This window comes from Cupressus sempervirens, chromosome 3 (assembly GCF_028749045.1).
Source record: "Cupressus sempervirens isolate cs-2001-9-10 chromosome 3, ASM2874904v1, whole genome shotgun sequence".
NCBI lineage: Eukaryota > Viridiplantae > Streptophyta > Pinopsida > Cupressales > Cupressaceae > Cupressus > Cupressus sempervirens.
In genome coordinates, this window is record NC_143120.1 from 630888487 (window position 1) to 630960575 (window position 72089).

Consider the following 72089-nt stretch of genomic DNA (forward strand, 5'->3'; position numbering starts at 1 on the left):
CTCAAATGTGGTCATAGGGTGCCCTATGACCCCTTTTGACCCATTAAATAAGAACATATGCTCTAGGAAGATATTTCATGTGTTCAAATGAGTGAAAAGTGGTTATAGAGTACCCTATAACCCATTTCAAGCTATTATATGATGACATATGTTCCTAGGGCTCGTAGGACCCCTAGGGACATACATTATGTTTATGATTGGGTAAAAAAGAGTTCATGTGGTACCCTATGACCCCTTTTAACCAATTAAATGATAACATATGTTCCTAGGGGTCCTAGGACACCAAGGAACATATATCATGTGATTGAATAAGTTGAAAGGGGTTAGAGAGTACACTATGACCTTGTTCAACCCATTATATGAAAAAATATGTTCATAGGTGTACTAGGACCCCTAAGACATACATCATGAGTTTGAGTGGATTTAAAGGGGTCATAAGATACCCTATGATCCCTTTTGATATGGCTACTAGGACCTCTAGGGATATACATCATGTCTTTGAATGAGTTATAGAGTACATTGTGACCCCTCTCGACCCATTATATGATAATGTATTCTCCTAGGGATCCTAAGACCCCTAGGGAGATACATCATGTGTTTAAATGGGTCAAATGCGGTACTCATAGGGTGTCTTATGACCCTTCTTGACCCATTAAATGATATCATATGTTCCATTGGTCCTAAGACACCTATGAACATTTATCATGTGTTTAAATGAGGCAAAAGGAGTTGTATAATACCCTATGACCCCTTTCAATTCATTATGTATCAACATATATTCCTAGAGGTACTAGGGCCCCAAGTGACATATATCATGTGTTTGAATTGGTCTAATAGGGTCATAGGGTTCCCTAAGACCCTTTTTGACCCATTCAATGAGAAAATATGTTCCTAGGGGTCTTAAGACCCTCTAAATATATATCTTGTGTTTGAATGATTCAAAAAGGGCCACAAAGTACCCTAAGGCACCTTTCCATGTATTATATGACAACATATGTCTCTAGAGGTCCTAAGACTCCTAGGGACATAAATTATGTGTTTGAATTGGTTGAATGGGGTGATAAAGTTCCCTATGACCCCTTTTGACCCATTAAATAAGAAAATGTATTCTTTGTGGTCCTAGGAACATATATCATGTGTTCAAGTGAGTCAAAAGGACTAATAGAGTACCCTATGACCCCTAAGCACACATAATGTCATTGAATGGGTCAAAAGGGGTCATCCTATGACCCCTTTTGACCCATTAGATCACATCATTTATGTGGTTAGGGGTCCTAGAACCCATAAGCATACATATTGTGATTGAATGGGTCAAAGAGTGTCAAAGGGTACCCTATGACCCCTTTTGATCCTTTGGAACCATTATATGTATGGTGAAGGGTCATAAAGGCTTTAAAATAACATACCAAGGATCCTAAAAAGGGGCCATACTATTATAAAAAAAAATTGAAAAAGTTAATATTTAATTTTAAGAAAAAAAAAAATTTATTTTTTACTTTTTTGGGAAAATCAGGTATTCGATTTGAGAATGTGTATCTGATTTAGGAATGGGTATCCAATTTGGGAATGGGTACTCAATATTATTGGGTACCCGATTATGCTTAATTTTTCTTTAGATGCTAACCCTCCATGGTCAACACAAAAAATGTCCGAAAAACATGTTTTTGGCCTATTATTATCAATTTCTAACTTTGATGATGTAGTTGACAACTTTTTTTCATCCAAATTTTATAAAATGAAAAGGGTTTCTTGAGAACATCCTCAATTTTCCATCAATATAATTTCTATTAAATTATGAGCTTAGTAAGTAATTATTACTTATTTACTAATAAAGTTAGCTGCAATGTTTTGATTGACACACTGATTGAAAAATAGAAATAACTTTCAAACCATATAATATTTTTGAAATCCAAAAGATGCATCAAATTCTACGATTTCACTACTATAAGGAAAAAATTGATTTGTTTTGAATTAGTTAAGATGGTTAGACATGAGAGTTGTTTTAATTCTGAAAACAGTGTAGTAGAAAATTCATAATTAATTATTTGTTTGGAATAAAAATACCCAAAAATGTGCCACATCTGAGCATGAGTTTACTTCTTATACCTAGAATCTTATTAAAAATATTATCATTTGATTTTGATTAAGGTGGTCATACATACACTTACTTCTTATTTTTGTCTTGAAACTTTTGTGTTACTACATTAAAATCTAAAATTTTGACCAAACATTTTTTTCCTTCAGATAAGGCCTAGTAGTTTAGAAACTAAATTCAATTTCCTACATATTCTTTTCTTACAACTTTTTGATATAATGTCCATAACTACTTTAAAATTATGCATAAAGTTGACATAACTCTGAATTGCTAGTTTTTTGCCAACACATAAGGGCATAATTTAGTTGACCATGATCTTGCACATGCCCTAATATTGCATTGGAAGTTTGTACAGTTGCAAGATTTTTTGCTAACCCTAAAGAAAATAACATGATGAAAGTCAAAATAATCTTGTGATATGTAAAAGGAACTAAATACTATCCAAGTTATGGTACAAGAAAGGAGGAAATATTGAATTGAGAGCCTTCATTGATGCAGATTGGGCATGAGAGTTGATGACATAAAAAGTACTAGTGAAGAAGCATTATTTCTTGGAAAGAGGCTAGTGTCTTGGACAAGTAAGAAGCAAAATTCTATTTCTCAATCCACAATAGAGGCAGAGTATGTTGTTGTAGTAGTAAATTATTCTAACATAATGTGGACAAGCAGTTGATGTTAGGAATGAAGGAAGAAATCAAGGAACTAGTGGTTATCTATTGCAATACAACAAGTACAAACAATATATCCAAAAATCTAGTGATGCACTCCAAGACAAAGAGGTGAGATTGGAATATGTGAACACCAAGGAGAAAATAGAAAAAATATTCACCAAAGATTTACCCATGGATGCATTCATGTATCTAAGAGGCAAACTAGGGGTTATTCCCCTATCTGATGCTCACTAAGGAAAAAGTTAGTGAGGCATCAACCAAGCTCTATTGAAAATCAATCAAGTTGATGCAGTTTAATACAAGGCATATTGCATATAAATTAGTACATAAGGTACATTATAACTTTAGATGTCTATATCCTTTAGTAATTATTTTCAAAGAGGGAGATTTTAGTGTCACCATGAAAAAGTGATGAGATTGAGGGAAATTCTTAATAATGCAGTCTATAGCAAAGAGGGAGAAAATGAAAAAAGAGTAATAGAGACAAATCCAAGTAGAATCTCAGAGGGAGCTAGTATGGATAATGAATTAGAATAAAACTAAGGATATTATAATTGCTCATCTCAGAGGGAGCTAGTATGGATAATGAATTAGAATAAAACTAAGGATATTATAATTACTCATACTTTCATTAGTTTATGTTGACATGTTGTGTTTCCATCAATGCTAAAGAGGGAGTTTTGTTGGAATCAGTTATTCAATTGTATATTGTCATTGATGTTACACAAATGTCAAGCTCTAACTGAGCATCATTAGTGTAAGTTGAGCTTAGTCAAGCATCAAAGGAGATTCTAGTATTAGGTAAGTAGAAGATAGTGTTAATAAAATTTGATCAGTTAGTAAAGAAGTCTATGTTAACTGATCTTGATCAACCATCAAAGAAGATAGTGTTAACTGAGTTTGGTTGGTCATTAGAGGTTTTATATTAACTGAGTGTCTAGTCTAGTGTTAGCTAATCAAAAATTGATTACTTTAGTTAATACAAGCTAACTAAATAGATGTTTATTGATGTTTTGAAAGAGTTTTTAAGCTGACTTTTCCTTGCTCATGATATATAAGAAAGGTCAAGTTGTGAGGACAAATGGGTATCAAGTTGAATATGAAAGAGATGAATATGTGAGTGAAGACAAGGAAAAGCAGGAAGTGTGAAAGTTAAGCTGTAAAGAAAATTTTGATTAGGAAGGATCTAGAGGTCAAGCTAGAACAAAGATTTGAATTGAAAAAGAAAGTTCCTTCATAAATCAAGTCAAGTTATTGTTACTTTCTAACCATTTTAGCAGTAAAGAAGTCTCTTAATAGCGTTAACAGTCATTTTGTAAATCCTCTAACAAGGTAACAATTTTAGATTGAAGTGTTTAAAGACCTCTAACAAGGCCTCTCGTAGTAGGGAATTTGAAATCCTCTAATAGGATTACATTTAATCATATGTTTTTAACCTTTAACAAGGTTGGCTCCTAACAAGGCTCACTTCAGAAGAGTGAAAAATTGTAACTAACTGCATTGGTGGTTTCCCTAAATTGGGTTTCCATGATAAATCTTAGTGTCTCATGTGTTCATATTATTTTATTTATGGTTTATAGATTTACAACTAGGTTACTAAAGGTTAATACACCTTAATATATTATAACTACTTTCTCTACCAAGATACAATAAATATCTAGTTCCAACCGAGTAGAGCAAGAATTTGGTTTGGTAACAAAAAGTTTGTGTTGACATCTAAGGGACTTGGATTTATTTTTGTAGTAAGTGATCAGCCCTCCCGTCTTAGTTAATCCTTTTACATTTCTGATAGTTACTTTACTTCAAAATTGAGATCAACATGGGGCTCAAGTAGACTTGAACCCAAGATATCCGAGATTAGAGGCTCATGTATTCCCACTTTTAGTTAGTACTTAGTCTTCACATATAAGAATTCTATTTTGCCACAAAAAAAACTTATGTTAAAATTTGTTGACAATTAATTTACCATAGATTTGAAGTTATTCAACTTATTTAAGAATATTAAGAAATTTTCAATAGTATTTTATCTATTTGTTTAACTTTGTTAAAATATTCTCCATTTACATATAAAATCATTTTATTTACCCCAAAAACCTAAAAGCCCAATACTAATTTTTGAATGTAATTATATTTAATAGTTTGAATATTAAAATTAGAAATTAAGTACTATATATAGTAACTAAATAAATTTTATTTATATTAAATAATAAATATTATTAAATATACAACTATCTGTAAAGTAAATACTTTTATATGTATTTTAAAATATAAACTAAAATAAATTTCTCGTATAAGTGCCTCTACATTTTTGTAAAAGTCTAGGAAAAAAATCATTAGAACATGTATACTCTCATTCTCCTACCTATTTTGTCTCTTTTTCTTATTTCAATTAAAGTCATATATTAATTTTACTAACAGATCACAAGTTATTTTTTCTTGTATACTAAAAGGTCCTTCAAAATTCAAATAGGAATATAAATGACTACAATCTATTTAATGGTCATCTATGTCTTCTCCACAATTTTGAACCATTGATTGCATTAATCAACTTGACCACTTCATATAGAAAATGCCTACAACATGATAATGAGGATGCTACAAAGCTATTGTCTTTGACCAAGGACTAAGAGGTTAAGTTGAGAATGCACATTGTTCACTCTACCATGTTTTATGGATTTCATATGCATTTGTTGGGATATAGATACAATATTATCTCAACACAATTTCTTTTCATCACTCATCTAATGAATTATGTTTTTCTTAGAAATGGATTGGAGGTTCTCTCGTGAATAATGATAAGAGAATAATGTGTTTCATTTATAATTGTTATAAAACACTCAATTCCAAGGGTTTTTGTGAAGGGTTTCAAGAATGAATATATATTTTGTCTCTTGTTGAGCCCTTCTCATCTATGCCATTTTTTCTCTTCAAATCTTTTTCAATGGAGATGGAAGAATATGCAAATTAAAAACTATGGCTGCATTGTTCACTCTAAACCCAAATCAAATGAAATGAAAATGCAATGCAAATCCAAATAAATTTCCTTAACCACATGTTTTTCACTCTGAGAACCCTATTCTTATGTTAGAAATGTTTAGAATAGCTCAAGGAGGGGGGTGAATTAGTTACTCAAGGTCTATATGTACCACTTGAAAAATTAAACATTAAACACTTCATTGTTCTTCTTATCCTATTGTCACTCGATCTCTACTATAAAATTGTCATAAACATAACTTGCATTGCATAATGGAAACATTATCAAATGTAACATTCATTAGAGATTGACACTAGGATATTATGTGGAAACCCAATTTGGGAAAAACCACCAACAACATGTCACTCTTTCAAAGTGATCTCTGTTAGAAGCCAAACATGTTAAAGGTTACAAAAAATAGTATTAGATATGACCTAGTTAGAGGATTTAATCACCCTATTAGGAGTGGTCTTGTAAGACGATTCTAATCATTCCGTTTAGAATGTCACCAAGTTAAAGGATTTATACAAACTATTAAGTCTTCAAATTATTTTTAGGCCAACCTCTATTAAAAGGATTTCAATACAAATTATTTACAATGATAAGAAATAAAACATTAGATTTGTTATGTATGATTACAACTCCCTTTTTCTACTTCAAATATCTGTTTGTTTCTTATGCTAGTTCACTTATAAGCCTTTCACTATCATCTTTGATCTTTAACTACTTGGACACCTTTCAAGAAATCAATCCACTATTCTCATCAACACTTAAGCCTTCTTCTCTAATTCACTTATCAATAACAACATCATATCTACAAGCTTTCTCCTTTAGCTTCACATTCACACACTTGAGTGTTTCTGATCAACCTTGGTCTGTATGTCTTTCTTCACATAAAAACTCATATACACATTTGCCATGCTTGGTTGGGATAGAATAGACATGACACCAAATGTTTAGTTATATATCTCTTTAAATAGGCAAATCATGCTTTACAATTTTCTACATCCACCGTAGATCTTAGGGTTTATGATCAGATTCAATTCGATTCAATGTATGTATTCATCTTCTATAAACTTCTCTAGAATTCATTTGTTAGGTATTTACCTAGTTACCTCCTTGAATTAAATATTCCAACTCATCAATATTATCTTCAAAACATTTTATATCTCCCAAGAAATCAATTGAGTTGGCTTGATCTTACAATTTCTTTGAATTTTGTTCTCATATTATCACTCAAAAATTTCTAAATCATGATACTCGGTCAACACTAAAATACTTGGTCACTATAAATCTTTTTGTCTTGGCATCAACTAGCTTGCTTGATCAATGCTAATGCTCATTCAACACTAGATTTGCTTGACACTAACTGTAGCTTGATTGACACTAGCATTACTTGATACTCTTTAGTATTTTACTCTTTTGCTTGGCTTAACTTAGCTTTCTTGACATAAAAAATTACTCTTCTCTATCAAAGTCTATCTAATATAATGTCTATTGTATCTTTGTTTTCATAACTTCAACCTTTCCTCTAGGTGCTATAGTTATTGTTGTGGTTTCACAATGCACACCCCATTCCCTACTAGGAATGGGGACCCCCTACTTTTTTTTCAGAACCCTAGACTCACAATTCAAGATTTGTAAAATTTAAAGAGTCAAAAAAGTAAAAACTTGAAAATTTTAAAAATCTAAAAAAATTGAAAAATTGAAAAAGTCATAAAAAATATAAAATTTGAAGGAAAAAAATGCACCGCATGCGTGCACCTCCATCACTGTGCATGCCATAAGCACTACATGCACCATAAACATCATGCGTGCCACAAAGTGCACTTCATAAGCATTGTGCGCACTATGTTGCACATCGTGCCAGATGCCCACCTACATAAACTGTGCATCCCATGTGCTCTTTCACACTGTACGTACTTCTAAAAACCCCTGATCCTCTATGCACTTGTCCACTCCATGTCGCTCGTACACCTGCTTTGCACTGTGCACAATCACTCTACTTACACACTAAGCCTCCCATTCACTTCCCACATGTCACACAACCCCATGTCGTGTGTACCTCCCAAACACATGAAATTTTGATAAAAGAAATAGTACATCAGGTGCACCTATCAGGTGTGCTATTTTTTATTTTTTATTTTTTGTGCTTTCTAAGGTTAAAATTTAGGTTTTGTTTGGTGTTTTTGAGTAACTAGTTTTTAGGGTTTTTGTTCTAGTGTTATTAGGGTGTGTCTTAATTAAGTATTTTTCAACTTTACTTACAAATATTTGCTTCTTTGTGTAGGTAAAAAAGGCATCCTCAACTTGTCGTGGTCATAACTTTTGACCTAGAGCTCGGAATGCAAAACTGTTTACATTGCGGAAAGAAGAACTAAAGATCTAATTTTAGTCTGTAAAATAGGGAGCCTTTGGTTACCTAGTTTTGGAGACCAATGAAGGTTTCAACTTGAAATTTTGAGAAGAAGACCTCTAAAAAAGCTAGTTAAGAGGACCTAGAAAAACTTGTAAAAAAAGTATGAAAAGTTTCAAACATCTGATCTTTTTGGATACTGTGGGTCACTTGGTCCTTGACTAGGAAGGATAGGGTAGTTGGAGAGAAGACAAAGGTTAAAGATATAGAGGTTGGACACATGAAGTGGAACAGGTTCCTCATCTTATGCAACTATTAATGATAAGATTCAATGCAGGTGCTTCAGGATTTTAGCTTGAAGAAGCATAAGGAGTTCAAGTTTATGAAAGTGATTGGCTATTAGGAGGGTATAAATCATCAAAAATGGAAAAGTATGTCCACAAAAGGGGATCTAAAACCCCATTTGAGAAAAACCCATAAACCATTTTCAAAATTGAGAACTTTGATTTTTTGGCAAATTGAGCTCCTGAGGTGCAAAAGTTCACAACTCCACAAGTGTGCAAGTCCGTAGGTATATAGCTCTATAGCTCCACAATTCAAAGGTGTACTAACAGTTAACTTGCTTGTTCCAAATACAGTGCTTTGCATTCATTGGAAATGCATTCTGACTGTAGTTTAACTTCGACACACACCTAGTAAAGGACCAACTTCTATTTTTGGCACTTCCTAACACTTCTGCTTTGATTTAGATATTTCTCTCTCATATTTCTTTATTTCTAAACATGTAAAAGGCTCGTGCATCCAATTAATGAATGAAATATGGATGGAGTCCTTCTAAGCACCAGATTAATTGTTAGATTGTATATATGTAGTTTCTTTTATTATTTAAAAGTATTTTTATTAAATGAAGATATCTCTCACTCTCAACACAAATTGAGGAGACAAATTTTTATAAATACCCCATTTTAATATGTAACAAGGGCCACCATTATTATGCAATAAAATTATGCTTTTGGTGCTCGCATTTGGAGTGTAGTGATTCTTGCCTGAATGTGTCATTTTTTTATGAATTTTGTTCATGAGATTGTGATTGAGCCAAAGGTTTATTGTGTTGTTTCTAGTTTTGTGATCTTTTAGTTCTAATGTTTGCTATAGATTTACAAATTCCACTAACGTATTGAGCTTGAGAAGAAATCACCAAATTGTGCCTACATAACTTTTTGTCTTGCATGAGCACACTTTTTGTGGCCTTGCGATTTGATGAAGAGTGAAACATCATTTGGTTATTGAAATTTCCCATCGACAACTGCATTAGTGGAATCTAGGAAGCATTTCTCCTACTTTCATTGGTTACCTACCAATCTCTTCGAAAGCTTAACTTGTAGTGTATTGTTTTCTATAGCTTATGTCTGTTATGATTTCAATTTCATGATTTTTGCTTTGAATTTCATGTTATTTTCTTTCAAGTTTGTTATTTTCTTTGCTAACCCATTCTAATAATAGGAACTCATTTTAGTTGCATTTTTAGAATTGTATTCATTAAAAAATAGAAGATACAAAAAATATTGTTCTTTTGTGTGTTATTTTGAGATAGCAAACAAGTTTTGCTTCATTCCAAGACCTAAATAGAACAAACAAAGGCTTCCTCATGAACAATCACATTTATCTTCAACTAAGAAAAGTTTGGTATGTCACAAGACAAATACAGAACCTTGGATTTGATCCCAAAATATTAGCTTTTCAAGAGAGGAATTGCATGAAGGAGTCCTACCATTGGCCTCGTGCAGAACAACCACCCAATAGAAGTGGTGCTAGAAGGAGGGCTGAACTTTTGATTCTCAAAAAAAGTGGAAATTTTTATCAAAGTTTCAAAATTCTGCACTTTTGCAAAAAATTGTAGTTTCCACAAGTTCAAATTTTTTTTGAGTTTTTGATAAATTCAGGTGCACAACTTTGTAGGTAAGTAGGTCTACAACTATGTAGGTGCATAGGTGCACAAAACTCTATGGTGCAGAAAATATAGAGGTGCACAGTTGAACAGGTGTGCAACTGTGCTATTTTGAAAAAAAATTCTTCTTCAAAGGTGCATTTTTTTCAAAATAAACACAAGTTCCTACAACTTAGTCACTTTCACAAGCATTATAGTGATAAAGACATACCAAGAACTCCACCCATTCACATTACACATTCTATCATAATCATTCATTCTACATTCTACTTCACACATTCCCATCATTATGCACCATGTCTTTCTTCAATGCCCAAAGTTCACCTTTGAACCTAACTAGACCATTACATGACTTTCCCAAAAATTCTGAAAAGTTTTGGCCATAGCTAATCTATGGAGAATGATGAACAGTAGAGGATCCGCTTAAAATTTTGAGGGAGATTTGTAATCGAAACTAGATTTAGCATATGGATGTGGTATGCCACCTTTTTCCTTACACTTCAGGAGAAATGGCATTCAATTGGTACCTCAATCTACCATCCGCATCAATAAGGGATTGGAACTCTTTTGAGAGAAAGTTTATAGAAAAATTCAAGATCTATATTGATCTAGCTATCCTTTATCATTAGTACATCTCAATTAAGAGGGATCCCAACGAGACTATTTCACAGTTTAATCATCTCTTCTATAGGATGTATCAAAGGATGGAGTTTCCTTACATTATACCACAAGAGGCTGTCATCCATATGTATTTTGGAACAATGGATTCATTAACTTCCATTTTTCTAAAAAGGCTCCACCCAGAGAGATTGATACCATTGAAAAGGTCTTCAAAGAGGTTGTTACAATCACAAAGTAGATTATGGCTACTCCAATGCTAACAATTACATACTCAGGGTATGAGTCCCAAAAGACTGCTTTCTTTAAGTAGAAGTCAGTTACATCCACTGAAGACAAAAACAATATGGCTAGAGAGTTTAAGGCCATGAAGGAGATGATGTCTCTTTTATCCAATGAACGTGTGAGAATAGAGTTGAATTCCTCAAGAAACCAAGGTAATCATCCAAGACAACATGCTGCCCATGATAGTTATTCTCAAAATCAAATCAAAAAACAATATGGCCCATATGATAGCATCAATAATGAGAATAATGGTATGAGTCCAAGTGAAAATGGATATGTGCACAATGATGTTTTGGATCAGCCTCCCCAAAACATGGAGGAACAAACTTTGCAGTTTAGTGCAATGGTGTTTGAATCATATGATAAATCTATAGGAGGAAAAAATGATGAAGATGATCAACAGGAGTTTGTATTCCCATTTAATGAAGAAATTCTTCCACGTGTTGATGTTTCAATAAGTGTGGACATACCAAGAAATTTTGAGGACGCAGAAGATTTTGAAGTTCCAAAACTCCACAAAGTTGCAAAAAGTGATGAAAATGTAGAGGATCTTGAGGTTGGTGAGATTTTTGAATCAGAAAGTCATCAAGGAGAAGATATCAATTCTTCCTATTTTGATATCGATTCCCGATTGAACAATGATAAGATACCTCTGCCAAAACAAGATTTTTCATTAGAAGAGATGGATAGAGTGCTCAATTGGTCTCAAGCTTGACTAAGGAAATGTCTATTTATGGGTATTCTACACATATATTAAACCATGCAATAATTGAATCATGTAGAATCCATCTATTTGGGTTCCATTCAGAAGAAATTTGTCCTAATTTCTTATTAGCTTGGGAGATCATAATGGAGGGAAAGCATGATTTTGAATAGGCTTCTTTGGGACATGAGGGAGAAAACATTTTGATCGATGATAGTAATGAATCCTGTAATTTGAAAGGAAAGCTGCTGATTGATTTTTCTAGTCCAAAGGAACCTAAAGTGTTTCCATGTGTGAGTGGAATTGTGAACCATGAGATAAGACCACCAGAAGGAGAAGTTATAATGTGTGATTGTACCCATATGGTGGGGGACTCCCTAGATCAGGTGATATCTTTCCATTATCCCTCTCAGTTAGACGATTTTCAATTTGAATATGATGCTAAAGGTAAGAGAACTTTTTTGTGGATTAATCATGGTCATAAAGAGTTACCACAACTTCTAATTTTTTGTGATTTGTGCTCAGAATTTGAACCAAGATTGTCCTTATTTTTCTAAGTACAAAGACAAGTCAGCATTTTTGAGAACTATATGGGGTGGTTCATCACTATTTCACATAATGAGAAATCTATTGAAAACTACCCCACATTCTTATTATTCAAGGTTTTCTGTAGATAAGTTTTTGTTTTTGTTTTTGTTTTTCTATTTCTTAGTCTTTTTAGTCTTTCTAGTTAGGTGTTAGTTTTCTTTGAGTCAAGTCTTTTTGTTTGGGTTTTGTTTCTATCTACTTCTTTTCTTTTTTAGTCGTGTCAGTCTAGGGGTTAGGTACAATCAAGATTTTATCTTGACGTATCTCATTAATTTGACTTTTGGGAAGAGGTATTTCTTTGTCAAAATACTTTAACTAGTTTTGTTTCTTATACCAATTGAGGAACAAATTTTACTTACAATAATAGGGGACTTCCAATCTTGAATTCAGAGTTGCAAATCAACAAGTTCTCAACACTTTGAAAATTTAAAGATCAATTATCTTAGGTGATTTCAAACCAAGGATGAAGGCAGAAAGGGATATGCCAAACCCCGTTGGTTCAAATAGAAGGATCTTCTTGGAGTAATTGCTAAGATCATTGTTTGGCGTGAGAGTTTCTAAAAGTTCTTAAAAGAGGAATGCAAGGTATGTTCGCTAAAGATTGAATCTAAGAAATGGCACCAATGTCTTGGCCATATAGTCTAAGTGTGGTCAGGGTATAGAAAGAAAATTAAAAAGAAAAAAGGTTGTTAAGAATGAAGGATTCTACAAGGTCTAAGAAAGGTAATTGGATTATAAGGATAAGCACTCTAAATAAGTTGCTTCATTGAAGAATCAAATGGCGACATTGCAAGCTATGAGAAGCAAGTATTCAAAAGATTACCATGACTTCAAATAAAAATTGACAACCTATTAAGAGCCCTCAAAATTGATTCTCTCATCTGGTTAGATAAAGGATTGATAAACAACATTCGTGAAGATTCCTAATGAATGGAATGGATGGGGTGGAGGATTGTCTCCAAGTTGTCAAAGATTTTTGATAGAGTGCACTCTGAGATGTCAAAGGAAATGGATACACTAGACACGCATTAAACTTAGAGATTCAAGATTATGAAGTTTTCACTATAAAAGGACTCAAAATAAGCTTGGAACATTCATGATTTAGTTGGTGTTGGACACATATCAAAAAAATGTTTTTTGATGAAGAAGTGCCTTTGTCATTTCTTCCTTTCTTTGTTGGGGCTATTTGTTGTGGTTACACAACACACTCCCCATTCCCTACTAGGAATGGGGACCCCCTACTTGTTTTTTGGATGCCTAGACTCACAATTCGGGATCTAGAAAATTAAAAGAGCCAAAAGAGTAAAAACTTAAAAATTTGAAAAAACTTAAATAATTGAAAAAACCAAAAAATTGAAAAATTTGAAAAAATCATAAAAAATATAAAATTTGAAGGAAAAAATAAAAATGCACCTTGTGCATGCCATAAGCACCACACATTCCACAAAGCATTGTGCACATGCTTCATAAGCACCATGCATTCCATAAGTGTCATACGCATCACACCATGCATCGTGCCCTGTGTCAAACGCCCACCTGTGCCCACTGCACATCATGCATGCTTTCTTGCCATGCACACTTTGAAAAACCCCCACTCCTTTATACACTTATCCACTTTGTGATATGCATGCACCTCCATTTCATGTGCACCTGCTTTGCACGACATGCCATCACTCTGCATCCACACTGCACCTCCCATTCACCTCCCATATGTCACACAACCTTGTGTTGTGCGCACCTACCAAACACATGAACTTTTGCTAAAAGAAATAGCACATTAGGTGCACCTATCAAGTGTGCCAGGTGTGCTATTTTTTATTTTTTATTTTTTGTGCTTCCTAAGGTTAAAATTAAGGTTTAGTTTGGTGTTTTTGAGTAACTAGTTTTTAGGGTTTTTGTTTTGGTGTCATTAGGGTGTGTCTTAATTAAGTATTTTTCAACTCTATAGACTAATATTTGCTTCTTTGTGTAGGTAAAAAAGGCATCCTCAACTTGTCAAGGTTGTAACTTTTGACCTAGAGCTCGAAATGTAGAACCGTTTACATTACTGGAAAGAAGAACTAAAGATCTAATTTTAGTCCCTAAAATAGGGAGCCTTCAGCTGCCCAATTTTAGATACTGACAAAGGTTTTGACTAAAATTTTGAGTAGAAGACCTTTGAAAAAGCCAGTTAAGAGGGCCTAGAGAAACCTTTTTAAAAAGTATGAAAAATTTTCAAACATCTGATCATTTTGGATACTATGGGTCACTTGGTCTTTGACTAGGAAGGATAGGGCAGTTGGAGAGAAGAAAAAGGTCAAAGATACAAAAGTTGGACACATGAAGTGAAATAGGTTCCTCATCTTATGTAGCTATTAATGACAAGATTCAATGTAGGTGCCTTGGGATTTTAGATTGAAGAAGTAGGAGTTCAAGTTTATGAAAGTGATTGGCTATAAAGAGGCTATAAATCATCAAAAAGGGGCAAAGTATGTACACAAAAAGTGATCTAAATCTCCATTTGAACAAAATCCATAAACCATTTTCAAAATTGAGAACTTTGATTTTTTGGCAAATTGAGCTTTCGAGGTGCACAAGTACATAGCTCCATAGGTGCACAAGTGCATAGGTAAGAAAATTTTTAGGTTTGCAATTTAGAAGTGCACTGATAGTTAACTCCTTGTTCCAAAAATAACACTTTCCATGCATTGGGAATGCATTTTGATGATAGTTTAACTCCAACACATGCATAGTAAAGGACTAACTTCTATTTTTGGAACTTCTTAACACTTCCACTTTGACTCAGAGCTTTCTCTCTCATTTTTTTTTAAAAAAAATATGTAAAAGGTTCATGCATCCAATTAATGAATGAAATATGGATGGAGTCCTTCTAAGCACCAAATTAATTGTTAGATTGTATATATTTAGTTTTTTTTATTGTTTAAAAGCATTTTTATTGCATGAAGATATTGCTCACTCTCAACACAAATTGAGGAGACAATTTCTTATAAATACCCCATTGTAATATGTAGCAAGGGCTACTATTATTATGCAATAAAATTATGCTTTTGGTGCTCGCATTTGGAGTGTAGTGATTCTTGCCTGAATGTGTCATTGTTTTATGAATTTTGTTCATGAGATTGTGATTGAGCCAAAGATTTATTGCATTGTTTCTAGTTGTGTGATCTTTTAGTTTTGGTGTTTGCTATAGATTTATGAATTCCACTGACGTATCAAGCTCGAGAAGAAATCACCAAATTGTGCCTGTGTAACCTTTTGTCTTGCATGAGCACACTTTCCATGGCCTTGCAATTTGATGAAGAGTGAAACATCATTTAGTTATTGAAATTTCCCATCGATGATTGCATCAGTGGAATCTAGGAAGCACTGCTCCTACTTTCATTGGTTACCTACCGATCTCTTCAAAAGCTTAACTCACAGTGTGTTGTTTTCTATAGCTTATGTCCATTAAGATTTCAATTTCACATTATTTTCTTTGAATTTCATGTTATTTGCTTTCAAGTTCATTATTTTCTTTGCTAAGCCCTTGTTAGAATAGGAACTCATTTTAGTTGCATTGTTAGAATTGAATTTATTAAAAAATAGAAGATTCAAAAAATATTGTTCTTTTGTGTGTTACTTTGAGACAACAAAAAGGTTTTGCTTCATTATGAGATCAAAACAGAACCAGCAAAGGCCTCCTCATGAACAATTACATTTATCTTCAACTGAATGGATTTTGGTATATCGCAAGACAAATACAAAACCTTGGAGTTGATCCCAAAAGATTAGCTTTTCAAGAGAGGAATTGTGTGAAGGATTCCTATCGCTGGCCTCATGTAGAATAACCACCCAATAGTTATGAGTAACTTCTTAAATCCTCTTCATCAATTAAATATATATGACATTTAGATTAGGTAGCAATATGTCTCATCCATAGATTTGACATAAATGAAAAAATAACAATTGTTCCAATTTTAAGTTTCCAAAAATCTTCCTCTTTGGCATTGATGGAAACATCTCAAACATTTGAATACTAATAGTAGCTAGGTTAGCATACAATACAAAATATTTCAAGGCCATGAGTAACCAATATCCTTATTTCCATTTTCATTCTCATCCATGCAAACTCCCTTTATTAGTTTGTTTCTCTTTTATCATTAATCTCTCCCTTTTTGATCTCTTCTTAGTAATCTCCCTCTTTCAAAAAAATGCCAAAGACTTGTAGCTCTCTCATCTTCAAAGTCTTCATACATATGAATTATGTAGATTTTTCATGTTTGGCTAATAGTAGTCTTCTATCTATGACTAATTTTTTTATGTTGTACAGAAGTATTCTACCTTAGGCATGCCCCAAAGTAGAGTTGTATTGCACCACGTCTGTGTAAAATGTTCTAATTAGCACATGTGATATAATTCACCTTGTCTTCTTAAGTAGCCTTAGTTAAGGGAATCATCCCTAGTTTACTCTAAGATATTCATGAGCATCTTTGGGTAATAGTTTTGTGAATATGTCAGTAATTTGTTCCTATGTATTCACATATTCTAGCTTTACATTTTTATCTTGAACTAATTCTCTCAAGTAGTGATACTTGATAGCAATGTGCTTTGTCTTAGTGTGCATCATTGGATTCTTTGAAATGTTGATAGCACTTGTGCTTTCACAATAGATAACTATTGGATCTATTATCTCTTCTTTCATACCTTTCAACAATTGCTTAATCCACATTAAGTTTGATCAATTCACTACAACTACCACATACTCGGCTTCAACTATTGATTTATAAATAGAATTCTTCTTGCATGTCCATGACATCAATCTTCTTGCTATAAAGAATGTACCTCCATTAGTTCTTTTTTTGTCATCAATATTTCCAACCCAATTTGAGTCAATGAAAACCTCTAGTTCAAATCTTTCACCCCACTTGCAATATAATCCATAGTCTTCTATACCTTTCAAATATCTCAATATCCTTTACACAGCTATCATGTGATTCTCTTTAGGATTTTCTTAAAATCTAGAAACTATCCCAACTGCCAAAGTGATATTTGGCCTACTGTGAACACCATATTGCAATTTTCCTATCATATATGTATAGGGTGTGGTTCACATTAGTAGAATCATCAGTCTTATATAGCTTATGTCTTGTAGACATAGGTATACTCATGTTCCTTGAATCTTCCATACTAATAGTCTTTAATATTTCCTTGATGTATTTGGATTGTGAAATGAAAATATTGATCTTCATTTGACATACTTGTAATCCAGAATTCAATTTCACCAAACATAGAAATTTCAAATTCCTTTTACATTTCATCAAAAAATTATTTACATTATGCTTCCCTTCCTCCAAATATAATATCATCAACAAATATCTAATATAATAATACTTCATTGTTCTTACCATTTTTGAAATATAAGTTGTTGTTATCATTTGTCCTTTCAAAACCAATTTTCACTAAGTAGTTATGTACTATTTCATACCATGCTCTTGGGACTCTTTTTAATGCATAAAGAGATTTTTTTAGTTTATATACCATATTCATCTTGTTTGGATCTATAAATCCTTCAGGCTATTCAATGTATACTTCTTCCTCTAGTATACCATTTAAAAATGTAGATTTGACATCCATTTAATATATCTTGAAATCCTTGTCAGCTTAGTATGTAAGTAGAGTTTTGACTCCTTCAAGTCTGACCCCAAAAGAAAATTTTTCTCAATAATCAACTCCTTTCTCTTGTGCATAAACCTTATATAACAATCTTTCCTTGTTTCTTGTTACTTCACCATTTTTATTAAGATTTTTCTTAAAATCCCACTCTGTCCCAATGGCATTTTTGTCCTTAGGTCTTAGTACTAAATATCAAGTATTTTTCTTCTTAATCTGGTCAATTTCTTTGTTCATTACTTATATCCAATCTTCCCTGTCTAAAGCATCCTTTATTGACTTGCACTCAAACTCACAAAGTAAACATGTATTGTCTTTGAGTCTTCTTCTTGTCATTATACTTGATTCAACATCTCCAATGATTTTTTTAGGTTTATGATGTCTTATCACATATTTTTCTAACACAGATAGTTTCCTTCTTAGTTCTTCTTTAGGTTAATCTAGAAAAATAAGCTCAAGATCATTTTCTCTTCCTTGTTCAAGTTTTGAATAATCAACATCCACTATCTTATGGTTGGAAATGATTATCTATGACTCAACATCTTCAGTCTATTGCTTGAAACTCACTTTCCATTGTTTGATAATTTTCATTTGCACTTCATCATTATCTATTTAATGGAAACTTGTAGCTTGACTTATTTTTTCACTTTGAGTGCTAGGAGCATCATCATCCACATAGATGAATGGACTTTAGTCTTCAGGTTCTTCATTACATGAAGTTTCATCTCTTTCTTTTAGTGGAATAACCTAGGAATATGCCTTCATCAATTTTTACATCAAGCTTTCCATTCCTATTATCTTTTAGTATATAGTGTCTACTACCCAATTTTTTGAATATTTAACATTGGGAGCATAGCCATACCATAGTTCAAAAGGTGTATCATTTGTACCTTTCTTGACTTGTACTCTATTTAGTGTATAGACAACAATACTAACTACTTCTCTCCAATATTTCTATGACACATTCTTATTTATCATCAGTGTTCTTGCATAGTCCATTATTGATCTATTTCTCCTTTTAGTTATCCCATTCTGAGGAGGGGTACTTGGTGCTAAAATTTATCTTTTGGTTCCTTTGTCATTGCAGAATGTATTAAACTCATGTGAGATAGTCACCACCTCTGTTAGATCTCAAACACTTCAAACTCTTCCCTATTTATTTTTCAACTTTGGCTAAATACCACTTGACTAACTCAAAAGCATTAGATTTATCTTTAGGAAACATCATGGTCATCATTCTAGAATAGTCATCTACAAATAGAATGAAATATTAATCTCCACATTAACTTTTAGCACCAATGGGTCCACATAGGTTAGTATGAACCAATTCCAAAATATCACTAGTAGTATATGTTTTTATCTTGAAACTAGACACTTTCATCTTTCCTATTTGAAATTGTTTACACGTAGCATTTTTAGGCTTCTTTAGTTTAGGAAATCCTCTTACTTTCTTCATATTTATCATATTCACCAAAAATGTTAAAGTTCACATGACATAATCTTTTGTGCCATAACCAAACATCTTCTTATTGTAAAAACATACGTCTCACTTGATAGGTCTAGATAGAATAAGTTACCTCTAGTCTGTTCACCAATTCCAATTAACTTGCCATCACCATCATGTATCTTGGCCTTTCTATTGTGAAATTAAACTCTATAACCTATTTTGGTCAACTGTGAAACACTCAAAAAATTGTTGTTAAGCCCTTCAACCCAATAAACATTGTCACATGTTATCTTGTAAGTTAGTTGAATAGTGCCTTTACCTTTTATAACACAAGGGATATCATTACCAAATTTAACACATCCACCATTTTATGGACCAATATCTTCAAATTTGTGTTTGTCACTAGTCATATGATTGGAACATCCACTATCAATTATACATCTATCACTTTTGTTCACATAAGAAATAATGCAGTTTTCTCATCTTTATCATAATCTTCATCATAGCAACATAGACAACTTCATCATCATTACTCTTAGATTCATTATCAATTTTTTCTTTAGAAATATAACAATATTTCTTACCTTTATCATCCTTTCTTCTCTTATAGTATTTTCCATCTCTTCTTCCTTTGTACTTTCTTTCCTTCCTTTTATCCTTATCTTCTCTATCAAGGCATCTAGTAACAATATGACAAACTTTGTTGCATGAAAAAAATTATGGGCAATTTACCTCTTCCTCTTTTAAACCTTTTTATAATGAGGGCTTCAAGCTCATCAATATCATCATAAGAACTATCACTTTCACTCTTCACATGTTTTCCTTTCTTCTTGCTAAGAACAAGTTGTGACTTGTAAGTAGATTCAATGGTAGCAGGTGTGTAGTTATCAAAATTAGACATCTCAAAAGTACCAAGTCTGCCAATTACACCTTCTAAGGTTGAGTTGTTACATAGTGTGCATCTTAGTTCTTGGATTGTAGAGACTCTAATGGAATAGATAGGGAGTAGAGTCCTCAATACCTTATTTATCACTATTTCTTCTTTGATTTCTCTATTTGCAACTCGAAGAGCATTAACAACCTCTTTAACTCTTGTGAAATATTGTACTATGTTCTCACCTTCCATCATTCTCATACCATCAAATTTTCCTCTTAGGCTTTCTTATTGGTATTTTAAAATATTGTCATCACCTCCATATATGGTCTTCAATTTGTCCCACATCTTCTTTGCACTATTGCAATCTTTCAGACCATCAAACTCGACAAAGCTTAGGGCTGAGGTAATCTCCAACATTTCTAGGTTATGATCTAACTTCTATCTTAGTTCTTTAGTAGTTAGAAGAGAAATTGTTACTTCTACACATTTATTGTCCAAAAACATGACAACAACAAAATTGATACTAGATATGTGCAACTTCATCAGGGTTTTCTATGCAAGAAAGTTCTCCTTGTTCATCTTGGGTACATCTCTCTTGTTCATCATGATCTTTAGCTTCAACAACTGAGGGGAGGGGGTGAATCAATTACTAAAGGTCTATATGTACCACTTGAACAATTAAACATTAAACACTTTGTTGTTTTTCTTATCCTGATATTGCTAGGTCTCTATTATAAAACTATCATTAACATAACTTGCATTGCATAATGAAAATTTTATCAAATCTAAACATTTATAAAACATTCACCAAAGTTTGAGACTAGGATTTTACGTAGAAACCCAATTTGGGAAAAGCCACCAACAATCTGTCACTCTTTTTCACTCTTTTGAAGTGAGATCTATTAGGAGCCAACCTTGTTAAAGGTTACAAAACACACTATTAAATGTGACCTCATTAAAGGATTTAATCACCCTATTGGGAGTGACCTTGTAAGAGGACTTTGATCATTCCATTTATAATGTCACCCAGTTAAAGTATTTATGCGAATTGTTAAGTCTTTTAATGAATGTTAGGTCAACCTCTATTAAAATGAATTCACTACAAACTATTTATAATGATAACAAAGAAAATAATAGCTTTGATCTGTGTGATTACAACTCACTTTTTCTAGTTCAAATCTTCATTTAGTCCTTATGCTAGTTCACTAATAAGCCTTTCAATATCATCTCTGATCTTGATATGCTTGGACACCTTTAAAGAAAGAATTCCACTCTTCTCATCAACACTTAAGCCTTCATCTCTAATTCACTTATCAATAACAACATCATATCTACAATATTTCTACTTTAGCTTCATATTCACACACTTGTGTATTTCTAATTAACCTTGCTCTATATGCCTTTCTTCACATACAAACTTGCTCATACACACACTGGTTGGGCTTGACTAGATGTGATACCAAATGTTTGGTTATGTATCTCTTTAAATAGGAAATTCATGCTTTACCATTTTTTACATCCACCATACATCTTAGGGTTTAGGATCATATTCAATTTGATTCAATGCATCTATTTAGCTTCTTGATCATCCTCTAGAAACTTCTCTAGAATATGTATGCTAGGTCTTTGCCTAATTACCTCCTTGAATTTAATGATCCAACTCATCAATCTTATCTTCAACACATTTTAAATCTCTCAAATAAATAAACTAAGTTGACTTGATCTTATGATTTCTTTGAATTTTGTTCTCTTATTATCACTCAACAATCTCTAAATTTTGATACTTGGTCAACATTGAAATACTCAGTTGTTGTCAAGCGTTTCGGCTCTATATCAACTAACTTTCTCAATCAATTCTAATACTCAGTCAACACTATATTTACATGGCACTAACTATAGCTTATTTGACACTAGTATTACTCAACACTCCTTAGTGTTTTACTCTTTTGCTCACCTTAGCTTAGCATTCTTGACATAAATAATTACTTTGTTCTATCAAAGTCTATCTAATCAAATATCCATTTTAGCTTTCTTATCATAACTTCAACATTTCCTATGGGTGCCATAGTTATGAGTAACTTCTCAAACCCTCTTCATCAATCAAATAGATATGACATTTATATTAGGTAGCAACATGTCTCATCCATAGATTTGACATCAATGACAAAACAACAATTGTTCCAATTATAAGTTTCCAACATCTTATTCATTATTTACAAACATGAAGTCATGAAATGAAGTTATGGTTATGATTTAACAACATATAAAATGATTTACAACTCATGAAAGGGAAATACCACTACCAAAATGACATTGATGCCCAGCCTCCTACCTACAGTCTACCCAAAACGTAATAAAGTGAGTTTCATTTCTTCTTTTTTTTTTTTTTTATGTCTTGACTATGTCCAAGTAGGTATCATCAAAATTGCCTAACATAAATTATTTTTATCAAAAATTGTGACCAAGTACATGCTAATGTATGTATATGTATGTATACATACATACATACATACATACATACATATATACATACATACATATATATATATATATACATATATACATACATACATACATATACATATACATATACATATACATATACACATACACATACACACATACACTCATATATGTTAGTTAACATATTTGTACTTCAAAAAAATTAACATGTAATGACTCTTGATGCAAAGATTGAAGTGCAATCGTTGCTAACAGTTGGATAGATTATCATGATATTGCTAATCTTTCTCTAAATTTTATAGGGTACATCTCCCCTTACAAGACTTCCAATGAATCCAGTACAGTAGAAACATCCATACTTTTAACCCGAAAGCAAGAAATACACACAAACATCTATCCATAAGCATGGAATAGACATGAAGCAACAAAAAACTAGGAACAATAGATAAATGGCACAAAGTCCATTTATTTAGACCTTTAAATTACAAAGAAAATGAGAGAGGATAAAGGCATATCCATTCTTTCTAAAAATATGAATGATCAAGGCTTCAAAGTCCAAGTAATAAACATATTCATAGATAAATGGGACAAAGTTGTATTAAAAGAAAATTGAATGTAATTCAAAGATTAATATTAGTTAGAAGATAAGTATCAAAACTAAAAGTTTTGGTATAGTAATAACCCCTTTCTCCAAATATACAAAAAGATGACAAAGATCTCCTTGCCCTTGCAGTCAAATTACAGTTGAAAAACAAAATATTCCTCCTCCTTTTACATTTCAATTGGAAGATAAAAGAGAGCCTCTCTATTTGTATCAGAAAGTCTCTAGCCAAAAAAGCAATTCTAGAACCCTTTTTCCCTCAAAATTTTGTAATAAATAATCTTCACGGTGATATCATTCAGTTCTATAATTGAATCTTGAAAACTATTAATTAAACTCATCTCTATCTTTTTGTGGTCACTATCATTGGTAGCTTTCCTTTACCTATTTCCTTTTTATAACATCAAGAATTTATAAATATTATAATTAATATTTTATAAAGTAATTTTATAATGTTTATAAGAAAATTTGGATAGGTGGCATTTGCTGGTGATGAAGTGTTGTCATTATTTTGCGACTGTCATTGATAGTTTTGATAGTGCTACACTCAATCATTCATAGCTTTTGATCTGTAAAGTATTTTGTAAGATAATTTGGAGAGAGTCTAGAGAATTAGGTTTGATATAGCAAATTATTTAGATTCATTCATAGTTCTCTATATTCTCTCCAAAATTGAGACCCATTTTGCAATTTTTAGAAAATCTGTTGCTATTAAAACTAAACAATTTGAACTCATGAACCTAGACCTACACATTCTAAATCTTAAAACTTGATCTATTCTGTCAGATCATTGAATCTTTAAAATCGTTGGATTTGTGAACCTCTTTGAACTATTTTGAACTCAAATACACATGTATGAACTAGTTTGAACTTGTTTGAACCTCTCTGCACCAATTGTACTAGTGTGGGCCACTAAACTTAGCCTTCAAACTTCAACTCTGAACCTCTTAACCTTTTCAACCTATTTGTACTAGCCAAACTAGTTTGAACTGGTTTAATGTGGTCCAGGGTTTATTTTAGAACTTACTAATACTTGACATGAAAATAAGAGATATAATGATTTATCTTGAAACTATTGTGTGTGTGTGTGTGTGTGTGTGTGTGTGTGTGTGTGTGTGTGTGTGTGTGTGTGTGTGTGTGTGTTGCTTTTGTATCCTCTATTCCTCTCTTCCTCTTTCTTTAAGTTATTTTCCTCATTTTGATAGATCTATGTTACAATTGCTACAAGATCTTTTGGTATGGTGCCTTGTTCTCTCATTCTTAGAATTAATGCCATATTGATTTCAATTGATGGTCTTGTTAAGAAACTTCATTGAGAATGCATAAATTCTTTCAATTTAGATGTGTTATGAATTTCCTAACATTTATGCCTGAATATTAAGTTTAGTGTAAGCTTGAATGTTATCTTAAGATCATGCATATGATCTACAGGTGGTCATGATATTGTTACATTAAGGATTTATTTTCAAAATTTAAAAAGAAAGATAGATATTCAATTTTAATACTACCAATTTTTTATGAAAAAAATATGAATCTTGATTAGCTTTTTGTTGTTATGAAGCTTTAACTTTGTATGCAAGGGGCAATTTTTTTTATATAAGATCAACAATTTTACTTTTATTTACTATATTGAAGGAAATGGTATTATCCTTAGATTAAGGTTTTTCATGTATCATATTTAAAAATGTTACACATGATTAAACTAACAATAAAACAAGGTGAAAAAAATAATCATAGTAGAAGATTATTTGTTTGATATGACTACATAGTTTAAAGTAGGGAATGGATAATGGTCTAGCCAAGGAAACACACATCGAGTACTTTGAAAGGATTCTAAAATTTTAATGAGCATGACAATATTATTATTATATCTCTTATTAGTTCCTGCCAAAGGCATGATACTATTGCTTTAATTCAATTCAATTTTTCAATTCAATTGACTAATCAACTCATAGAATTTAAAAGATTAAAAGAATCTTCAAATGTTTATATCTTTTTCTAGTTTTTCATTATTTTATAAATTACATTTTTCATTCATTCTGTTGGACCATATTATTTTTGGTAGGGAGAAAATTCAATTTTCTTCAACAAAAATACAAATATTTTCTAACAACTCTATCATGCATTAATTACAACTTTATCTTTTCCACATTTGTGACAAGTTGATTAGATTTTTCAAAAAAAAATCATTTTTATCTCCCAGCTCACACCACTTTGGACAAAAATGAATGTTTAATCAATATTAATTATAACAATCTATTTTTCTTACCAAGTTCAAATATAGAGTTAAATGCTTTATATTTATTATTTTAAATATATTTATTAGTTTTACATTGATGTTTATTTTTGCCAATTGTAAAATATTATTTCTTTAAGTTTACACTATGTTTTACTAGCTACTATTTTACAATCTTGTTCTAATTTTTTTGATGCCATTTTACAAATTGTAAAACTAATACTATATCTCAAACTTACTAAATATTTTGGTAGTTTGAAATAAGTAATCAACAATTTATTTTAAAAATTAAATATTTCAACATGTAATTAAATTGCCAGAAATGGGTAGTTCATTCATCTAATATTATTTTTATTTTTATTTATATATTTCTTAAAATGATATAATTTTTAATATTTTTAAAATTCCCTTCAACTCTCTCCATTATTCTACCTTTACTTGTCCTTATAATAACACATCATTCTCTTTTTTAGCTCTCTTCATATCCTTCGTTTCTTGTTCTTAATATTTTTCATAATTGGCATTGTTTTAGAGTTGTAATTGTCTATAATAAGGATTTAATAATGTAATATATCTTGTCACCCCATCTGATGGGGTACAAACTTGTAAGATATGTATAAAAATTTGGATATATAAATTAATGGCTAGTCTAGGGTGGATTAAATCATGTAACTAATGTTCCATATCACAATAGTCTTGACCAAAGGTTTTCTTTAATATATATATATTTCTCTAAATTCTTATTAATAATCAATGAATAATATTTGATTTTGACCTTAAAAAATCACATTCCCAAAACATAATTTGTCAATAATTTTATACTTTTCTAAAATATTTGTCTCTATAAATAAAAGTAAAACATATAAATTATTTCATATTCTAACCTCTAATCATTAAAAAAAAATTAAAAAATAGTTTCCTTTTTAAACCGTTTAACATAATCAATCCAATGCCACTTAGATAAATGTACACAAAAAAATAATTTATTACAAGAAAAAACTACAATATCTAAACGCCTCCCAAAATTTTCTCTCCATATGTAAAATATATCTTTACGATAATTAATATAAATCAGTTAATTAAAAAACTAAAAAACATATTTTAATCAAATACTTTTTCACAATGAATATCCAAATCTACAACAATCATTAATAGATGTACATACAACCAAAGCATAATCAAGCCAATATGAATTAAAAGATACTTCAAATAGCTTATGATTCAACTACATGACGGACCAAATATGTCATGCTAGACTTATATAATAAACTTTTGAAAGTACAACCTCTATAAAAATTTGAGGTGCTAGTAATGTGCTAATGGTGGACAATCTTCACGGTGGACAGTAGGGTCAATTGGACATGTTGCAACATTACAATGATCATCAGCTAGTCCACCCCACTAGTTCACACTTTCTACATTTTGTGTTGATTGCAATGCAAAATAAAAAACTAAGGCCATAGATGTCTCTCCTACATCTAGTGTTGCTGATGTGATGTAGTTATATTTAGTCCACCATTGTTTATACCTTCTAAAAATTATGAAGTTAAATAGAAACCCCACCGTGATTTAAGAAACATTATTTATTGATCCTCCTTGGGGTATGGTGTATGTACCACTGAGAATAATAGGCATGTATATGTATTGAATCCATTTTTTCTTAGGATACATCTGTGAGAAAAACCAAATAGGTACAGGTGCAATTATACCCACTAAGAACCACCAATTTTGATTTTTGTACAAACCAAGATTGCCAAAGATCCTCTGTGGGCCAACTAGTCCCCATATAACTGATGCATTATAGAAAATTGTATCACCTGGACATGTCTGTGGACTCCCTGTGGCCAATAACTCTAGATGAAAAATGTCCTTTATTGAGTATAGTAGCCACCAACTCGTTCCAATGTAAACACTAGTTGAAACTAAAGTACTCGTCACCTATAAAATCAATTAAATTTATTATGATTTTAATGAAATATCCTTATAACTCTATGGGCATAAAACTCATACATTAATATGAAGAGAATTATATTGAATGAAGGGATATATATATATATATATATATATATATATATATATATATATATATATATATATATATATATATATATATATATATATATATATATATATATATATATATATATATATATATATATAGAAGATACTTGTAATCTTGAATAAAATGAAATTTTAATATTATATCACCATTGTAATAAAAATGGAAACTCTACACATCTAATAAAGATAAACTAAGAAGATTTTTTTAAAATTAAGTTAGTTATATATTATTTAAAAAATCATTACAAAATTAGAATATACAAATACTTTCATGTAAAGAACTTTTAAAACTTACTAGATATAATTTTTTTTAAGCTCATTTAGAAAACCTCATTAAATAAAAATATGCTTTCTTTCTTGAAGTTTTTTTTTTTACATGTTGTATTAGTCTTTTTATACATATATTTATGATTTTGAAAAGGTTATGCACATTAGGAGTGGGATACCAACCTGAATAGTAAACATAGAGTGTGGTGGTATTTTCATGTAATGTCCCACCTTAAAGTCTTGAAGAAATGAAAGAATCTGAAACATGTTGATGTACCCATATGTTTTGAATGCAACATTGACCAGTGGTCTTCTTGGATATAGATATCTAATGATGTGCTTCGTTATCACATTCAATCCAAGTTGCTATGAGCACAAATTAAATAAGGAAGAAAATGTTAAACTAGAAATCATTAGAAATTAAAATGTGAAATTTAAGATTCAAATTTTGTTTGAAAATAAGAATTAGTAGAAAAGAGAAAAAAAATTTAACTTCAAATATCGGAAAAAATAACTCTACAAATGAAATAATTTGTCATTTTTATTTTAATTGAATAATTTGATAGTTAAATGAGATTTTGAGTAAGATATTAACTAATTAATTAAACATTTTATCATGTATCAAAACAAAGTGAATTGCGTAGGCAAGATTTTTCAACACAATGGTAAATTGTGAGCTTCTCATTTGGGAAGTCTTGGCTTCAAGTCTATTTGATCTTAACACATAATATTAATTAATATCAACAAATAATAATAATAGAAAGATATAATGTTATCTTTTGCTTCCTTTTTCTTTAACCCTCAGGGATAGTTGTGATTTATTACTGTTGTAAACTTTAATCATAATTAATTTTTATATGTAAACTCAATTGAAACATAGATACTTCAAGTTTCACCTATTAGAAAAGCTAATATACTTTAAGATGAGCTATCTACAAACTCTCTTGTGTAATATCATATTAATAAATGTATTCTATTAGAAAAGGTAAAATGCATTAAGATAGAACCATGAGAATTCTAAATAAGCATATTATACAGAATTAAAATTGAATTTCATATTTAGCCGATCGGCTATTATATGTGGGCATTTCATATAAACCTGTCTGACACCTTGAAACAATTAGTTGTTTTTGAAGGCGGTTTACAGTTTTAATCATGCAAAATCAAATTAGATTTACAATTAAAATTTAGAATCAAATTAGATTCATACAATCAAATCAGATTTCACAATCAAATCAGATCTCACAATCAAATTAGACTGGAGTGAACATTTCTTATCCTATATTAGAGTCGACGGTAAGTTTGCCACTATAGGGGGTAGCCGTGATTACGGATATGAGAAGCTCTATATGCCATTTTTTCCCCTCATTCAAGCATGTGTTATTGCATAAATAGCCGATGGGAGAAATAAGCATATTAGTAGTGGGAGCAGAAATTGGCGAGCTAGATATCCATGCTTGGCCAGAATAACTTTGATCTCTTAAGGGCTCTCCATGAAATACATAATCTGTAGGTAGTCTCTTTTCTATCAGATTAGGAGTATTGTGACTCAATGGGCCAACTTTGTGGGTTGGAATACTTTCACTATACCTCATCTCTTGTCTTTTTGTTTTCTTCAAGATATATGGAAGGCATTTTGACATATTTTCTTTTCCTCTACAATTTTGGAACATTGCATTACCTCTGGGCTTTTGTAAATAAAATTTATCTTTATTGTATGTTGTGCAGTGATCATTATAATGTGTCACCAACTCCAAAACATATGAGAAGCACACAATGACTACTTGCATGCTTTTGGAGTGTGCATTATCACATTGCTAGGGATCATTCAGAACATTCTAGCCTCATTTTCTCTCCAAATGGTGAAGCTTTGTCCCATTAATCTCATCACAGGTTGGGGAGTAGGTTGTTTCCTTTCATGTCCACTTTAGGATAACCTTTTTCCAATGCAGAACGTTCTTTTCCCATTGTTACTTGTCATGCCCTAAATTTATGAGGCAAAACACAATTTTTTATTTTATTTTAAATAAATAAAGACACTATCTATTAACACTAAATTCAAATCTAAATCTTATAACCATGAATTTATGATTAGCATTACAGTCAAACTACTTACCTTAAGAACAACTTTAACTTCCTAACCCTTCAATCTAATTTTATAATTACTAAAGAATCTATACTTTCCATTGTACAACTCACTTAATTCTTATTTTTAATCATATCTCTATTTATAACCTACTAACTACTCAACTTCCACAACTTAATTAACTTGGTGTATTATCCTAAAATACAACTCAAATCTTAACTTTCTAGCACATACCTATCCGCATTCATCCATGATTTTAAAGCACTCCCTAAATACATAATTAATTTATTATTATTAGCATTATTTTTTCTTTATTTCTTTTCTTAGTGATTGCATATAGTTAATTATTAAAAGAAAATTCATAACTTCAAGGCTAACCTATGGCTCACTAACACATGGTTTCAGAATACTAGTTCTTTCATCTCCTAACCTTCATAGTACCTCCACAATATCTTTTCACTGGCTTAATTAATCATATGATCCAATGCTAGGTCAACATAAAACATTTAATCTAATCTTGTTCACTTAATAATTGAATTATATATATGTCTTAGTACTTTCAATTAATAAAGCATTTGCCAATATCTCCCTTTAACAATTTTCATTGCTAATTTACCAACTCCTAAGAAAATTCTTTTCATTTGTTTAGGTTGATTCAACAATACATTCAACTCATACTACTAAAGTCATAAACTTATTTTTTTCTTTCTATTTTATTCTGGTGACTATCTTTCAACATTAACAAAGGCTCATTAATTCCATAATATAATTACTCCAACTTATTTAGTCTCATTTAAAAATCTATTAAATTTGAAGCAAATCCACTATTTCATTTCCCCTAACACTTACCCTAAAAAATTTTTAACTACAAGTAACCTACTTTCCTATGCCATTTAATGGTTTAATTTTACTTACCCACTCCTCCTTTACCAAATTCGACTTCCCAAGGATGAGGTCACGTGCCTAGGTAATACATTTTATTTGAAAAAGATGTCTTAAGACTTGCTTTTGCTAGATGTTGACAGGTCTGACACATTTTTTTTTTTAAGGCTCAAGGTAACCTAAACTCTTTTCAAGAAGACCACAACTTCTTCATCTTTCCCAAGGGTATGTGTTTCTTCCAAGGTAAGATTTCATAGGTAAAAGTGTCCAAATCTGCAATAATTTCTTGGCTAGGCATGAGGGATGTTTGGAGGGAAAGTCTTAGTCTATAATTTTAATTTATTTAAAGGTCTCTCTTTCCAATGCATGGGTAAGTACACATGGCTATGGCCTAGGGAAAGAAGTACTATAACATTTTTCTTTTGAAGATTTGTGCTTTATGGTATGGGGTCAATTTAGACAAGGGAGGAAGATATAAACTTTTTTTAAAGTTTTCTACTTCCTTACTACTCGTGTGGACTGGTCCTTGCATGGGATCAATGTGCTAGTTTTTTTTTTTTTTTTAGCACTTTATAAATTTTAAATGTAACTAGTCCTCACAAGTCTGAGTCACGAGATTTTTATGTACTATTTTCAAGTAGATTATGCTAGCCTACTATATCTTATAACCATTATTATTTTATTGTCTCATCTAAGTGAAGAGATGCTAAAGAATATTCGATTGAATATTATATTAGTCTGTAATAGGTAGGGATTTAATTTTCTCATTCTCATACAAATTCCAGAGAAGTAAAATGCACCTACAATATACTTTCTCATGCACATTTTAGAATATGTGTTATATTGGGATTCATTTCCTCTTTGCTACTATAGAATTTAGAGAGTTTCTTAAATGAGAGGTTAGTGATGCTATAGTTTATTTATGCATTGGTATTATATGACTTAAATTTAACACTTAGATGCACAAACCTAGATTTAAATGTTCTCTAAGGAATGATTTAAAATCATAAATTAAATTCCTTCTCATTGAAACAAAATGAACCATTTTTCAAGCATATGTATGGAAAAATGCAATAATGGAATCCTCATTCTCAGAATATTAAACACAAAAATCTAAACATTACAATGATCTCACTCATCATATTTTAACAAGTATTTCATTGACTCTCTCTCACATAAAGGTTTTACAACTTTACTATGCATTAAATTTCATGGATCTACTTATGTACAAGAGTTATCTACAACATGAATTTCTAAAAGAATGATGTATATCTCATACATGAATCATTTCTTTCTTCTTATACAAAAATGAAGATACTATATTCTTTATTTCACAGTGTCAACTACATGCATAACATAGCCCATATTTTACAACTCCACATTCCCTTTTACATTTCAGAGAACATAAGAGTGAGGGTTTGACCCCCATAACTCATAACAAAATGACATAAAAAGGAGGAACTCATCAAAACACTTGATTCTACAACCATGTCAAGGGAAGACCCTAATATCTTCAAGGAGTCCATCTTCACAAACCTTCACATGACACACACACATAGGAACCATGGAGGCTCACCTCCCAACCTAGGCTTCTATGAAGGTACCCACCAAGCAAGGGAAACAAGAACCAAATAGGTTACACACATACTTCATCAAACCTTACATGAAAACACAACACAAACACAATCAACACCCTCTCATGGCTTGCATAATGATTCACCATTGGAATCATAAAACGTTGGGTGAAGGTGGGCTCTTCAAAGAGGAGAAATTCTAACAACATAAATAACATATTGCCAATGCAATTTTCCTCTCAAGGCCATCATAAACATAAACAACATATTACCATTGTATTGCCTCTCAAGGCCTTCAACAATCATCTCCTCCTCACTCATCAAAACCTCCTTGTACCTCCCAAACAACACCTCCTTGTACCTCCCAAACAAACAAGATTCATGGCCATAATGGAGCTCATACTCCATGATATTAACAATCCTCATCATGAGGTAAATTTCTTCTTGACTACAATGTCAAGCCCAACTTGTGCCCTTCACCCAAGGCTTCTCTTCCCTCCCAAGGGTGAGTGAAGCCTTCACACCCATAAACACATTCAATGCTCACATACAAAATAAGAAAATCAAGAAGGCAACAAAATCCAAACGAAATCTTCATGAACACACCACACAATCATATTTAGACAACAAATTGCCAAGCCCACAATGCAAGATTCAAGACACAATGCATACTCCATCAACAAAACCTTCACACTTGCAGATTTATTTTTCACACTAAGAGAAAGAAGAAAGGAAAATGAAGCATAGTTGAAAACCATCAACCTTTGTCCAAGCTAAGGTAATCATAGTTGTACTAGAGCTTCCTTCATCTCCCTCCAAACCTAATTGTCTTTAAAATTAGAGAGTGGGTGAATAACTCATTAGTTTGTCACCCCTCCCCTAAAAAGGACCCTCTACTACCCTTTTTAGTAAGGACATCAAGCCTCCCTCTCTTACATTGTTGCTCCTCCAAAATAAGAAGGTTGACCAAGTGGGGTTGTGAAGGTTCTATAATGGAAAAACTCAAATTTTCGAAGTGGTTCAAGTTGGCTTTATTTAAGGGGTTCCTTAAGCTAGGAAAAAATTAAAATAATTTAATTTAGGCCCGTATCATGCTATACTACCATTTGGGTGGCTTTTTAACAATAAAATAACACTCTAGGACCCCATTTAGACCCCCTAAACTCCCTATCAAGTTTGAATTCGAAATTGAACATGATGGTGACCCATCCTAACACTCTCTCCCAAATGGATGTACTTAAGCATTAATTGAAAGGAAGGGAGAGGACCAAGATTAAGTGACCTTATGACCAACACTCTAGGTGACATGTCATCAACACATAGACAATACAAGTTTCAAGTGACACATAAAAAATACATTACATTTTCCTTGACATGCCCTTCATGCATCTAGGTTATGATTAAACATATCCACAAGCAAGAAACCATACAATTACAAAGAAAAATACTTTCACAACGAGGATTTTGAATCTTCCAAAGATTCACCTTGGTTAAATTGTGTTCATAAGGTTTGGAACTTATTTCCCCCAAAAATTTTCCATGGTTTCATTTCTTGCACATTCAACTCAAGCATTAGTAGTCCAAGGAGGTTATATAAATAAATATCATAAGTGCTTATAATTTCAAAAGTTACATAATCTTATTCACATAATTCAAATAAACTTCCTTTCCTAATCATTTCAAGTAAATCATTCAAAATATTAAAATATCAAGATCTGCATGTCCAAATCAAATCAACATCTATCTGTGTATCATAAATCATCATAATCAAATTAACATTTCGTATTGTATCAAAAATCTAATAGTATCAGGTCATAGAACTGTATCCATATGTGTTCAATCATTTCATACACAATAACCGATTCTTATGTAACATGATCAAATTAACATTTTGAACAACCTCATAATCTATTCTCTATCATAGTGATGAAATATTAAATTCATGACTATTAAGTCACAAGTCATGCGAATTGGGTTTGTTAGCATATTTAAATCTATCCTTTGGCACTAATTTTCATTTGAACATTACAATTTGACATTCAAATATTTATGCAATTTAGTTTCCATTAAAGCAATTGAAATAATTTAAAACATGAAATGAAATCATTAAATATATCAATTAGGTTCTAATAAGTGTGAATCATCAAAATGACATAACCCTATTGTCTTGAAACTCTATATCAAAACATCAAATTAAAAGTACCACAATGCAATAATGTCATTTATACTATGACAGATTGGGTGAGGCCTCACATCGTCCACCTCTAGGCATGAACCTCCTCTTGGAGTTCATCAACAAGGTGCAAGTACTATGATATTATCTTTGTTGCATTTATGAATTTTGTCCCAACTTAAGTCTCCTACTTATTGGTGCTAATAGACCAATCTTTAGCTTACTAGGGTCTAACTACTAAATTGTCTATGTCCTTGCTTAAGGTTCTTAGCATAGCATGCATCTATGGTCTTATCGAGTTTAATATACATTATATACCTATGCTAAAAGTGGTTGGACCATATTTCATGTTTGTGACATACGAAGGGGTGGTGTTTTAGAAATCTCATCTAGTAGCTTTGTAATGGATAACAAGAAGGTTTTCTAGTACATTAATCCTCTAGATGGTTTGTCAAGGATCCTCCTTAGTATGGCCATTTCAATACAATATTATAGCCAACATAATTCCCAAAAAAAAAATTCCTCAAAAGAAACTCACAAATAGAAGGAATAATTTTACAAGAAAACAACACAGATGTGGCCACATTGGTAAATTCAAACAAGTCATGTCTCTGAGGCACAATGAGACCAAAACCATAAAATCTAGCAAAATCGAATAATATAAAAGTCACATTATTGGCAACACATATAAACAAAAAAATTGCAACATGGTACCAACAAGAATTCACATTGAATGACCATTTTAAAAGAATTGAGGTGGCCATACTAGAATTCCCCAATGGAGAAGAGGAGAAATTTTCATATTATAGAACTAGTAGTGTAATGCCCCGCCAAGGGATCCAAAGAATTAACCTAGAATTTCACTAAGTTTGGTAACATTTTTTTTTATTTTTACATGAACGTAAATACCATACATAACTTATTCACAATAATGGAAGCAATAGCAATGTCCATCTGAAAAGTAAACATAACATACATAATAGATTACATTCTTTAAGATCCCTTAATGTTGAATTACATACATGAATCTATCTAGTAAAACAACCACATGAAATAATAATGATAAGTCCAATGTTCATACATTACATTTCCAAATGCTCAATCATCCACTGTACATGTCACAAGGTATGAAGGCTTAAAAGAATATACATATGTGAAATAAGGTACATCATCCTATTCTAATCCATGATGTACATCAAAGACAATCACATGATACATCATCATAGAAGACATATACATTCATCATAAAGACCTAAACTATTTTCAATAAGACCACAACTTCTTCATCTTTCCCAAGCATATGTGCTTCTTCCAAGGTAAGATTTCATAGGTAAAAGTGTTCAAATCTGCAATAATTTCTTGGCTAGGCATGAGGGATGTTTGGAGGGAAAGTCTTATTCTATAATTTTATTTTATTTAAAGGTCTCTCTTTCCAATGCATGGGTAAGTACGCATGGCTATGGGCTAAGGAAAGAAGTACTATAACATTTTTTTTTTTTGAAGATTTGTGCTTTATGGTATGGGGTCAATTTAGACAAGGGAGGAAGATATAAACTTTTTTTAAAGCTTTCTACTTCCTTACAACTCGTGTGGACTAGTCCTTGCATGGGATCGATGTGCTAGTTTGCTTTTTTTTAAAGTATTTTATAAATTTTGAATGTGACTAGTCCTCACAAGTCTGAGTCATGAGATTTTTATGTACTATTTTCAAGTAGATGATGCTAGCCTACTATATCTTATAACCATTATTATTTTATTGTCCCATCTAAGTGAAGAGATGCTAATGAATTGATGGGGACACAACCCAAGAACAGAATGGACACAACAGAAAAGGGGAAAATATATTAACTGAGAAAATAAGCTAGTACAAATAGTACAGAGAAAATAAACTTCAAAACATGCCCTAAGGGCTTACAATAGTATAAATCTAGAGATAATTTCTCCTTTCAGTACCTCCTCTCAAACTCCACTCTGAACTGCCTTTTACAATGCCAAAAATCTCCTTAAATAGACCCCAGAGGTTTAAGGACTAGGAGTACACTCTAGAAAGTGCTAGTAGGCATCCACTGACCAAATAGAAGGTTCCAGAAGCTTCGTTAGAAGTCAATGCAAATCTAGAAGAATCCAGAAACGATAACCGAACTTCCGGGAGGCATAACTTTTGAACTGTAGCTTCGATTGACGAACCATTTACATTTTTAGAAAGCTCTCAAAGCGCTCTATAGCCCTATGGACCAGCTTTTCTTGTCCCCCATTTTTTGGCCCTTTTTGAGGTCATTTAATGCCCCTAACCTGACTTTGAAGCATTCTTAAGAGGTCTCCAAAACTCGAAAAACTGCAATAACTTTGAAACCGTGGGGCCTTTTGACTTGATTCTTTTTCTGGAATGCTCTAAATCACAATTACATTCATCTGGCCAATTCACACCTTCTAGGTCACCAAAATGATGGCCAAATTGCATGCTCCTATTTTTTTCAGGATTTTCTAGCACACTGATAGTTGAACTGTGAGAGTTGGAACCTTTATTTGACCCAAATGGGTATCCAAAAATGAAAAGACATGAAATAGAAACTAAGTCTAAGTACATTTTTTTGGGTGACACAGGATTGCCCTTATACCTCTAGATGCTTCTGCATCAGACACCTAGGGTAGATTGAAAAGTGACCCTGTCACTTTATGAATGGTAGAGGAAATCCCAAATGGAAAACCTCAGCTGCTGAAATCCAAGTTGAGTCCTCGATTGGTCATCCTTTCCATTTGACCAAATACTCTTCATACTGCCTGTTTCTAGTACTCCTACTGACACGATGATCTAGAATGTCTTCTATCTCCTCCTTAGAAGCAGGAATTGGACATGGCTCTAACACCTCATCTGCACCATCATCATGATACTCTGTTAAATCTGCAATGTTGAAAATGGGAGAAATGTGAATACCAGTTGGCAGCTCCACCTCATACGCATTTCCTGAGTCATGTTTCTTCAAAAATTTGTAGGGGCCAAATTTCTTCATTTTCAGCTTGTTGTAAGTACCGGTTGGAAATCTTTCTTTTCGTAAGTGCACCATGACTAAATCTCCTACTTGGAATTCCTTATGTCTTCTCCTTTGATCAGCCCTAACTTTATACTCTTGATTCATCTTGGTAATGTGTGCTTGAACCTCCTCATGTAGATGCTTGATATGTTCAGCAAATTCCTCAGCTTCAGCACTTGTCCTCTCCCCTTCTTCTATCTTCCTCAGCTCTGGTGCAGTCCTTGGGCTACTCCCATATACAATTTGGAATGGTGATTTTCTAGTACTCCTATTTACAGAGTTATTATAGGCAAACTCTGCCTGTGGTAGAATCAAATCCCATCCCTTGGGCTTATCCCCAACTAAACATCTTAGCAAATTGCCCAGACTTCTGTTTACCACTTTTGTTTGGCCATCAGTCTGTGGGTGATGCGTGGAACTAAATTTCAAGTCGGTTATTAACTTTTTCCACAATGTCCTCGAGATATACACCACAAATTTAGTATCTTTGTCAGAAACTATGCTCCTTGGAAGACCATTTAGTCTTACCACCTCTTTGAAAAATAAGTCTGCAATATGGATAGCATCATGAGTTTTGTGGCATGGAATGAAATGTGCCATTTTGGAGAACCTATCAACCAACATGAATACTGAGTCATTACCCCTTTGTGTCCTTGGCAATCCAAGAACAAAATCCATACTTATGTCCTCCCATGGCCTTGATGGAATAGGCAATGGCTGATATAGGCTAGTATTGTGACTAAACCCCTTGGCAACTTGACAAACCTGGCAACTCTGTACAAACTTCTTCACATCTTGTGAAATTTGAGGCCAAAAATAATGTTCTCTAAGAATGGAAATGGTCTTATCTCGACCAAAATGTCCTGCCATCCCTCCACTATGTTCCTCCTTAATCAGATTTTCCCTCATGGAACTCCTTGGAATGCACAATTGAATACCCTTGAACAACATGCCATCCTAAATCAAATAGTCTAACCACTTGGTTCTATCTATAGCAACAGGTTCTTTACAAGCTTTCCATGCTTCAAAAAAATCAGGATCCTCGGGGTACAAATTCTTGAGTTCATCAAACCCAACTACTTCAACCTGCATTACTGTAAGTAACAACTGTCTCCTACTTAGTGCATCTGCAACCCTATTAGATTTTCCACTTCTATTCTTCAACAAAAATGTATAACTCTACAAGAACTCTACTCACTTCATATGCCTCTGATTCAATTTACCTTAGCTATTTAGGTATTGTAATGCCTGATGATCAATATACAAAACAAATTCCTTTGGCAATAAATAATGCCTCCATTTCTTTAAGGCCTGAACTATTGCATAGAACTCTTGATCATAAACAGAATACTTCTTCTTTGCATCATTCAATTTTTCACTAAAATATGCAATAGGCTTACCTTCTTGGCTTAATACAGCCCCAATAGCACTGCCACTGGCATCACAATCCACCTGGAAAACCTTTCTAAAATCTGAAAGTGCCAACACAGGCTGTTTTGTCACCTTCTTCTTTAGCAATTCAAAACTTCTTGCAGCTGCTACAGTCCATTTGAACTCTTTTCTATCCCCTCTTATTGTATCAATTAGGGGTGCACATATGCCACTGAAATTCTTAATAAACTTCCTGTAAAAACTAACTAGACCATGAAATGATCTTACCTCAGTAGCAGACCTTAGAGTAGGCCATTCCAAGATGGCTTTTACCTTCTCCGGATCCATTTTGAGACCTTCAGGTGATATAACAAACCCCAAATAGACTAACTCCCTTTTTGCAAAGATACATTTCTTCACGCAGTAAATGTTCTTCCAAAATCTTGTTGAAAATTAAAATATCATCCAAATAGACAATAACAAATTTTCCCAAGAACTTCTTAAGTACCTCATTCATGAGCCGCATGAAGGTGCTTGGGGCGTTCGTCAATCCAAAGGGCTTGACTAACCTCTCATAAAGACCCTCCTTGGTCTTGAAGGTTGTTTTCCACTCATCTCCTTCTCGAATTCGTATTTGATGATAACCACTCTTCAGATCTATCTTTGTGAAGTACTGAGCTCCACTCAAGCAGTCCATAATATCATTCATCCTTGGCAAAGGAAACTGGTACTTGATGGTGATCCTATTTATAGCTCGAGAGTCTGTACACATCCTCCACTCTCCATCCTTCTTTGGTGCGAGTACTGCAGGTACTGCACATGGACTCAGGCTCTCTCGAATCAAGCCCTTCCTCAACAACTCCTGAACCTGTCTATTTAGCTCCTCTATTTCAGTAGGAGTCATCCTGTGAGCAGCCTTGTTAGGCAAACTAGCTCCTGGAATCAGATCTATCTGATGACTGATTTGCCTTACTAGTGGCAATCCATCTGGAACATTATCAAAGATAATATATCTAAACTCCCTTAGTAAATCTGAAACTTCAAGTGGTATTTCACTACTACCTCCTTTATCTTTCCTAGGAACCAAAGCATAGCACATATGATGATGTTTCATGCCATCTAAAAACTTTCTTCCATCAACAAGACAAATCCTAGCACTGCTACATACCTTTTCACCTTCCTTTTTCATGGGCTTCAATTTGTGGCGAACTTCATCCTTTGTCAGAGAGTATGTGTTTGCATGTCCATCATGCACTGCATGTCTATCAAACTGCCATGGTCTACCCAATAATAGATGACAAACATCCATCAAAATAACATCACAAAGAACTTCATCATGGTAAATTCCAATTTTAAATTTTACTAAACATTGTTCACTTACCAGGACCTTATGACCATCTTTTACCCAAGCAATCTGATAGGGCTGGGGATGTTTCTCCCTCTTGAGCTTCAGCTTAGAGACCATCTCTTTTGATACCAAGTTATCAGTGCTACCACCATCAATGATCACATCACAACATTTATCCTCACACTTGCATCTGGTACGAAACAAACTCCTCTGTTGTCCTGGTTCAATCTCACCACTTAGTAGGACTCTTTCATTTACCAAGGTCTCTCCTCTTTTTGCATCCTCTGAATGTGATGATTGTGCATCCTCATCCACATGAGCAACCCTAGCTTGGCCCTCAGCTCTCCTATCTTTCCTTCCTTGTCTTTGAGGGCATTCAAAGGCACGATGAACTTCTTCATTGCAATGGAAACAGGGACCACGGAAGCCTCCTCTTCCTTGTCCATGTCCTCTTCCTCTCTGATTTCCAAAGTCTTGATCACGAGAGCGATTGAAACCCTCATTCCTCTGGTTCCTGCTAGTACCCTCATCTTCATTTTTATTTTGGGTTTCATTGCGGCCTCAAGATGACCTACCACTTCCCCTTCCTCCTTGACTGCACCCTCTTTGTCTTCCTTCAAACCTTTTATTCAACTTCTCTTCAACTCGTAGGGAAAATTGGTATGCCTCTTCAACGCTGGTCATTCTTACCAGACTTAATTCCTCCTGGATGCTAGGTCGCAACCCACTGATATAACGAGCAACCTTCTCCTTATTTTCTTCTACATGCCCTGCTCTAATAAAGAGTCAATAAGATTCCTCTATATATTCTTGGACTGATCTTCTTGCTTGCTTTAACCCATGCATCTTCTTAAACAAATCAAGCTCATAGTCCACAGGAATGAACTGCTTCTTCAATTTGTCCACCATGCGATCCCATCTTGTGATCTTCTCCTTTCCTCTTTTGTTTCTTTCCAATTGAACCTCTTGCCACCAGATTTTGGCATGGCCTTTCAGTTTGGCCTTTGCAAACTTAACCCTATCTGGGTCCCTGATATCCTCATACTTAAAGTATTCTTCCAGTTCATTGATCCAATCGATCAATTCATCTGGTTTCAGATTTCCTGAAAATACACCCACTTCAATTGTGGGTCTTTTCCCAAACTTAGTAATGGCCCTAAAAAGCCTTTCCTTTGCATGATTCAGAACTGCCCCATCAAATTCCTCTTCCAGTCCCATTACTTCTTCTTCATTTTCATCCTCACTATTGTCACCTGCGGCAACATTTGCTCCTCTACGGAGCTCCTCTTGCAATGCCTGTACCTGCCTTTGGAGGGCTCTAATCTCCTCAGGATTAATAGCTCTGGCCCTTCCACCATGCTCTCTTCATGGAGGCATCTTCTAACTTGAACCCACAACCACATAGTCCTGGTGCAAACTACCTCACAGTCGGCGTTTTGTCTACACACTTAGGAAAACCCGCTCTGATACCACTTGATAGGGACACAACCCAAGAATAGAATGGACACAATAGAAAAGGGAAAAATATATTAACTAAGAAAATAAGCTAGTACAAATAGTATAGAGAAAATAAACTTCAAAACATGCCCTAAGGGCTTACAATAGTATAAATCTAGAGATAATTTCTCCTTTCAGTACCTCCTCTCAAACTCCACTCCGAACTGCCGTTTATAATGCCAAAAATCTCCTTAAATAGACCTCAGAGGGTTAAGGACTAGGAGTACATTCTAGAAAGTGCTAGTAGGCATCCACCAACCAAATAGAAGGTTCCAGAAGCTGCATTAGAAGTCTGTGCAAATCTAGAAGAATCTAGAAATGGTAACCGAACTTTCAGGAGGCATAACTTTTAAACCATAGCTCTGATTGACGAACCATTTACATTTTTGGAAAGCTCTCAAAGTTCTCTATAGCCCTATGGACCAGCTTTTCTCATCTCTCATTTTTTTTCCCTTTTCAAGGTCATTTAATGCCCCTAACCTGACTTTGAAGCATTCTTAGGAGGTCTCCAAAACTCGAAAAACTGCAATAACTTTCAAACCGTGGGGCCTTTTGACTTGATTCTTTTTCTGGAATGCTCTAAATCACAATTACATTCATTTGGAAAATTCACACCTTCTAGGTCACCAAAATGATGGCCAAATTGCATGCTCCTATTTTTTTTGGGATTTTCTAGCACACTGATAGTTGAACTGTGAGAGTTGGAACCTTTATTTGACCCAAATGGGTATCCAAAAATGAAAAGACATGAAACAGAAACTAAGTCTAAGTACATTTTTTTGGGTGACACAGGATTGCCCTTATACCTTTGGATGCTCCTGCATCAGGAATATTCTATTGAATATTATATTAGTCTGTAATAGGCAGGGATTTAATTTTCTCATTCTCATACAAATTCCAGAGAAGTAAAATGCACCTACAACATACTTTCTCATGCACATTTTAGAATATGTGTTATATTGGGATTCATTTCCTCTTTGCTACTATAGAATTTAGAGAGTTTCTTAAATGAGAGGTTAGTGATGCTATAGTTTATTTATGCATTGGTATTATATGACTTAAATTTAACACTTAGATGCACAAACCTAGATTTAAATGTTCTCTAAGGAATGAGTTAAAATCATACCTTAAATTCCTTCTCATTGAACAAAAATGAAACATTTTCAAGCATACGTATGGAAAAATGCAATAATGGAATCCTCATTCTCAGAATATTAAACACAAAAATCTAAACATTACAATGATCTCACTCATCATATTTTAACAAGTATTTCATTGACTCTCTCTCACATAAAGGTTTTACAACTTTACTATGCATTAAATTTCATGGATCTACTTATGTACAAGAGTTATCTACAACATGAATTTCTAAAAGAATGATGTATATCTCATACATGAATCATTTCGTTCTTCTTATACAAAAATGAAGATACCATATTATTTATTTCATAGTGTCAACTACATGCATAACATAGCCCATATTTTACAACTCCACATTCCCTTTTACATTTTAGAGAATATAAGAGTGAGGGTTTGACCCCCATAACTCATAACAAAATGACATAAAAAGGAGGAACTCATCACAACACTTGATTCTACAACTATGTCAAGGGAAGACCCTAATATCTTCAAGGAGTCCATCTTCACAAACCTACACATGACACACACACATAGGAACCATGGAGGCTTACCTCCCAACCTAGGCTTCTATGAAGCCACCCACCGAGCAGGGGAAACAAGAACCAAACAAGTTACACACATACTTCATCAAACCTTACATGAAAACACAAAACGAACACAATCAATACCCTCCCATGGCTTGCACAATGATTTGCCATTGGAATCATAAAATGTTGGGTGAAGGTGGGCTCTTCAAAGAAGAGAAATTCTAACAACATAAATAACATATTGCCAATGCAAATTGCCTCTCAAGGCCATCATAAACATAAACAACATATTACCATTGTATTTCCTCTCAAGGCCTTCAACAATCATCTCCTCCTCACTCATCAAAACCTCCTTGTACCTCCCAAACAACACCTCCTTGTACCTCCCAAACAAACAAGATTCATGGCCATAATGGAGCTCATACTCCATGATATTAACAATCCTCATCATGAAGTAAATTTCTTCTTGACTATAATGTCAAGCCTGACTTATTCCCTTCACCCAAGGCTTCTCTTCCCTCCCAAGGGTGAGTGAAACCTTCACACCCATAAACACATTCAACGCTCACATACAAAACAAGAAAATCAAGAAGGCAACAAAACCCAAAGGAAATCTTCATGAACACACCACACAATCACATTTACACAACAAACTGCCAAGCCCACAATGCAAGATTCAAGACACAATGCATACTCCATCAACAATACCTTCACACTTGTAGAGTTATTTGCCACACTAAGAGAAAGAAGAAAGGAAAATGAAGCATAGTTGAAAACCACCAACCTTGGTCCACGCTAAGGTAATGATAAATGTAGTAGAGCTCCCTTCATCTCCCTCCAAACCTAATTGTCTCTAAAATTAGAGAGTGGGTGAACAAATCATTAGTTTGTCACCCCTCCCCTAATAAAGACCCTCTACTACCCTTTTTAGTAAGGACACCAAGCCTCCCTCTCTTACATTGTTGCTCCTCCAAAATAAGAAGGTTGACCAAATGGGGTTGTGAAGGTTCTATCATGGAAAAACTCAAATTTTCGAAGTGGTTCAAGTAGGCTTTGTTTAAGGGGTTCCCTAAGCTAGGAAAACATTAAAATAATTGAATTTAGGCCCGTATCATGCTATACTACCATTTGGGTGGTTTTTTAACAATAAAATAACACTCTAGGACCCCATTTAGACCCCCTAAACTCCCTATCAAGTTTGAATTCGAAATTAAACATGGTGGTGACCCATCCTAACACTCTCTCCCAAATGGGTGTACTTAAGCATTAATTGAATGGAAGGGAGAGGACCAAGATTAAGTGACCTTATGACCAACACTCTAGGTGACATGTCATTAACACATAGACAATACAAGTTTCAAGTGACACATAAAAATACATTACATTTTCCTTGACATGCCCTTCATGCATCTAGGTTATGATTAAACATATGCACAAGCAAGCAACCATACAATTATGAAGAAAAAATACTTTCACAACAAGGATTTTGAATCTTCCAAAGATTCGCGTTGGTTAAATTATGTTCACAAGGTTTGGAACTTGTTTCCTCCAAAAATTTTCCTTGGTTTCACTTCCTGCACATTCAACTCGAGCATCAGTAGACCAAGGAGGCTATATAAATAAATATCGTAAGTGCCTATAACTTCAAAAGTTACATAATCTTATTAACATAATTCAAATAAATTTCCTTTCCTAATCATTTCAAGTAAATCATTCAAAATATTAAAATATCAAGAACTGCATGTCAAAATCAAATCAACATATATCTGTGTATCATAAATCATCATAATCAAATTAACATTTCGTATCGTATCAAAAATCTAATAGTATCAGATTATAGAACTGTATCCATATGTGTTCAATCATTTCATACACAATAAAAAGTTCTTATGTAACATGATCAAATTAACAGTTTGAACAACCTCATAATCTATTCTCTATCATAGTGATGAAATATTAAATTCATGACTATTAAGTCACAAGTCATGTGAATTGGGTTTGTTAGCATATTTAAATCTATCCTTTGGCGCTAATTTTCATTTGAACATTACAATTTGACATTCAAGTATTTATGCAATTTATTTTTTATTAAAGCAATTGAAATAATTTAAAACATGAAATGAAATCATTAAATATATCAATTAGGTTCTAATAAGTGTGAATCATCAAAATGTTGATATTGAAATGACATAACCCTATTGTCTTGAAAATCTATATCAAAACATCAAATTAAAAGTACCACAATGCAATAATGTCATCTATACTATGACAGATTGGGTGAGGCCTCACATTGCTAAGATTTGAGAATGGGATTGAGTCAAGTCAAGAGGTTTTTTTAATAAATATTGCACATGTGTCCACTGCCATAGTCACTAACTATGATCACGGGTCAAAGGTGGACAGAGAAGCCCAATCGTCGACAAAGAAGAAGATTGAATAGGCTGTGGACAAGATAATTAGCTGGCTGGATAGCATTCAACTTGCAGAGGCGGATAAATTTGAAGACAAATTGATGGACGCAGAACACCATTACAGTGGGGGAAATCTGAAAAGAGACTTCAACAATTTCGGGGAAGGGTATTTGATCTGGCAATTTTATAGCTCGATATTGAAATTAGATAATGGTAAATACACTACTTTTTGTTGGAGCAAAGCAGAGGCTAGTAATAGGAGATCATGTTGCTGATGGAGAAAAATTATGTTTTAAAATTTACAAAATTTAGTATTTTGAATTATGGGATGATGGGCAAGTTTGTATTTCAGTCTTTCATAAGCGAAGATATCTTTGATTCTGATATAATTTGGAGAAGACTCACCAGGAGTGTATTGGAACAGAGTTTGGCAATCTTGAGATCTCGAAAAAAGGAAACAGGAGATGCCATGATGCATGGCTATGTCAATTGGACTCTAGGATAGAAAGCCCAATAGTCAAATAACTATTTATTCTCTCTCAACTCTTCATATTCAAATAACTTTCTACATAACGGGTGTGTACAACCATGTAAGATTGTATCTTTTAATTCATAATAAAGTATTCCATGTGGAGTGTGGATGTAGGCAAGTTTTTCTAAACTATGATAAATCTTGTGTTCTTACACTTTGCCTTATGAGTCTCTATTTTCATTTTTTTTTGCCAATTTATATTTACACTATTAACGCACCTTCCATAGATTAAGGGTATTGATAGGTGCATTTAGTATACAAATTCATGAGTAGAAATTGGGAAGCAAAGATAAGGACAAGTTTGTAGGAAGAAAAGTATTGAATTGAAGAAGAGGAGTGTAAATGGAGGAGAGGCAGAAAAAGGGTTAAACAAGCTTGCTTAGAAGTTTGAAGGTCTCTTTGGGGATTGATTTCAGTTTAGGATGTTCAAAGACTAGCTGCTCAGGCATAAAAGTTTCAATAAGGGCACTACAGAGCACATCAAATTATTTGGATTATTAGTAATTATTTCTTTACCTATATAAAACATATAAGAAGCCATAACTGTTGTTGTAGATGTGGTTTTAGTTTTTCAAGTATACCTGATACTGTACAACCACTACTTTTGTAGTGGAGTCAAAGTTTGCAAACCTTCAAATGTATATAAAACCTTTGGCTCTGTAATGAACACAAATTTCTATAAATATTGAAATCTATTTCAAATCATTTTTATCAAATAATACTCAGCTAAAGAACACAAATCACCAATCTCTCTGGAAATCTACAATTCCTGCCTGTAATGGGGTAAAAATGCTTGAATCCCATAAAATACCCTCTAAAAATCTTTTGAGATATATTCTATATGTGCTTGAGGCATATGATATTCGATATAATTATCCCATTTTTTATATTTAGACTGAATTGATTTTTTGAATGAAAATTAACTCTTTAGGCTTTAATTATTATTATGTTAATATTACTTGTTATATATTAGGTTTATTTTTATGTATGTATTTGGTTATTAATTAAACTTTAATAAATTAATTTAAAATATTTTTATTAAACAATTTATCAACTTTAGAAGTTTGATATTTATTATTGATTTTTTTAAACTATTATTTCTAATAACATGTGTATTTTGATATATTTTGACTTTGCATTATATTTGTTCTATTAAGGAGCGATAACTATGTGATCAAATTTTAGTTCTTATCAAGAGGTTTTTAAGATTTATTCGATAGCTTGTTCTACAAAGACTAGAATAATGAATGTTGTGGAGGTTGTGGGTGAATGTTCAATAGTGTTTGTCACTTATGGGATGTTTAATTTCTATAATTCCATGAACATTGTTCTACACGACTTTCTTTCTTATAGTCATAGAACTTTGCTAAGATATTTTCTTATTCGATATCTTATGCACTATATATATTCATGGTTATAAGAACATATGCTATCACTAAGTCATTAATAATCTAGATCTTAATGGATAAAAATAGGAATGCTTGTCCAACCAAGTGAAAAGAAAATTTGGAACTTTTAATTTTGATTGAGTTTGTCAGAAAAGTAGAGTTTTCTAAAGATTTTGGGGAATGCTTGGGTGATTCGAGAAATGTTTCTATTTAAAATTGAATTGCAATTAGTAAATATTTGTTAGTAAATTAATCTTTTTAATTTCATAGTCAAAGATTAAAAAATATTTATATTACTTAAGTATGGGACATGATCTTTCTATTATGTCATATGTTTATAGGGTTTTGAATCTTTTGAGTGGTGTAATCAAAGAACATATAATTATCTTTAGTAATTATGTTCAATTAATTGAATTATTATTTTTGGTGTCTATTTCAATTTAATTTTTGTGGGTATTTATTTCAATTTAAAAGATCACAGTATTTGTATGTATATGTTGTATCACAAAATTCTTCTTACAAGAAGAGATAGGTTGAGTTGAAGACAAGATGAAATCCAAATAATAATAATATGAATAGTGTATTTGATTTTAATCTTGGCAAAATAAAAGTACATAATAACAATTATCAAATACCTTGAGAAATGTAGGTCAATATATAAGAAAATAGGGGAACCAAACATTACTATGAATAGATAATAACTCATTAGCCAAATAACATGAAAAACCTAAAAGTTACAAAGAAAATCATGATATGGTAGAAGGTTATAAGTGATTTTGTCTAGAGAAAATTAAAACTTGCTATATTATTGAAGAGCAAACTTTGGACCCATGAAAAAAAAACATTTGGCTCATTTGAACAGAATGATACGTTGCGCAATAATCACATTATATGTTGCACTAGACTTGTGATGTATTAATAGGGACAAGGACATTGTTTTGAAGATAGCACAAATGTGGGGGTGTATATGTACAAGGGCAAGAACAACATTTTGAATATGAATTAGGATAATAAAGAGAGTATGTGAAGAAAATCATTGTTCGCTATAAACAAAACTGACAATGTGAAACACATAAGTGGCTCCAAACAATGTTACTACTGGCATTACAATATGCTAACTACACCTAATATTTTACCATTTTGTATGGTTGGATATCATTGAGGTTATATGTCATCCCAGTGTTTGGCTTAGTTAGCATTTTGTAGAAAACAATGTTGTCATATGTGAATAAGTTTCATTTTTTTCGCAATGCATAAAACAACTGAAGTGAACCCATTTATGTGGTGGTAGGAGCCACTTCCTAGTCTAATAAATTTTTGGGACCTCTTAAATTTGGAAGTATCTTCAATATACATGTGTACATGTGTCGTTTAACTAATCAAATTTATTCCAATGGTATTTTTCTTTGCTAAAGATGCATGAGAGGTTAGGAGGTCAAATTAGAGGTGCAATAGAATCAACATGGACATGTATTCTCACAAATGGTGGCACAATGGCTGTAATAGTTGTCACACATGCGAGTGAATAGTTTGAAACCCTATTTGTGAACTCAATACTCTAAGGTCAATTTGAAAACAATATTCAGAGAAAAATAGGGAATAAGAAAGTTACAGAGCACAAGATAAGATGAAATGTGGAACAATCTACTAAGTTCAAATTATCTTTATTGATTCTCCACAACACAAAGTTATAGTAATAGACAAATAAATGTTCACATGCAACACAAATGGTTAAAGAAGCATACAATGGAGAAGATCTTTTATTACCACTACCATAACACACTTTCAACTAGAGAAGATATTTTCTGTATCTTTTTCAGTCATAATTGTGATTGTAGTCCTAGGAATATCAAATAGAGGAATTTAAGATAGATTATTAATGACTTAGTGATAGTATCTATTCTTATAACCATTAATATATATAGTGCATAAGATATTGAATAAAAAATATCTTAGCAAAGTTCTATGACTATAAGAAAGAAAGTCATGTAGAACAATGTTCATGGAATTATAGAAATTAAACATCCCACAATTGAAAACACTATTGAATGTTCACCCACAACCTCTACAATATTCATCCTTCTAGTCTCTAGTGCATCTCACTTTTTTTTAGTTCTCATATACTCAGTCTTCGATTTAAAATTAAAACTTTACCCCTTTATTAGAGATATTGGATTGATATAATTAACATATTAGTTGGAACTTTCATAAATGATATGTACAACATATGTTGGAATATAGATTTTTGTCTTTAAATACTCACAAAGATACCAACAAAAAATATTGTCTCATTGAATGTTGTAATTGCAGGATGTATCTAAAATGGTAGTTGTGACCAGATTTTCTTTTTCTAAAGAGAAATGCAAGTAAAAATTAAGTTGTATGAATACTTAGATACTAAGTATTCATTTGAACCATCTTGTACCCCAATGCAATACAAACTTTACAATAGATTCTAAGCAATTCGACATTAGGACATACACATTGTCAACTATGTGAACATGTAAAGTACATGCAATAAACTATGCTACCTTGGGATGCATACCACTTTAATCTAATGTGGTACAATTTATACTATATGTTCTCACAAGAAAGAAATCATTTGATTATTTATGTGTAATATTATAGACCTAGGAAAATAGCTAGAAAAATTTAAAAATCTAACCCAAATGCAAGAGATGTTCATAACATGAGTAAATCCAAAATTCAAGTGACCAACACTCATGATGAACAGTACACATATTGTGGGTAGACAATTAGCTTCCCATAAGACATTAAAATAATAGAATATCTCTCATGTAGAATTACAAATTTGGATGTCCTAATATTTGAAAACTCCATACACATGAAAATTATTATGATTTCTATTCAAGTAGAAGTTGTATACCACATTACAATATAAAATTACATATGACCCATTCTATAAGGATGTTTAAATAGATGTTTAATATCTACAACTACTTAATGATACAAGTATACACATTTCAAACATGCTTCACCCTAGAAAATTGTTATCAATTAATATTGATAATAACATGAGATAGATATTGTCAAAGAAACCTTGCAAATTATAGATGCAAATGAACCCCTTATTCATTTGTCAAAGCTTGAATAAATGAATATTATATTGAGGGACTTATCGACATGGATTTTCCCATACTCTTCTTGGATGGTATTGCATTGCCAATACAAACTCACTATCGTCAAGTTAAAATGCATGAATATGTAATACACTTAATGAGATTCCATGATAGACAATTTGAAAGCCATCCAAGGCTTTTCTATTTTGTAGTGCATCTAATAATGAGACATTGCAAGCAAGGACTCTCTTCTACGTTTGTTAAGAACAATCTAGATGATCACTCCATCTCATACACCTTGAAAACCTTTGCATCCACAAACACAAATTTTCCAAAGCTCAATTATCTTAACGATTGATGTATTTCAGATCTTCCTTGTGGGGATCCAGAACATATTGGAACAAATGTTGCACGGTGAGCTTTCAGATATGGTTACCCTATTAGGATCTACTCTATTCTTCATATTTAGTATCATAAATACTAAATGGCCAATGTTTTAATAATTATTTTCAAGTGGCATTCTGTCTATCCTTGAAAGAAACAAATAACACATGTAAAATAATTAATACTAACTTGCATTCTATTTTCTTGTTCTTCTACCAAATGTTCATAATTTTTTGCAAAGAAGTGATAGAAAAATTCTTTTCTACCTAGAGAAACTAATGGTATAGATAAGAATGACAAATGAATTTAAGAATGAATCATGTATGCTACCCAACTATTTATTATGTAACTATGATTATTTAATTTTTCTCTTTTACATTTTCTTTCATATTATACCAAAAAGAATATATGTAGGAAATCATCTTATATAGGCATGCACCTTTGTCACTATCGGCGTACCCCTTGCTCCTCCGGATGCAAGTGCTAGTAATACCTGATTTATAACTGCTTGAATGATACCAATAGGCAGAGTGTATACAAAAGCTATCCGCAAGGCAAGAAGTAATCCCCAATATTTTAGCTACAGATCATTGTTGTAACCCTCACAAGCTGCCAATGCTGATGCCATAGCCACTGCTAACAAGATGAGAAACTAGTACTGTGGAACAGACTTGTAATTGTCCTTCATTAATCTGGTGTGCACGTCAACTTGCCAATCTGTCATTGCTGATTTAGCCTGCTGCCAAATGTCCCTAGACATAAAGATTACAATATAACTATGTATGAAAAGCTCTTAAAGGATAAACAAGATATTCTAAATCCTAATTTGTCTTTAAATTTACAATATCATTTTCTCATAGAATATGGATTAATATAAAATCAAATTAGTCATCTAAGCAACTTGATGTATTTTGCTCAAACCAAAATTTTATAGAAAAAGAAGTTAAAGCTATTTAATTCCTATGCTAAATAAGTTTTGTGCCCATATTATTTGTGATTTCAACTGTATAATATTTGTTTTGTATCAATGTTTGTGATCATAGGTGATTTATGAGGTACTCCTTTATTAGCTTAATGAGAGATCATATAATGGATTCAAGAGATCAATGAAGTCCGGAGTGATGAGGCAAAACAAATCTTTTATCATTGAAATCCCAAATGATAGATGATGAACAATGATCCAAAATATTTATACAAAACAAATCTTTTACATTTGAAATCAGAAATGATAAATAAAAAAGTGTTATAGACCATCATCAAATGGGATCCCAAACATTAATACAAAACAAATCTCTGACATTAATATAAAACAAATGATATGATCTTTACCCAAAAGAAAAAACAAGGAAAAATGGTAAAAAGATGTGCTTAATTTCCATGAAAGAGGAAGACATGGGAGACGGTAGCAGCAAGAGTGGCAAAGCTCATTCCATAAGTGAGAGCATAGAACCCGCTCAAGTTGAGTTTGCTGTATTGATTGTAGGCATCCTTGTCAAATGTGAAATCACTCTCTTCAATACCCTTGTAGTGTTAAATCTCTGGCCGTCGTCTGAGAAAACATGGGCAGAAACAAATGGGAATTTCTGGGCATCATAAACATTGGTCCAGTATGTGATTGGAGGATGATGTAGGCAACGAGGACAAAACCAACTGCAAAGTTGGTTATGGCAAACCATGGAGTAGCCAATTGACTGCCTAAAAAGCCTGCAACAGTTGCCCAATCAAGGGCGAAGGCTCCAATCCCAAGCCCATAATTTCCTAACCCAATTTGTTGTGCTGTCACAGAGTTTTTCCATATCCAGCAAGCTATGGACATGACAGATATGGTGGGTAAAAGGAAAGCAGTTATAAAGTAATATGCAAAACTGCATGTTAACACTATGATGAAGAATTGTAACCTTTTCAGTCCTCCCTTTGGCCTCTTCTCTACTGCATGAAGTGCCCTGCACCACCATTGCCAATACATGCATTAGTATCCTATCATTCACACAATCCAAGTGCAAAATAAGCTGATGGTTTTTTAGTACGTTTAAACATCATATACTAAAGTTTGAGTTTTAGGCTAAAAGGGTTAAATAATCAAAATTGAGTTATTTTTTTCAAACTTAATTATTTTTTCGAGTTTGTGATATTTAAGAATGGACAGGGGAAAATTGAACAAGAACAAAGTGACTGCTGCATCGAAGAATCCTGAGAAGGATGTGGAGGTAACAAATATCCACCAGGGGGCCAAACTTCCAAAGGAGTTGGCTTGAAGGATGTGGAGGTAACAAATATCCACCAGGGGGCCAAACTTCCAAAGGAGTTGGCTTAGTTCTGTGTTTCTAATTTTTCTTTGGTCTTTTTCTACTGGTTTTTAAGTTTTCTGCTAGTCTGTGGTCTTTAGGATGAAGGAGTTTATAAAGTTTTATCTATTTCTAGCATAGTTTTAATTTTGGACTTAGTTTATATTGTGCAATATGATAGATCTGGTTTTGAGACCCTTAGGAAGGAAAAATAGAAGAATTGAAGGTCACACATTAGATGAAGATGTCAAATCATCACATTATAAATAATTTAAAAGAGGACAAGTCCTAGTTAATAAAAGAGATCTATTGATTGGTGAGAATAAACTTGGTCAAAGGAGGAACTTGTTTCACACCAGATGCAGGTATGAGGATAAGTGTTTTTATGTAATAACTGAAAGTGGAAGCACCGAGAAATTGGTTTCAAAAGAAATGACATTCCTGTAAAACATAGTTTTACCTTATTCTAAAAAGAATGGACGACTTTTTCAACCTACCTAAATAATGAGACTTGAATAAGAGTTGATGGCCACCACATGTAAGCAGATTCAACCAGTAACTTTCTGTATAGCCCAGCCCATCCAAAGCCCAGCATCTAGCCACATATGATAAATAATTAAAATTATCTACACAATTGAATCTTGATAATAATATAAAGAAAGTTAAAAAGATCCCACTTATATATAGACCTTATACCTGTGTAGTTAAGGCCAATAGCCATAGCGCTGCAGGATTCATGTCCCTATTATAGAAGGCCTTAACAATGGTGAAAATATGCACTGCATAACTCCACTGGTTCTCACACTTGCAAATATGGTGATAAGTACATGTTCTTTAGTATTAAAGGACCCCGGATTGAGAGAAAATTGCAATTTTGTTCCAGGAAGATTTATTTTTGTGGGCAATGTGGCCGCCATGAGACGACCAGATGGTAGAAGAAAAATCTGAGCGGACACAGCTGTGAGGCTGATGGGATGCGCTCTGTAACCAACAAATTGATTCAAGAATGACAATATCGCATAAGATAAAATCCCCAGCACCCACACTCGAAAAGTTAACACAGGCATCGATGGATCATCAGTGGTGGGTACTGTCAATGCCACTTCTTCAATTGGAGACTGGGCATCCACTTCCTTCATCATTTCTTGAGAATTCTCCATTGCCTACAAATCAAGAACACATCTTTCAACACTTATACAAACGAAGATTTCAATAATCATGATTCATTCCCTTTATATGTACAGTCTAGATTCATAATCATGATTCATTTCCTTTATATATACAGTCTAGATTCATATAGTAGCTGTCACAACTCGCTCTTCCCATACCCGAATAAAGGGATGTTTGTAATGCCAGCTCTTTGATCAATAGAGATTAGAATAATTAAATGAATAATTCAGTAATCTTAGGGCTGTGACGGTTACAAATCAAAACGATGGACGACGGTTATGGAGCTACCATCCTCATCTTGTACGAGTTCTTTTGTACCGAGGGAGGACGATTGCAAGTTGGATGACGGAAGGCATAGCTGGACAAAATGTTAGCAATCATTCGAATAACCAGGTGCTTCTTGCTTTGAATAGTTTGTAGTTTTTGTCTTGTGCTTCGTATAAAATATTATTGTTTATGCTATTTTGATTACTGTGATGATTGTTTTCAAGAAATAGTAACTTCTCGTGTACCCAGCCATTTGATCGGTTAATCTAGAGAAAAATAAGCAAAAGAATATTGGGAATCTATAATGGAAAATCACTGGGAAATGTATTCGATTTAAATTATCGAGATTCATATTGAATCAATTTTATGGTCTAGTATTCCTAATTATATGTGCTTTCAATTAAAATGCTATGATATCTCTTATGATCAAAACCTGACAAACTCATGACATTGAATTGAATAATATAGAGATTTCCAAGTAATACCACTAGAGATGTTATACTATCGTTGTGACTCTTAGCTTGACCATGAGCTTGTGCTTTGATTTACCTATCGACCGTTGTTTAACTGATCTGTCACAACTCCAAAATTCTTTAGCTTAGACTGAAGGAATCACATACAGTTTCATGTATGATTTTTCTTGTTCAATGCCATGGATTGTCTGGAGCTATCTCTTCCTAAGTGTTAGATGCAAACTTTTTCTAAGGTTTCTACACTGTTTATTTTAAGTGAAAACTTCTCAAGTAAAAGCCATTTGATAGCATATAAAATGGCTGAAAGACTATATATGTTTCTTTCTTGTTGACTGGCTGTAGGATGTGTTATAATTCTTACTCAACTATGTCCTGTTGGGTGATGCGACGCGCTCCCCTGCCCACAGGTGGTTAATTATGTGGTGTTCCATGTTCACTAATAGTCATGGCTTTTGGTGCAACGGAAAATGGGCCCTACAATTGGTATCAGAGCCTGGTTTTGGCCTGGTCATGGGTTCAAATCTCCCTGGTGCCTTCCCAACCCGCATAAGCACCTGGTATGCACGTCGAGGGGGAGATTGTTGGGTGATGCGACGCGCTCCCCTGCCCACAGGTGGTTAATTATGTGGTGTTCCATGTTCACTAACAGTCATGGCTTTTGGTGCAACGGCAAATGGGCCCTACATGTCTAGTTGGATGGATAGATGAGGGTCACATGTAAGGTTGTGGGTGAACTTGAAACTAGATCTTATCTTCCTCCTGGCTAAACTAAGAAAGAGTGCTCCTTTTCCTCCTTAGGTAGAAGGCCAGGAGTGCATATTAGTATTTAATCTTTGTTGGATTAACAATTGTTGCAGTTGTGATCTTTGTATTCAATGTTATATTAGATGAGTGGTTGTTCTGTTGAATCTCTATATTTAACATTGCTAGATTAGTGTTGTTGTAGTTGTAATCTTTGTATTCAATGTTATATCAGATGAGTGGTTGTTGTGTTGAATCTCTGTATTTAACATGGCTGGATTAGTGTTGTAGTAGTTGTAATCTTTGTATTCTTGTTGTTATGGATATACTTCTATCAATTTCTAACATAAAACAAAACTTCATATACAATGTTTTTACTATCCTAATATATGCTGAAGCTTCATATTTATTGATAAACTAAACTAGTACATCCTTTATTCTATGAAGTGTGCTGAGTATAGATGAACACATTTCTAAAATTGATTGTCTTTATTACAATCTTTGAAATACTATAGCTCTGTTGTTTTTAGGAGATTCTATTTATTCTGGAAAAGAAAACAATCCTTTTGTATTATGTTGAACCAATCTTGAGTATTAATTTTTAACTCATTTATTAGATGGGTACAATGTGACAAAAAGGGAGGGTTAGACATGGATTTGAGATCGTTTGATTATCTCTACCCGCTAGTACTAAAGGATGGATACTTTAGGCATAGTTTTCCCTTTCAGGTTAATTCTAGTATCCAGTTTCAGAGTGGATTATTTTGGAATAGTTAGAACTTTTCCTCTAAATGAAACTTAAAAATGATCTTCTTATTAAAAGGATACATTGATTTACTAATGAACTTACAACAAAATGTGAATTCTCTTTTTACAAGATGTCTATGACTAAATTGAAGTATAATCACTATGTTTCAATAATGAATAGTGGATGGAAATCCTGTATCCTTTTTTTTTTTTTTTTGAGATATAGCAGTATCTAACATTTATTAATTAGAGAGTGGCAACCCATTAAAAGAATTGTTAATGTTTAAATTAACATGCTATGTAATCATAAAAATTGTCATTGCATGATGCCTTGGATAGGTAATAATAGTAGAAAAGATATTATTGCATTGTTTTTATTTCAATGTTGCATAAGTTTGGGAAGAGAATATGGTTACAAGATGAGGTAATGAATGGAAAGCAATGGTATTGGTACTTTAATATACACCTTGTATATCTATGTTTTATGAGGGTAATTCAAGACATGATTACATTCTTGGAATATTGCTCAATAGAGGGTGAGTTTCATTGTAGTAGAGAGAATATATGTGTGTGTCCGTGTGTGTGTGTGTGTGTGTGTGTTTTATACACAATTTCATTATCACTCTTGGTTTTATTTTCTTAGATTTTCTCAATGTTGGGTTGGGTATCTTTCATGTTAGACAAGATTTTGGGGAAGCTTAATAGCTTCATGATAGGGTGGTAAAGCACTCCTACAATATTCTCTCCCTTGTGTTCTTAGATAGGTTTTGGAGCTTCTACCAAAATGGTTGACATAATTAGTTCATTATGATATTCTAGTAACAAAATTATAGTTTATTTTAGATTTGAGCATATATGTATATGTATCATTTTTATTAAAGTTAATAATAGTTAATCAACTACTGTTGACTGGTCAATATTCCTTAACTTTGACTCATGTTGAATTTTTCATATTTTATGGACATTGTTGGCGTGGCATTTGTTTTGTAGGGGCAGTCATTATAGTAGCTTAGTAGGAGCACAAAGTTTGGGAGCGCACAAGATATAATTTTTTAGATCATAGTCTATAAATTGCAATACACTAGGTAAACATTTCAACATGACATGATGTTGGTATGTTAATGTGGTTATGTCTGACACTCCTCAGAGACCACCCTTAAACATCGCACACTAAGGGAAGAATCAAGCTTGGGAAAAAACATCAACTTTGACCTTTAAACACTTTTATTCTAGGAATTAAGCTTAATGTGTGATGTTAAGTTGTTCTATCCTTCGATATCATGTTGACTTGGGGAGATTGGACCTCGTGACATCATGCTTCATAACAAGAAGCTCTTGTTAATCTAATCAGGCCTCCAACTGAAGCACACAAAATATACATGATAGGCAGTACTAAATTTTAAATAGATTGGTTAAAATTACAAATGGATCTTATCTCTAATAATCTAGGCTCACAAGCACAAAGGCTTAGCGGATGTGCAAAGTCTATGGATATACAAGAGATATAACATGAATGTTAACATAAAGTTCAAACATGTGAGCTGAAGTAACAAATAGGTGACCTCATATCTTGTATGAATGTGAATAGTTCAAATCCATGGGATACAAATATGAACATCAACATGATAGTTTAAACATGGGATCAAACCCACAATTAAGATAGCTTGAGAGGGCCACAAAGTCTATGAGCACACAAGGTATACAATACTAAAGTCAATAAAAAAATTCAACTCTATGAACACATTAGATCAACAAAGACACAATCATAATAATCTAATAAAGAGTTAAACTTTGGTCAAAATCATAAAGTAAAAGACATATAATATGGATGTCATTATGAAAATAGTAAACTAAAATGTATATATTACAAAAGAAGATTTTTTTTTTTCAAAACTAACTCGTAAGTCTTTTTAAGTTTATTGTTTAGCCATTACCCTAAAAGTTCAAACATGGTGAACACTGAATTAATGAGGACACAAAGCCTATAATCATAATAGACCAATGAAGATTTAAATATTAGCAATAATAACAACAATACTATGAATCCCCATAGTAAAAAAATATCATCTTTGAAAGGAAAAATAAGATTTATGGGATTTATTAAAAATGAACATAAACACTAAGAGGGTGAAATAAGGAAAAGAAACCTATTTTTGTTAGTTCTAGTTTAGCTTCCATTGCACCAAATCTTTTTAGTGTTATCACATAGATTATCTCTACAAAAGTACTAGTTTATCATGGAATCTATGACAAATAATTTAGTAAGGAGATATCATGGAAGCTAGGTTATCTTAGACCTACTTCTAATTAATGAATGTTGTCATCATCTTAAATAGTTTATAATTAAGGGGATGATCTATCAGTGTAGTAAGTTGTGAATTTTCTATTTGGGAGATTTTAGGGTTTGAATCTACTCAAGCTCCATCTTGTTTTTAGGTTCAATCTCTTATCAAATAGAAAAAAGAACAATTTACAACTAGAAACTTGTCATTTGACTCTAAAAAGTAATCAAATACAATTTGTATGTTACATGTTCACTGTTTTGTCTTTTTCCATAATGCAAGTCTTGAATGACTCATCTTTATAAGTTTGTATACTATTCTCCAATTAGTTGTCATTGAGAGTATCAATGAAAAATGTATGAAAGTATTCATTTAAAAGGATTCTAATTTGTTTTAAAATAAAATAATAGAAAGAAATTTTTACCTTGTTGAATACTTTTACATACACATTAAAATATCCACACATATAATATGAAGATGCCTAAATATGTATGAGACACCGTGGTCTCCTCTCCGATAGATTTTAGGTGTGATAAATATCCATTTATCTACAATCTTGATGTGCAATTTTCACAGTGAGAGCCATAGAAGGCATTGGCATCCAACTTGAGGCTTATAAGAATTATCTTTGTGATATTGTGGGCAAGATTTGTGACACACCTAGAGTACATTGCCATCATCTCTCTACGAAGCAAATCAAAGAGAAAAATTTTAATAGTAAGATAAGGTATATATGCTAATGTGATAATTGGAGATGAAGTAAATGAGATACATGAATAACATACCAAAAGCTTAAATTCCCTTATGGCCATATCTTTGAGCACAATTGCTTCAAAGACTTTAATTTTAGGGGATCGTCAAGATTGAATGTCTCATAGTTAAGAGTTGTAATGCCCATCCCTAGTTGACTTTTTATGTTGTATTGCTAGATTCTTTTAGGTCAGATTTATGATTATATTTTATGATTAGTAGTACTTGGTGTGTGTGAAAAATGTGGACAAATATGAAAACACACTTCTATGAATCCTTATACTTGAAATCCTTCAAAATAACACCATGAAAGCATAAGATCTCAAGAATTGACTCATAGCTTCCTATCATCAATGTGCAAAGACCTTCAAAGGTTCGAAGTGGTGGCTCTCATATGAACATTAGCCTTGGGCTTCACAAGTACATCCAATGAACAGAAGATTCAAATGATCATGAACATGCAAGATATCTCCATGTCTCCAAGAAAGCTTCAAAAAATGTCTATCATAATAGTAGCATAAGAAGTCATGATCTTCTCATAACAATGCTCCAAGTCCTCAAGGAAATCACATGAAAGCTCCAAATAATAGTGATAATAAAATTCCCTCTTCCAAAATGAAGGAATGAGGTCTCCTTATATACAAAGGCAAGAGGCATTCCCAAATTGGAGGGAAAGTGAAAATTAAATGAAAATTTGTGACCCACATAAGAGAATGTGCAATTAGCATTTAATTAAGAGATTTGGAGTGTAAAACTCCATAAAAAATTATAAGATGAGGGGTGTTTTTATTAAATTAAAAGGTAAAATAATCCTTTTTCTTATAAAATAAAGTGTGTGACATTTATTTAATTATTTCTTTTAAAATAATAATTGTTGCACATAAAATTAAGTGAGGAGGGGTTTTATTTAATTAAAAGGGAGAAAATTCCTGCAATTAAATAATACAAAAATAAAGATGATCCAACCATTTATTTAAAATTAATTAAATAAATTAACTCCAATTTAATCAAGGAAATTGATGTAAAATAATAATGACTAATTAAATAATTCAAATAAATTGAAATTGATCAAAGGAAATGGTGATGTAAATATCAATTCAAGCTTGAGATAAATTATGAAACTGGGGCACATAGTCAAGGTGACGATTTTAGGGTGCATACATTTGCCCCTCTTTGACTAATGTGTTTCCACGTACATGAAAAGCACAGTAAGTCAAAGAACTATAAAATAAAGTGTGTATAAAGATTGATTTATGTCAAAAATATATAAATATTAAGCATCCAACTTTTGTTCCTTCAACATGCCATCTAGGGTCTTATAGTGCTTGGAACACAATATGCCACTACGGGTCTTATAATTGTAGGTCTACCCAAAGAGTTTTTAACAACTATAAAATTCATGAAATATATATAAAGAAAAAAGATAGATATCAACACCTAGAAAATGAAAAATCATGCATTAACTTGCCCCAGGTACAATAATCATCTGCCCCAAGCCAGGCAAAAAGGGATGAGTAGATTTTGAATCAACTTTGCAAACAATGAAGCTCAATAGAGTGTTCTTTCCCCTTGGGATCAAAATCAAAATAAAGGAAAGGCTTAGCAAGAACAAGATAGATATGATCAAATTAGAAAAAGGTTCACAATGAAAGATAAGCAAGATATAGATCAAGAAACCAAGGTTAAATCACTAAGCATGAAAAGCATTCCCTAAATCAAAAGAAAGAAGGGGGGCGAATGAAAGACAAGATGGAAAGAAGAAGAGGTAAAGTGCCTCAAAAACCATCAACTATGCAAGATATGACATTTCGATCGAGATAATGAACAATTCACATGTACTAAAAAGTGTATATGAGCAATGTTAGTATGCTAATAGAAACCAAATTTAAATAAAGCTTCTACAAACTAAACAAAATTCATAAACTTCAAGATAGACTAAGATGAGCTCTCAATTGAGAATATGAGCCATTAATGGGCTCTTTTAATGAGAAGCTCTCTTGTTGAGTTGCTTTGTCTAAATAGATAGAATGTATGCTCAAGCTTATGCTTCAAAAAGGGCTTCAAATGGAGTTGAAATTTGGGTGTGAGTGTATGGTTTTGATGTAAAATGGCTTCTTAAAATGGAATTATGACTTTACTTCATGGATTGTGTTAAAATGGCTTGGAAGAGGATTCCTTAAATAGGCAAAAGGCTTAAGGGATGGAGGGCTAAGATGCAAGGATGAGGAAAAGCTCATGGAGGGCTCAGATTGCATGAGAGGAGAGCACATGGATTGTGCTTCCTTACAACCAATTAGGGAGTGACACATGTTACAAGGTGAGAGGATGGAGGAAAGGAGAAGGATGAGTCAACAAAGGAGGCTCAAGGGGTAAAATATTCATAAAGACTCTCATAATGGCTTGTAAGAGCAATGAAAGGGCTTGGAAGAGTCATTTATGGCCTAGTGGGCTTCATAAAGTTTTATGGTTGGGATATTTTGAGGGAGAAGAGAGGAATTTTGACTTGGGCTTGATTAAGAAGATTTTAAGCTTGCTTAGAATTGTGCAAATGATTAGAGGATGGATTAGGATGGTTTAGGATTAGCTTAGGGATAGGCAAGTGGATGGCATTTTATGAGGGTGGGTGAAGGAGGGGATATTTGTTAACTTTGGCTTGGGTTAGTAAGTCTTAACCCATTTTTAGGGAATGTGGCAAGGTTAGGAGGGGATTAGGATTTGGTTTAAAGAAATCTTCTAGAAGAGTCTAGACTTTGGATGAGGATAAAGACTTTCTAGAATAGTCTAGAACTTCCTAGGATGAGGATGAAGACTTTCTAGAAGAGTCTAGAACTTCTTAGGATGAGGATAAATTAGATTTTTAGGAAATAAATAAAGTTTTATTTATTTCAAGGGTTTGAGTTGAGAAGATATTTATTAAAACTTCTTTAATAAACATAAGGATTAATATTTAATCTTAATTAAATATTTTGAGTTGGGATTAGGGTAAGGAAATGATGGGATTAGCCTTTAATCAAAATTAAAGAATGATTAGAAGATTTTGGAAGAGGCTAGTGGTCTTAAGGAAATTGGCCAAGTTTTGGGCAAAAAATAAATAACTTATTTATTTTGGGATTTTTGGTCAATTTATTAATTAAATAATTAATAAATAAGAAATTAATGTTTAAATAAGATTTAAAGATTTTTGGGAGGGATTCCTTAATTAAATATTTTTAATTAAGATAAAGGGATTTAATGGCATAAAAATAAATAAATTAATTAATAAATGACGATGTCATCAAGGACTTTTTTCAGTAAATAAAAATATTTTATTTTCTAAATTTTTTTTAGGTATCTACATTTTGCCCCTCTTTGATATGATGCCGCAAGTGACATGGCATCAAAGATAAGAAAATAAAATGCCCAAGGCTAGAGCAGAAGAGGAGAGAATGGACTGCAAGATGCCCCCTCAAGAAGGCGGCGGGGAGAGAAAGAGAGGCTCGATGGCTTCTTGAAAAGTATAAGAATCCAAGATGAGCAAGGAGACTCATATTGGCTTAAGTGAAGAGGTTTAGTTAGCTCAAACTCTCACTACGGGAGAATGATAAAGGGATAATCAGAGGCACAAGAGGAAGCAAGCTTAAGATCTCAGGGATTGCAGACAATGAAGGAGTAGAGCACTATAAAAAGGAATCTAGGATAGGGAGAGGGATGATGAAATGATAAAGCTGATGCAATAGGATTTCAAAGAGTTATATTGGCGGAAGATGGGTTTCAGAGATCCCTAGGACTATGATTGTGGAGCTAGAAAGATGAGGCTTGGTGGATTGATTGGATTGGTGGATCCCTAAGACTAGGATTGTGGATCCGTAAAGCTAAAAGTGCAGATTGATTCAAAGAGATACTGATGCATAAGCTAGGGTAGGAGAGATAGATTCTAGGTATGGATGGGGGATAATCGAGATGAAGGGAAACCATTGAAGCTTTTTTGAGTAGGGGGATACTTCAAAGTGAAGTACCACCATGTAGTTGAGCACTAGATTTTCTATAGGACTGTTGGTTAATTGCCAAGGTTACCAAGAACATCAAGGCCGTGTCACCAACCATCCAGAGGACTGATGGACTAACTCAAAACAAACATGCAAGGATTTCCCTAGCATCACACATGAATCCCAGAGGAAGCAGCGTGGAACCGACACTCGGTAATCCACAAGCAGAAAAGAAAAACAAACAAAAGACCTGATCAAGACCTTACACTCAGATTGCCCCATTCGTAGTATACCATGATATGGAAGATCGTGGCAACCTTGAGGAGGGAACAAGGAGATTGCTTGGAAAAGATACTTCAAGACCCAAAAGGGAAGATTCCAAATCAAAAGAAAGTGAAAATCCAAAAGAGAACTGTTTGCCAACGAGATGGGTAGGATGAGGTACTAACAGACCAAGATCAGACATGAGAAAAGCTATATCCTACAAGGATCTATTAGAAAGCACCTAAGCTAATGGATCTAGATGAGTGATGCATCTGGCAAGCTAAACTAAGAAGGATAACACTTTGGTGATAGGAGATCTAGCTAAAGGATGCATTGGAATAGCTAACCAAGATTTGTGCGATGTGTGCAAGATGCTGATCAAGGATGAACCAAGATATGGTACAAATGTACAAGGTTGTTCATGTTTGGGTTTTGTGAGATGGAAATGTTTGTGAAGGGTGGGATGTCTGCAATAGTTGATAGACAGATAGGTAGATGGTTTGTGAAAAGCTTAAGGAAAATGGTATTCTTTGTGTGCATGTGATAGGATACAAGCTAGGATACAAGATTTTGCATATAATACAAGGTAGAATATGGTACAAGCTTTGGACAAGATTTGGATATACAAGCTATGATACAAGGGATGATACAAGATTTACAAGCTGTACAAGAGGTATTTACAAGCTTCATTAGATTTTGGATATGTGCTTGGAAAACCAAGGGAACAAGCAGATATTTTATGGGATGGTGAGTGGATGAATGAGGGATAAGATAGTGATAGATAATGGATTAGTCTTAGTACTAAAGGCACCTGAATTACCAGGTTTTTACCAAGGTACCTATCCAAGGTGCTTGAATTGCCAAGTTTTCACCATTGGATGCTTATTTCCTTTTTTTTTGTTTTTTTTTTTTTTTTCAAAAGCTGGTTATACCAAGGATCTTTAAGCATAAAACTTCTTGAGATGAATGCTGTTAGTAGGATCATTCAAGAGTTCTCCTTATGATGTAGATAGCTAATAGGCTCCAGAGCCAAAGGAGGTAGTGACAACATAAGGACCAAGCCAGGTAAGTTCAAACTTGCCTTTATTTTTTCGATCAGCTTGGACTTTCATATTTTCTTTGAGGACCATGTCGCCCAACTGAAAGTGTCATGGAAGCACCTTATTATTGAAATTCCTTTTGAGATGAGTTTGATAGACTGTGAGATGATCATAGTCTTGTTGTCACTTCTCGTCTAAGAGATCTTGCTGGTTGAGTCTGGCTACGCTGTATTGTTCATCTGATATTTGCCCTTGCAAAGATATGCGCAAGGAGGGAAGTTCAACCTCTATAGGTAGTACCGCTTTGGCACCATAGACTAGGGAGTATGGAGTTGTGCATGTGGATGTATGAAAGGAAGTTCAATAGGCCCATAGGGATGGATTTATTTGTAGGTGCCAATCACGGCCGAAATCATTGACAACTTTCTTTAGGATTTTGAGGAGGGTTTTGTTAGTTGCCTCTGCCTGGCTATTACCTTGTGGGAAATATGGTCTAGAAAAGTGATGATGGATGCGGAGGGAAGTGCATAATTCTTCCATGTTGAGATTTTCAAAGTTACCTCTGTGGTCGATGAAGATGGTGGATGGGATGCCGAAGCGGCAAACAATGTGGTACAAGATGAACTTGGAGACCTGAACTCCTGTAGCTGAGACTAGGGGGACTGCTTCCACCCATTTAGTGAAATAGTTTATAGCTATTATTATCCATTTATGTCCATTAGATGAGAGAGGTGTGATAGTTCCAACTAGATTAAGGCCCCAACAAGCGAAAGGCCAAGGTGGTGCAATAGGCTGTAGATCCTATGCTGGAGCATGCACAAGATTTGCGTGCTTCTGACATGGGAGACACTTTCTGACAAAGTCACATGAGTCTTCTTCAATGGTAGGCCAATAGTAGCCTACTCTAAGGATTTTTTGTACGAGGACAATACCACTCGTGTGGGCACCGCAAAGTTTGGAGTGTACTTCTTTTAATGCCATTATGGCCTCATTTTCATCTAAACATCGAGAGAGAGTATCATGATAACCCCGATGATATAGGGTATTGGCTATGATAACACAGCGGGATGATTTTTGGATGAGTTTTTGGCATTGGGTACGTGTGAGGTGAGGGGAGATGATACCATCTTTAAGGTAAGCATGAATCTCATGGTACTAAGGGTATTGGGGACCAACCAAGATACAAACACGATTTGAGTCATCATTTGCATAGGAAGGTGTGAGGAGCTGCTCGACTAAAAAATCATATTGTGTAACCTCTTGGGGAATTTCCTAGAGTGAGCCAATAGTAGCCATAGCGTCTGCTACTTTGTTCTGCATTCGAGGTACTTGTGTAAACTAAAGATTTGTAAAATGTTGGGTTAGTTGATCAACTAACTCTTTGTAGGGTAATAAATTTTCATCTTTGGTTTGATATTCATTTAGGGCTTGCTTGATGATGAGTTGAGAATTGCCAAAGATTTGTAACTCAGTGATGTTCCATTCTACAACTATCTTTAATCCTGCTATGAGAGCCTCATATTCAGCTATATTGTTGGTGCTAGGGAATTGTAGCTTGATGAAATTTTGGAATGTAATCTCCTTGAGGTGTGACCAAAAATATTCCTGCCCTTGATCCATGAGATGTATATGAGCCATCAAAATAAAGTTTCCATGGGGGTTGTCCTTCAATTAGACAAATATACTCATCTGAAAATTTTGTGATCAAAGGATATGTATCTACTAGAGGTGCATCAGCTAGGTGATCTGCTATAGCTTGCCCTTTGATTGCCTTTCTGTCCACATACTAGATGTCAAATTTGCTAAGGAGCATAACCCATTTGGCCAAACGGCCTGTAAGTGCTATTTTGGAGAGCATATACTTGAGAGGGTCGATCTTGGAGACTAGTTGGATGATATGAATTAGCATATAGTGGCGAAGCTTTTGAGTTGAAAAAAAAACTGCCAAACAAGCTTTTTCCATAGGTGTATAATCGAGTTCATAACCAGCTAGGGTTCTACTGATGTAGTAGATGGCTCTTTCTCTGCCGTAGTCATCGAGCTATGCTAGAAGTGCCCCTAGAGTAGTAGGCATTGCTGATATGTACAAGATCAAGAGAAGACGAATAACTGGTGGAACCAAGATAGGGGGATTGATGAGATACTGCTTGAGATGATTCAAGCTACATTGACATAAAGGATCCCACTTGAAGTTTTCATCCTTCTTTAGTAAATGTGCAAGTGGCGTACACTTATCTGCAAACTGGGAGATGAAGCGTCAAACGGATTGAAGCTTTCCCTAAAGAGTGTGAAGCTATCATAGTGTCTAGGGAGTAGGCATGTCTCAGATAGCCTTGACCTTCTTGGGGTCGATCTCTATACCTCGTTTAGAAACTATAAAGCCTAGAAGCTTGCCAGATGTGACCTCAAAGACACATTTTTTGGGATTCAACATGAGATGATATTTGGCTAACCTATCAAAGACTTTCTCCAGGTTAGCTAGATGATCCATGAAGGTGTGAGATTTAACCAAGATATCATCCACATAATCCTCAAAAATGCTATAGATAAGATCATGGAAAATGGCTGTCATAGCTCTTTGATAGGTAGCCCAAGCATTCTTTAGGCCAAAAGGCATCATGTTGTAGCAAAAGGTTCCCCAAGGGGTAGTGAATGTTGTCTTATGATGATCCTCTTCTGCAATCTTGATTTGGTTATATCCATAAAATCCATCCATGAGGGATAGAATTTCATGTCTAGTTGTAAGGTCTACAATCATATCTATGTTGGGTAAGGGAAAATCATCTTTTGGACAAGCCTTGTTAAGATCTCTGAAATTAGTGCAGATTCTGATGTCATCAAAAGGCTTAGTGACAGGGACCATGTTGGAGATCCACTCTGAGTAGTCGATAGGTCAGATAACCTTAGCAGCTAACGTTCTTTCTAATTTAGCTTTGACCAGTAATGCCACCTTGGGGTGAATTTTTCTAAGCTTTTGTAAAACGGGCTTGATCTTTGGATTGACAGCAAGATGATGCACTACAAGCTTTGGATCAAGTCCTGGAATGTATTGATATGACCATGTAAATTGGCCAATGTTCTCTCTTTAGACCTCAAAGAGGAGGTCAGCTTGGTCTTGGGATAGGGATGCAACAATGTGAACACGTTTGGGGATCTCTGAAGAATCGATGTTGACTTCTCTAGTATCCTCTATTAGAATAGAAGACACCTCTGGTCGATTATCTTGAGGAGGTAATGCTAAATCCTCATGTTTTTCTTGTGACTCTAGATTTTCTTGCTAAGGGGCCCTCTTCTCTACTTTAGCTAGTCTCAGATTCACCTTAGTTCCAGTTTTGGGTGTATCAGAACTAGGTTGGGGATTTTCTCCAAAATACCCCTTGGGATCGAGCTTATAGATATAGGCAAAATTTGGCTTTGTTTTCTTGTGAGGAGTTTCGGCTCCCATGAATCTCAAAAGCACTTCCTCTAATGTGAATTCATCAATGTGTATGACGCTTAGTTGGTCCCAATCTATGAGTTGTGGATGGACGAGTGGTAGGTCAATGGAATGGATGGATAGTTCTTGGAGAACAGAGTTTCCTAGGGAGATTTGGTTTGGGACATCATCGTAGGCTCTCTTTTCAACTTTCTTAGGAATGTCTTCGATTTCGACAAGGTTGTGGTGAATGTTCAAAAAAGCATGACCATCCATATTGGTGCCCCTAGTTGTGGGTATGCCAAAGCCAAGACCTGACATCGTTTCCCACTTATGTGCTTCGATGCGGCACTGCATGCCTCTTTCCTCTGGTCCTAGACCACCACCTTGATAGTTCCATTTGTTAGTGATGAGCTTATGTTCTTGGGGATACTTCTGGCTAAAGTGATCAAGGTGTGCTTGATTTCTTGGAGGTGCATCCTTATGTAACCAATTGTTGATATCTAGAGTGAGCTCCTCATGAAGAGGGACTTTTGAGGATACAAAGGTTGTTGGGCCAAACTTTTTGTATCGAGGAGGTGGAATCTCCTTAGCTTTTTGATATGTTGGTCGTCCATGGGTGTGTGGATCAAGTGGGAGTGCCCCGACAACAAATGCATCTAACAAACTATACTCTCCATAGCCTTTTTTATTGATCTTCATGGTAGATAGGGTGGAGGTGAGGATGGTTTCTAGGTCATTACAATTGTGGGATGAGTTGGTGATGGCTGTGCTGATATCAATTCTAGGGCAATGGTTTGTAAATGAAGCTTCAACCGCATTGTAGTAAGCAAAGGGTTCTAGATCAGCATGGATGGTTACCTCAGTGCCTTGATGCAAAAATTTGATGCACTGATGGTAAGTGGATGGAACGGCTTTCATGGCATGAATCCATGGGCAACTGAGGAGGATGTTAAATGGTAGGTTTAGATCAATAATATGGCAGAGTGTTTCTTGGATGACTGGCCCAACCTTGATTGGCAGCAAAATAGTTCTTTTTATGGTTCTTTCCAAGTTATCATAAGCTTTGATGGTGATAACCTCACTGATGATATCTTCCTCAGTATACCCAGATTGTTTTATGAATTTTAGGGTGAAAATATTCAAGGCTGATCCATTATCTATCATTACTCTTTTTACAACAAAATTGGATACCATAATGGCTATGTGGAGTGGAAGGTGTGATTTGGCTCGACCATGGGTATGTCGATGGGTTTGAATGATAGGGCACATGAGGAGGATAGGTGTCCAATGAGATTACAAAAATTAGTAGCATTGATATCTAAAGGGACACGAGATTCTATGAGAGCACTGTCAAGGATGTTTTTGTACATAGGACTAGTGTGGAGAAGGTCTAAAATGGAGATTTTGGCTGGCATGTTCCCAAGGTGATCCAAGATATTGTACTGCCTTTTTGATGGAGCTGATGGTGCTAGTGAAACTGGTGGACCTACAATGTTAAATTGTGCTCTTCGAGTGGTGACTACACACTCATTGTTTGGTCCTTGGATATTGATAGCATTGACAGAAGGCTCTTTCTAGGATATACAACCTATGTGGCTACCATAATCTATATAGGATGAAGTGTGGTCATTGTTCTTCCCATGCTGTTGGTTTGGCTGGCAATTGTTGGTGATGTTGTTGTTGGTTTGGATAGGTGCTTTTCCAAGATTTTGGTTGTTGTGAGGGGGAAAAGCATTTTGATAGATCTGTAAGCTTGCATTGGGAGAGATTTGGGCACCAACGGTGATTTCTTTACGGTCAATGAGGTCCTGCACATAATCTTTCAGTTTCATGCATCTGAGGGTGGTGTGACCTTTTACCCTATGAAATTTGCAGTGCTCATTGTCTTTGTAGCATGCAACTTTAGATTGGCCTGGGTCAATTTGCTGGGTAGGAGGAAATTTGATGAGGTTTTCCTTAGTCAATTTCTCAAAAATGACATCGAATGGCTCACCAAGGGGTGTATAATTTCTAGGTGCAGGTTGGAACTTGGGCTATGGTCCTACAACTACATTGATGGTATTAGCTTGATTGCTAGACCCTTGAAAGTTAGGTCTTGGATTGTGGCCTTGATAGCTTTGGTGATTTTGGTGTTGGTAGTTGATAGTTTGTTGATTGTTTGGTTGATAAGGTGGGTTGGACTGATTTTGGGAAGGACCAACAATATTTGCATGTCTGGTGTCAGTGACATCATCAATTGCAACGTGATTGTTTTTGTTCCAATACCTAGACTTGTCATTGGAATGTGATTGATTTTGGTTGGCTTCTTTGTAAATCTTGACCACACCATCTTTAATGAGTCCTTGCTCAAGGATCATTCCTTTTTCTTTGATATCTTTGTAGGTCTACAAATAGTTCATGGTCATGTAGTGAGCCAAGTTGGGATGGGCATTATCAATAAATATTTTCACCAAATGGCATTCTGGCAAGGTGTAAGATATGTGGGTGGTAAGGGTTTTCCATCTTTGTAGATATTAGGGAAGGATTTCTCCACCTTTTTGCTTAGTGTGGACAAGATCAACTACTGATAGTTCTATTTCAACAAGATGGGCATATTGGGCTACAAATGCCTCAGACAATTCAGCAAAGTTTTTAATTGTGCCATATGGGATTCTATAAAACCATTCAAGAGCTGGTCCGACCAAGCTTTTGGGAAAGAGACACAAGAGGAAGATGTCACCATATGCCACTTCTTGGTAGTGCATGTAAAATTCTTTGATATGTGTGGCAGGGTCTCCTTTTCTTCTGAATTTGTGAAACTTGGGTAGCTCAAAGTGTTTGGGAAATGGTCTCATGGTAATGGCTCTGTCAAATGGGTAAGGACACACATTCTCAAACTTGAAGTTTTTTGGATCATTTTCCTCTTGGATGTTCTTCAAAGCTATCTTCATGGCTTCCCATTCTGAATTAATGGGTGATGGCTGGGGTGCCCCCAATGTAGGAGTGCCCTAAGGTAGGTATGTGCTAGATGGGGCAATGGAATATGGATGGCTTTGAGGTATGGGCTGGTAGGGATTGTACATGGCTTGGGAAAATAAATGGTGGATGATGGGTTGCTGAGGTGGAGGTGGCACATATTGCTGCATGTGATGTGAGGCTTGTTGTTGATATTGGATTTGAGGTTAGGATTGAGGAAGTGGGATAAATGGATTGCTTTGTGGAGGTAAGGTATAAGATGGTTGTGAAGCTTGGGGAAAGGATTGGGGAGCTTGTGGAACTTGAATTTGGATTTGATGAGTTTGACAAATATATGTGGGTTGTGCCCCCATTTGGGAAGGTATCTGCATGGCAAAAGAGGCCAAGTAATTGGTGGTTGGTGGTGGTGGATTTCCTCCTAGAAGTGGCATAGAAAAATAGTTAGTAATAGGAGGTAATGGATTAGTT

The 72089-nt window shown here is 33.7% G+C and overlaps 1 pseudogene; it reads right to left on the reverse strand.

Annotated features, from left to right (window-relative positions):
- Nucleotides 1–26816: 26816 nt before the first annotated feature.
- Nucleotides 26817–55239, reverse strand: LOC149568263 (oligopeptide transporter 1-like; annotated as a pseudogene).
- Between the last annotated feature and the right edge of the window lie 16850 nt (nt 55240–72089).